The sequence below is a fragment of the Hyaena hyaena genome, unplaced genomic scaffold, assembly GCF_003009895.1.
Source record: "Hyaena hyaena isolate Hyena2069 unplaced genomic scaffold, ASM300989v1 scaffold_103, whole genome shotgun sequence".
Lineage (NCBI taxonomy): Eukaryota > Metazoa > Chordata > Mammalia > Carnivora > Hyaenidae > Hyaena > Hyaena hyaena.
Window position 1 is genome coordinate 2,351,402 of NW_024080735.1, and position 54,993 is coordinate 2,406,394.

General features: G+C 50.3%; 2 protein-coding genes across 4 annotated transcripts in view; both read left to right on the forward strand.

Annotated features, from left to right (window-relative positions):
• Nucleotides 1–6,775: 6,775 nt before the first annotated feature.
• Nucleotides 6,776–16,990, forward strand: SRP9 (signal recognition particle 9). The gene is made up of 3 exons (XM_039235855.1): nucleotides 6,776–6,970; nucleotides 11,684–11,752; nucleotides 15,692–16,990. Exons 1-3 carry the CDS (start codon nucleotides 6,899–6,901, stop codon nucleotides 15,809–15,811), a joined length of 261 nt encoding a protein of 86 aa, XP_039091786.1. The 5' UTR covers nucleotides 6,776–6,898; the 3' UTR covers nucleotides 15,812–16,990.
• Nucleotides 16,991–41,996: 25,006 nt separating this feature from the next.
• The window catches only part of EPHX1 (epoxide hydrolase 1), a 29,591-nt gene continuing 16,594 nt past the window's right edge, over nucleotides 41,997–54,993 (forward strand). Inside the window, exon 1 of one of the 3 annotated variants that reach the window (XM_039235844.1) lies at nucleotides 41,997–42,090. The gene's annotated coding sequence lies outside the window, so the exon portion shown is untranslated. Of the gene's footprint in view, nucleotides 42,091–48,571; nucleotides 48,680–50,037; nucleotides 50,124–54,993 lie in introns of those variants that run through there. The other 2 variants (XM_039235843.1, XM_039235842.1) reach the window with 2 other exon arrangements.

Here is a 54,993-nt window from a genome sequence, read left to right on the forward strand (position 1 = left end):
TCACCAAACCCCAGGCTCCCCAAGCTCTCGCTGGGGAAGGTCCAAGCCGGCTCCCTGAATGCTTGTCTCTGCTCACACCCTCTGCATCCAAAAGCCTGGCCATTCTGTCTATCATCCGATCTTCGTCCTCATAAACCCAGCCCTCTGTGCGGCTTTCCCTGATTCCCGCCCCCCCCCCCCGCCCACCTTGTTAGAACAGCTGAATTTTGGGACTTGATCGAAAGCGCAGCTCATTACCGCAAGCCCTGCGCCCAGACACTGCCTTTCTCATGCTGTGACCCTTCCCGCCCCACCCCCGCCCCCACAGAACCCCAGCGAGCACCAGGCAGCCAGCGCTCAGGGTGTGTTGACTGACTGCTGGACTGACTGACTGAGGGCGCAGGCAGCTGCGACCAGTCAAGAGCCTGCAGTCACCACTCCCCGGGCCACCCAGGGGGTTTCCAAGGCAGAGCCGGCCTCAGAGCGGAGATGTCATCTGATTTATTAATTAATGCGAACACAGTTCACCCAAATGCTCCAGGGCATGTTAGAAAAAAAGAATCCAGAACATTGAAAAAAAGGATAAAAATAACATTTACCAGCCTAGAAATAACTCCCAGTCTTTTCTTCCCTCCTCCCCACCCCCCACCCCCACCAGCTGGTCGTCCCCTTTCCCACCTTCCCACCCAGCTTCTTCGGTGATTAACAGAATCCTGCCAGTGACGGCTAATTGGGTTAATGGGGGGACTGCGTAATCATAGTCTCCCGCTGCCCGGCCCACCGCCCGGGGCTGCTTTCTGACTACCTGGTTCTCATCTGCTCCCCACTCACTAAATGGCCACAACCACCTCCATTGTCGCCCACATCTGGGACCTTGGGGGTTCAAGTGAATCTCCCCAAGGCAGAGAACAGAGGACGCTGCTATTTCGGTTCAGCCTCACGGACAATGGGGCCATTCTCTGGGGCCCCGTGGGCAGCCAGCGCAGAGCGGAGACCTGAGCAGGGGGGAGGCTGGCCAGGCTGCCCGCAGGGCTCAGGGCTGAACTTGGGACCTTGCTTCCCAGCTCCTGGGGCTTGCATTTCACTGCAATGTATTTCAGACGCAGCTGACAAGCCAGGAGCCCGGAGATCTAGGTGTCTGCGCCTCCTGGGGTCTCGGGTCCCCAGAACAGCCCGCCCGCAGCCTGGGTTGGGCAGGTCTGACCTGGCCTGACCCCCTTGCCCTCCGAGGGGGGCAGCATCGAGGGTGGTCTTTCCCACCACGGAGCCTCAACACCACCACGGAGCCTCAACAACCCCCATTGTTTTCCAGATGTTTTCATCCTGCCTAAGTCTGTTTCACCTTAAACAGATCGTTACCTGCCCAGCATAGGGCGCTGTAGGCGTTCTTGGAGCGGGGTGCGCCCGGACCGCCTGCCGCGCGCCTGGGGGTGCCTGTGCTCTCGGAGCCCCTATTTCTCAGAAGGAGCTTTGTCTCTTAGAGGAACTTTCTCTCCCTTTGCCCCCCAGCCTCAGGGGATGCCTACGGGTCCTGGGCAGCTCTGGGGGTTCAACCACAGGCTCCATCCAGAGTGCTGGCTGGGGGGCCCCAGGGCAGCTCCGGGCTACGCCCACAGACCCGCCAGGGAGGACTGTTCGGACACGTTCTATAGCCCCACCTGTATCCTCCGGTCTTCACCTCTGAGCCCCGGGTGGGAGGGATGCTCACTGCCGCCTGACTCCCCCGGGCCTCGGTGCCCCGGAGCCTGGGCGCTCTGTACGTGCTCCGTGTGGCCTTGGGCTTTGCCTGCTGGTCACCTCGCCTCACCCTTGTCGCCCTGTGCGCTCACTGGGGGGTAAGCTCCCCACACACAGCTTTGCTCTCGCTGTGCCCCGGGAGGGGTGCTCAATGAGGAATTAAGGAATTAAACGGGGCTGAAAGTTCCTGAAGATCAAATAAGAGCCTGGGGCGGGGGGGGGCTGTGGGGGTAGGGGCGGTCTCCAGAAAGGAAGGGTTGACTGAGCAAAACGTCACGATGGCATCAGCAGCGTCCCCGGCTGAGCTGGGAGTGCAGCTCCCCTGGACGGCCTCCTCCGGGGACGGGGATAGCTCCCTGGGACTCTGCACACCACTGCCCTCCGCTGGGCGCCGGGCGCATCGGCTCGCCTTTCTTCCCCGTTCTGGACACAGCTACCGGGCTAACCGGTTTCCCCATCAGATCCTCTTACCTGATTTGTGTCATGCTGACTGCATGGCCCGGAAGGTACCGGAGCAACAGCGGCTGCTTTGACCGACAGCGAGTGGTGGGTTCCATGAATCCCGCGTGACCCGCCCCCCCCCCCCAAGCATGACACACAGTCCCGGGCACCCTGGCAGTGCCCTGCACTGTCGTTAGGATTATCGTGGAGCCTACGGCTTCCGGAAGTGAATCTGGGGACAAAAAGCTTCAAGCAGGAGAATTCAAAACCAATGGGCATTTCTCTCCATCTTGAAAACAATGAAAACTTTCTCCTCTGGGGCAAGATCAAGGGAAAGGAAAGGGCACAAGCATTGCCAGATTCTCCAGGTTAGACCACCTCTCCTTCCCTGGGGCACCTTTCCTGTCTTCCATTTCCAGGATTCGTGAATTTGCCTTATTATTTCTGCCCTGACCTCATCCGCTTAGAAGGACTGTGACCAGCCCAGAGACTTGACCCTAAAAGTCTGTGAGATGCCGGTAGTGAATTCCTGGCAGTCAAGCAATGAGTGGCTAATGACTTGCCAAGGGCAATAGTAAAACAAGGGGAAAAGAAGGCATCACACCTGTTGCTTATAAGTCCCATCAGTTTGGGGCACCTGGGTGGCTCGGTCGGTTAAGCGTAGGCCTCTTGATTTTGGCTCAGATCACAGTCTCATCATCATGGGATGGAGCCCCGTATAGGGCTCTGCGCTGGATGGAGAGCCTGCTCGGAATTCTCTCTCTGCCCCTCCCTGTCTCTCTCAAAATAAATGAATAAACATAAAAAAAAAAAAAAAGTAAGTCACTTCGGTTTGCCAAGAAGTTGTTTTCATCTCCCCAAATGGAACTCAGGTTAGCCCAGGGCCTGGCAGGGATTTGGACATGAGAATCTGAGGCTCAGGGAGGAAGGCAGGACTGAGCAGAAACCCAAGAGTGACACATCATCGCCCAGGAAGAACCGCGGAGGGGGACCCCAAGGTCTGGCATCCCAGGGACAGCTGTCGAAGGAGCTGGGGGCAGTAGGAGCCAGAGCAGGTAAAGCCAGGTGGGGAGAAGGAGGGACAAGGGCCTGGGAAGTTTTAAGGACAATGGGGTAGCCAGTGGCCTCAAATGCACCCAAATAATATAGACAAGAAAGGGCGGAATATTGTCTGCGGGATTCATTGGGCCCGGGGACGCCTGTGCCACCCACGCCCTCGGGGCTGACAGCAAACACAGGAGAGCAACTAAGGAGGCCACCAACACAGGACAAAGGACAAGGCTTTAGGTTTTGACCTTGCGCCCAGGCTCTGTCCTACCCGTCCAGCTTCTCATTGCCGCCAGTTACGCCAGTTATGTTTCCTAAAAATCACGAGGAGTCGTCCCACTTCCTGTTGTGATGGCTACCTGCCGGCTGGCTGCGAAGTCCTGCCCCAATCCGTTCTATTCACAGACTTGGTTTCCTCTTTTTTTTTTTTTTCCAATGCCTATTTATTTATTTGGGGGAGGGAGGGGAGAGAGAGGGGAGAGAGAATCCCAAGCAGGCTCCACGCTGTGAGCACAGAGCCTGATATGAGGCTCTAACTCCCAAACCGCGAGATCATGACCTGAGCTGAAATCAAGAGTCAGGTGCTTAACTGACTGAGCCACCCAGATGCCCCAAAATTTTATTTATTTTTTTAATTTTATTTTTATTTCTATTTTTTTTTCAAAAAAATTTAACGACTATTCATTTATTGAGAGAATGAGAGTGTGTAAGTGGGGGAGGGGCAGAGAGAGGGAGACATAGAATCTGAAACAGGCTCCAGGCTCCGAGCTGTCAGCACAGCCTGACACGGGGCTTGAACCCACAAACTATGAGATCATGACCTGAGCCAAAGTCGGGCACTTAACTGACTGAGCCACCCAGGCACCTCTCAGACTCCATTTCTTCATCACCTAGAGAGGAGAGCTACACAGACCCATAATCCTCTGTCCAAACTGCTTGCAGCCACGTGCGTTTGGGAATTCACAGCTTGTCGGCATCCACAAGGGTAATACGGTGTACTCCCCATGTGCCACCTCACACCACTGGCAGAGGCTGGGCTCCACCCTGTGCTCAAACACACCGAGAGGCACAAATAAGGACTCCAAACAACTTTCTGAAAGGTCAGGTCAAGTTTTCTACCAACGGAGTTACTAGCATACTTTTGTTTTCCTGAGCTTTTCAGATTTCCAGAGTCGTGATAAGGGCTGGCCGGCCACCCTCAAGGGGTTGTTTTAACACAAAAATGACATGTGTGCGCGTGACAATGAAGCGAAGTGCACTTTACAGAGGGCACTCCTCTGGTAGCCTTTCGGGAGCCGTTTCTCTACAGCTGGGAAAAAAACCTGGTTCAGAAAATGCGCCAAGTGCAGCCGGTGGGGGGAGGGGAGCACTGGGATAAGCCACGGGAGTCCGTATCTTCCTCTTCCTGATTCTCTCTCTTCAGGGGCCGGGCCGGGCTGAGTGATGGGCACCCTCACCTTGGAATCCCTGCTGCACCATAACCCTCTTCACCAAGCTGTGGTGTCCATGAGGCCGGACGAGGTCCGCCTCGCACCTGATAGACGTTATGATCCGCATTGTGACAGAGGGCAAAGCTGGCATGGTCTCAAGACAGGACATCTGCAAGGCACTGGGGACCTTGCCCTGGTCACACGTCTGTACCTTTGGTACTCCCCTTCTCTGAGATCCTGCTTTGTTCTTTCTCTTGTAGTTTTCATCTCTGCGTCTCTGACGATGCCTTCTCTGGAAGTTATAAACAGGCACAAACTCTTCCCATCTTAAAAAAGAACACTCTCGGGAGCGCCTGGGTGGCTCAGACAGCTGAGCGTCCAATTCTTGATTCTGGCTGGGGTCATGATCCCAGGCTTGTGGGATCGAGCCCCACGTTTAAAAAAATAAATAAATAGGGGCGCCTGGGTGGCTCAGTTGGTTAAGCATCTGACTTCGGCTCAGGTCATGATCTCACAGTTTGTGGGTTCGAGCCCCGCATCAGGCTCTGTGCTGACAGCTCAGAGCCTGGAGCCTGCTTCAGATTCTGTGTCTCCCTCTCTCGGACCCTCCCCTGCTCACACTGTCTCTCTCTCTCACAAATAAATAAAACATTAAAAATTAAAAATAAATAAATAAATAAAAATAACACTCTTTTTCACCAATGTCTTCAGGCCGCTTTGTGAGCTCCTCCGTTTACGCTCGGATAGCTGCCTCCACTTTCACGGCTCCTCTGCTTCTCTCCGTCAATTGCACCCGGATCCCAATCTGACCGCGCCTCGTCTGGCCGAGGTCACCAATGGGGACCATGGATTGATTTCTTTTGGGTCTTTGTACCTGTGCCCTGTCTGCCCCCTGAGATCACAGACCCGTCCCTCAGAACCTGCTCCTCCGTCATGTCGAAACCCCCCCTGGTCTCCTTTTCTCTCCCTGACCATTTCTCCTCTGCCTCTTTTGTGGGCTCTGCTCCTTCTCTCTAACCATATGAGCATGTGGCCGTTTCCCAGGTTTGCGTCAGTCTCCTTTCCTCACGCCGTGTCCTGTCTGCTGATGACTGTCATTTCACACAGCTCCTGGAGTTTCTGGAGACACCAGCTCAGCTACCAGCAGGCTCCCCCTGGATGTCCCAAGGCTCAACAAGTCCAGAACTGAACGCCCTGTCTTCCCCAATCTCCCCCAAGCTTGCTCTTTTCTCTTTGCCCAGTACGAGGTGAAAGCTGGAGCCCTATAAAATGCAGTGAACAGGAAAAACCCATCTAGGGTGGCAGAAAGCAGATCAGTGATCGTCTAGAGGCAGGGGTGGGCGTGGGGGGGGTTAAATATAAAGTAGCATAAGGGTACTTTAGGGAGATGCAGAAAGGTCTTGGATCCTGATTGTGGTAGCGGGCATATTGGTATATGACCAGTGGGTATACACACATATACGTTGGTCAAAATGCAGCGGACGTGTACGTTTAACACCAGTGCGTTTTACTGTACGTAAAATATACCCAAATAAACTTGATTCAAGCAGGTGTCTCCCGCTGCCTGGAGAGCGAAGTCCACATCTTGCACGCTGGCGCAGGGCTCCTCTTCTCTTCCCTCCTCTACACACACCTGCACACTCCCTGCGCCCAGATCTGAAGGGGGCTTGGCTATTCCGCCGCACTCCCGCGGGACACCCGCCACGTTTCCAGACACTCAGCTCGGGAGCCCGCGACCCCCAGGCCACCGCGCTTCCTCCGGGGCCCAGCGAGCCCACATCAATGTCTGTCGCACAAACTTCGGTTGCATTGCTGCGTCTATGTCTCCCCCGCCCTCGCTAGGCTGCGGGCGTGACAGCCGGACACGGACCCGTGGGTCTCCAGGCTTCGGTCCCCTGCGCTTCCCACCCAGCGGCTCCACCGCGGTCCCGCGCTACCCTGGGCCTGACCACGCAGTTCCGCTCCTCCAGTCCTGAGGGGGGCGCTGTGGCACCCCGCCACCCATCTCCCGGCTTCTCCCGGCGAGCTCCTAGAGGCTCACGCTCGGGGCTCCGCCCCTCCTGGTAGCATCCCTCCTTCCCATTGGGCGACGGCGGACCGGGCCGTCCAATGGGACGAGGCGTTGGTGCGAGGAGGCGCCGCCATCTTGGACCGCTGGGTCTCCGCACCGGTCGCTGGTACCGGAGGTGAGTGGAAGGTGGGCCGGGCGGCGCCGCCTGCGGTCCCGGACCTCGTCTGCTCTCGCGCTCCGCTGCGGGCCCACGATGCCGCAGTACCAGACCTGGGAGGAGTTCAGCCGCGCGGCCGAAAAACTCTATCTCGCCGACCCTATGAAGGTAAGTCGCCCGCGCTGCCTCCGGAAGCCCCGGGGCTTCTGCAGCCCCCCCAGCAGGTGCTGGCGGTGAGCAGAGACAGACCCCGCCGCGTCTCATCGTTCTGTTTCCTCCCTCCCTCGGGGAGCGGCTGGACAGGGTGCTCGCGCGGCCCTACGCAGCCTAGGGCCTGCCCTCCCCGCCGCCAGGCCTGGAACTTCCCTGCGGTCTTCGCTGGGTTTACGTGTCTCTCGGGTCAGGGCTCCTCCCCCCTGCAGCCCGGGTGCCCTCTTCCGGCCTCCTGCAGATAAAACGGGGACGTTTGTCCCCGCCGAGACACTTGAAACATGCCCCCCAGTTGGGAGGCATTTGCACCCCTTAGAATCGTGGTTCTTAACCTTTCGGAAGTCGGTGTCCTCTCGAGTGTAGGAGAGTGCTTGCACCCGTTCCCCGGAACATTGGCCTATGCAGACAGGTTCAGGGCCCTCGTTCACGGCCGCCACAGAAATTGTAAGTAGATGCCAGAGGTTAGCTCATCGTTCGAGGGTATAGAAGTCCCAGTGGCGGGAATTTAAGCATTCGGGTCTTGATTTTTCTTCCACTCAAGATTTTATTTTGTCATACCCAAAACGTGTTTAAATAATGGGGTGCCTGAGTGACTCAGTAGGTTGAGCATCTGATCTTGATCTCGGCTCAGGTCGTGATCTCACGTTTCATGGGTTCAAACCCCACCCCCCACCCCAGCGTCAGACTCTATGCTGACAGCTCAGAGCCTGCTTTGGATTCTGTGTCTCCCTCCCCGCTCGTGCTTTGTGTGTGTCTCTTTTTCAAATGTAAAATAACACATAAAAATAAGTAGCTCTTTGCTAATTAAAAATACTTGCTAGGTTTCTAGGCCTAGAAAAGTAATGAGAAGCTATAAAATAATAAAAGGTCCGTTCTTTACAGTAAAAGATTATGATGATCACAGGTGATGAAATGGGTTAGATGTTTTGGAGTTGAGTATTTTATGTTGCGATTTCTGGCTCCTCCATTTGTTGATGTCCCTGTAGGTAGGGACGCAGTTTCTCCCTCCAGTAATGCGCTGTGCGAACAGTGCAGCGCAGGGCTCGTGTCCAGAGTGCCGCACGCTACACAATGTGTTTGAAAACAGAGAAAAGAACATACAGGTTTCCATCAAAAGTCACGTTTTAAGAATATGGTAGGGAAAATGAAAATACGGTAGTTCCAGGGGATTGCTGTGAACACAGCCAGTCCAGAAGAGGCCAGAAGGGGAACCTTTCTGCTCCTCACCCCCTGGAAAGGTCCAAGTGTCCTAAAAACCTCTGCCTCCTCACCATAGCCGCCTGCTGGTGTTTGAGTGGGGGGTTTTATAGGAATGAGGGGAGGAGTACGGAGAGGGAGCCGGACCAAGTTTCCTGGGCGCCCTGCTGGTGACAGCCCTTCAGGACCCTCTGTGTGTAATTGAGGAGGGCGGTTAAGACCCTCCCTGGAGGCGGTATGTCAGCTAGTTTGCCCAGCATCCAAGGGATGACGCCAAAGTTTGGACCCACTTGTCTAAGCCCTGAGTCTGCGCTGTTTCTGCCGGTCCGTGAAGACGAGGAGATGTTTTCTCGGGAATCTGGAACCTGCCGTACGGAGCCCTCTGTCCTCTCCCATCATGGAGCCCGTCGCACACCCGCCGCCTTTACCGTCACGTGGCCGGAGACGCTGTTCCCGTGGATCACGTGCCAGCCTCTCGCCGGTCGCTGTGCCTCTCCAGCCCCGCCTTTGCTCAGGCCACGCTTCTCTCCGTGCCCTGCTCAAATGGTGGGTTTTCGCTGATGGCCGGAGAAGGTCTAGGCTCCTGGCCCACCGCGTGACCCCCTCCAGTCTTCCCACCGTGTCCACCCCACTCCACTCTGGACCCCTGACGTTCCAAAACTGTCTTCATTCACGCGGCTGCTTCAGCTGCTCGCCTGCCTTCCTCCCTAGAAGAACTGCGTGCGTTTCCAAACCGCCTTTGTGACGCCTTCGTACAGCCCCTTGCCCCTGCTGAAGTTGCGTGCTTCCCAGCCGTCTGGAGCCCGCCTCCGTGGGGTCGGCCCGTGCTGGCCTCGGGCTTCGGCTGGTTGAAGTCCCCGCTTCCGAGAGAGCAGGAACTTGGGCTGCTTTCTGCCTCTCTGTGCGTCTGCCCTGCTTGTCGCCGGTGCCCCCTAAGTTACAAATTAGATCCTCTCACCCCACCTCTCATTTCTCCTCGGGAAGCCAGCAAGCGTTCTTTTAACAGAGATAAAACATTACACAGTGGTCGTGCTTCCTACATTTTAAAGTTACGTTTTGTTTCTGGAGAGCTGATTATTTAAATCATGCAGAACGGAGTGAAATAGCCCAATAAATAGAATCCGAATTATTAAAGATAATCTAGTTGTGATTTACATAAGATCTTGGTGACTTCCTTCTTCTCCTTCCCTGAGACGAATCTCAGAGTCGCATCCCTTTTTGTCCCCCAAGTCCGGGAGAGCAGAGAGCGTGATGGGAGCAGCTGTAGGCTACAGTGCTTTAGATCCCTTTTTATTCAGTTTCCAGAATTGTCTTGAGATTTCTGCTTCTACATTGTAACCATTTTTAAAATACTCCTACAGGGGGAGGGGCCCTGGGTGGCTCATTCGTTGAGTGACCTCAGCTCAGGTCATGATCTCAGTTCATGAGTTCAAGCCCCACGACAGCCTTGACTCTGCTTGGTATCCTCTCCCTCCCTCTCTGCCCTGTCCCCACTCATGAACTCTCTCAAAAATAAAGTTTAAAAAAATTTTTTTAAATATTAATGTAGACATAGTGGTAAACTCTCTTGGGAGGGGCCATCTGTAGCATGCGAGCAGTAAAAGGAATTGTGTAGCATGAGCTCAGTGTAGGAATTATTCTGGAAGAGTTGTGGATGGAGACTCCTTCCCAAGACAGAGTTCTGGTTTTCTGTCGTAAACGTGTCACCTTGTAATCAAGATGTGCTTTTGCTGACTACTGAGTCCAGATCCGCCTCCCGGGAGCCTTGAGACGCAGACTTGGACCTGCGACGCCCCGTCTGCTGTTTTTCCCACTGCTCATCCTGTCATTCCTCCCTGGCTGCATTGTGGGTGTTGTAGGGTGGGGAAAACCTCCTCTGCCCCCTTGGGTTTAGTATTTACAACTGGGGCCCTGCTGACTTAACTGACAAAAGACAGATTCGCAAGAGGAAAAAAACCCCACCACATCCAGTGAGACTGAGACTGTTAAACTTGAGGCCTCTAAACTGTCTTCACAAGGTGCCAAAGTGTAGGGAAGAGGGTAGACAGAGGAAAGGGGGTTGGGGACTTCTGGGAAGGAGGGCAGTTGTGGGAACGTGTGGTAAGTAAGGTTTGTTACCCCCTCTTTTCCCAGCAGGGAAGAAAGGAACACCTTTACCCTTAGACATTTATGTCCAGGGCACCGGGGGGGCGCAGTTAGTTAAGTATCCCCCTTGCAGTTTCAGCCCAGGTCATGATCTCAACGCTCATGGGTTCAAGCACCACCTTGGGGTCCATGCTGACAACACAGAGCCTGCTTGGGATTCTTTCCCTCGCTCTCTCTGCCCCTCCCCCTTGCTCACTCTTGCACGTGCATGTGTGTGCTCTCTCTCAAATAAACTTTTAAAAGAAGAAAGTTATGTCACTTTTACAAAGGTTATCTTATGTCCTACTTTCAGCCAGCAGAGCATGAAGGAGAAGAGGGCGCCGATTGCTCTGAGCTCACAACAGTCCTTAGGCCACAGTGACGTGTTTTGAGGTGGCGTATTGTGATCCCCTTCAGTAGATGGACGGTCCCCAGCTTGACGTTGGGTGGACTTTCGGTGCTCCAAAAGCAATATAAATTTAGTAGAAAGCATGCTACAGATTTGAATTTTGATCTTTTCTTGGGCCGGCGATAAGCAGACAGCACTGTCCTGAAGCCGGCCACCTCCGGTTGCAGGCCATAGCCCTCCATCAGCCATGCCATTAAGATGATGAACAGTCGATGCACTTAGAACCTTTCTGTACTTGCGCAGGCATTCCGTTCTTCCTTCTGAGTGTGGTATTTGACAAGTCACATGAGACCTTCAGCATTTTGTTATCAAATAGGCTTTCTGTTATGTAATTTCCATTAGCCTACTGTAAGTGTTCGGAGTGTGTTTAAGGTAGGCTAGGCTATAATCTTTGGTGAGTTAGGTGTGTTAAATGCATTTTTGACTTAATGATATATATATCTTTTAAGATTTTATTTTTAAATAATCTCTACGCCCAGCGTGGGGCTTGACCTCACAGCCAAGAGTCACATGCTCTACCAACTAAGCCAGCCAAGCGCCCGTGATATTTTCAGTTTATGATGTTTTTATCTGACAGTGGGTTTATTAGGACATAACCGTCATAAGTCAAGAAAGATCTGTGTATTCTTGATGCCAGAGCACCTAGAGAGTCTCTTGAATGTTCCGAGTGTGGGTGTGTTTGGGAAATTTTCAGTATATCTCTTTCAACTGGCTGCAAATAAAATATCCAGCTTCTTAAGAAGTCTTTAAAAAGCGAATTATAGCAGTAAGAATGAACTAAAATACTGTTTTCTGCTTCATTTCGATAATGATGATTATAGCAAAGATGCTTTTAGGTGTTTTGACTATTCTAAAAGAGTGCTTTCATGGTACCTGAAGGCTGTTATTTTTGAGAAATGTCTTCTGACTTCACTGTTTCTAAATATGTGTTTTTATTTCAGGCACGTGTGGTTCTCAAATATAGGCATTCTGATGGGAGTTTGTGTATTAAAGTAACAGATGATTTAGTTGTAAGTATACATTTTTATTTGTTGCATACTTCCAGATCTGTTGGAGTTAATCATTTTGAAATTACTTACATAGAATTTATGCAGATTATGTTAAGATGCTTATTTTGCATTTCATTCCAAAGTCAAGAACCTCATTCTAGAAGCTACGTTTATAGACTTTGGGGAATAATTTTTTCATCGGTGCAGTATGTCAGGTATAATTTAATCATTACTTTCAGACCCGAAGCAGGAGTGTGGAGACCCACACTGGACGCTCCTACTAGCGTGTGAGAAGTGATGGTGTTTGAACACAGCTTCTAGGCATTACAGGTCCCCACCTTTTCTTCCCTGTCTGCTGTGTCTTGTCACTTGCACGCATCCCATTAATCCCTCAGGCCCGTGCCCCCTGCTCCCCCTCCGGCCGCTCTGGCCGCTGCGCTACTCTCCCCTGAGCTACACCCATCCGCTGCGTTACTCTGGGGGAGAGCCCATCAACAGCCCCCCATTTTCAGACCTCATGGTCTCATCAGCTCACATCTTACCGGACCTCCCTGCTGCTCTGATCCAGAAAACCACCTTCTCGTGGGAATTATTTTGGTGTCTGTGGCTCCCATTTATTTTGTTTCTTTTTTCTGTTCCATCCCTCTTTGCTAATAAATACTGGTTTCTCCAGCACTCTGTCCTGGGCCATCTTCTCGTACCGCTTCCGAAGCAGTGCATTCAGCCACGGAGCCCGGACTCCCTGCTCCCAGTCTGTCTCCAGATTTGTACGTTTAGCTCATTTTTCTCCTGACTTGCCGCCCCGCTCTCTGTTGAGCATCCTCACATTGGTGCTCCTTGGAACCAGCCCGTCTAGAAGGGAACTCAGGCTGCCACCCCCCTCCGTTCTGGGCATCCTCCCATAGCCAGCCGCCTGGGCCTGTCTCCTGGCTGCGTGCCTGCCGCCGCTCATCCCTCTGGGTCTGGAGGGATTCTTCCAAATGCACGTTTGCTCGTTAGGACCTGCTGAGAAACCTTAGTGCCTCCCCATCGCTCCTCCTGTGCCCGTGGCCTCGCGTCCCCTGCACCCTCTGCCTTCCCTGTGACCCACAGGCTGGTGCAGGCCTCTGCTTCTGAGCGCTCTGTGTCCACTCTGTGTCTGTCTCTGCGGCATCGAATTCTACCCCCGCCCCAGTGAGGCAAGACAGATGCTTCTCTTTCCAGACCAGCTCGCAGGCTGGCTTTATCTTGCTTGTCTTTCTCCCTCTCTTTGTCCTTTACTGTAATTGTTCCGCCATATTTGTCTTTTTAGTAGATTGTGAGTCTCAAGAAATAGAGGTAAAATTGTTACATGTGTTTCTAGCAACTAGCATGGTCTTGACTCGGAGAGTACCTAGTGAACAGGTTTGTTTTTATTTATTATTATTATTATTATTATTATTGTACGATTTTATTTTGTAAGTTATCTCTACACCCAACGTGGGGCTCAGACTCACACCAAGATCAAGAGCCACACGCTCCCTTGACTAAGCCAGCCGGGCGCCCCAGTAAACATGTTTCTAATAGATTAGTTCTTTAAAAAGTTTTATAATGATTGGAAATCACTTTTTGTCTTCAGTTCTGTGTTCCACTTTTACATCGTACGTTTGTGTCCGAGGTCGCGTTGTCAGGTTGCACAAATCCTGACTTTCCGGGACTACCATGTGCTCTGGGAACCACGTAAGTCCTGCGAAGTCGTTGAAGACGTGGAACGGAAAGTAGGTGGAGGTGCAGCCGGCTGGACCTGGAATCCAGAGATTTGCATCCTAGCTTAGTCCTTTCTCGGCGTTTCAGCCATGGAGAGGTTTGGGCCCAAAGTTTGGCTTTTTGGGCCTCAGTTTCCTGATCTGTGACGCTTACCCGATCGGGGTGCGGCTGGTAAACCCCCCCCCCCCCACCCACCCCTGGCCAGGGTACCTGGCTGCATGGCTGCCTCTTCGTGGACCCGCACGTGTGTGCTTGAGTCTCGGGGAGTTCATGCTGAGAATCCCCCTCAGTTGTGATGGGCACCAAGTGGCTAGGTGCGTCTGCTGAAGAGAAACTGCTGCGTTGTTTTTAAAATAGGAAAAAACACAGGACTGACTTTAACACAAAAGGCTGTGCCTCAAAATGAGGCCTCTCTGGCTCTGCTTGTGATTCCGCACAGCCTGGGCCTCCTGGATGGAAGCGTTGGGAGAGACTTGATGCGTGAGGCTTGTGGTTGCTGTGACCAGATCAAAATAGAAAAACAGCTTTTGTTTTCTTCCTTAAAACTGCTGAGAATTAGCCCATGTTTGGAAGGGAGTAGACACAATTGAACCCATCCTCCTAGATCGTAAATACAGGAATCCACTCCAGCAGTAAAAGTCCATTTTCTAATAATTCTTTAAACAAGTTTGTGCACCTCCATTGCTAATTCATTTTAATAGACAACAATCCCTTCTAAAACTCACCCTTGGGCTACACTTACTGCTGTCACCATGTGGATTTGACTTTTTTATAATCCCATTTGTACATTTTTCCCTTGTCCTGTGACGGATTTAAACATTTTCTATGAATCTGAAATCTCTTGTCAAACTGGAGCGACAAGGCATATCCATTCTCTCTCACGGCCTTGTCATGAGAGTGTCACACAGTCCCCACGATGTGTGGGTAAACGTCAGTAAAGGATTTTTGAGGGCAAAGTGGATTCAGACCGTTTTGGGATCAAATTGAACTGTAGATTACTTAAGTTGATGGATATTATTGCAGGATCCTTCATTCCCTTTGTTTAAGACTCAGGTGAACCCTTAACATGGGCCGCAGAAGAGTGGATCTCGTGTTACAGAATGAGGGACAGAGCTATCAGCTGAAATTTGATATTTTTGAAGACTCTGGAAAAATGGTTTTTGAGAGACCATCAGCAGATCTTAAGGACCTGTGTAAGGAAGGATTTAACTTAAAGCAAAGAAAAATTTGGTTTGGATTAAAAATTGTATATATCTTCAGAAAGTCAAGGTTGGACAGATTTTTGTGGTTTAATTTAGGCAGTGACAGGCTGTGAGCAAGGGATGCTAGATATTTTCTTAAATTCTCGTTATTGCCTCCTTCCCATCTCCCATTTTCAGTGGGGAAGGGTATCCTGAGACTGCTGAGCTCTCCCCAGTACAACTCAGCTATTTCGGACCAGATCCCAGAGGGAATCAGCTGGTTCTGAGCCTGAGTCCTCATCAGACCCACAGCAGGATTCAGTGGATCACTTACTGCTCATTTTTGAGAGACTTCTGACAGTTCATTTCATTTTTTTAAAATTTACAGCAGTGGAGTTAAAAATACTGTAAGATACTGGGGCGCCTGGGGGGCTCAGTCGGTTAAGGGTCTGACTTCGGCTCAGGTCATGATCTCACCGTTTGTGGGTTCGAGCCCCGTGTCGGGCTCTGTGTTGACAGCTAGCTCGGAGCCTGGAGCCTGCTTCGGATTCTGTCTCCCTCTCTCTCTGACCCTCCTCTGCTCACGCTTTCTCTCTCCTCTCTCTCAGAAATAAATAAAAACATTTAAAAAATTAAACTACTGTAAGATACTAAACGAATGTAATTGCTGGGGTCTTAAAAACTTGAATGTACTGGGGCGTGTGGGGGGCTCAGTTAGTTAAGCGTCCGACTTCGGCTCAGGTCATGATCTCATGGTCCGTGGGTTTGAGCCCCGCGTCCGGCTCTGTGCTGACAGCCAGCTCAGGGCCTGGAGCCTGTCTTTGGATTCTGTGTCTCCCTCTCTCTCTGCCCCTCCTCTGTCTCTGTCTCTCAAAAATAAACACATTAAAAAAAGAAAGAAAAACGAGTGTATTTGCCTTAGTATGGCCTCTGGAGGGAATAGGGCAAAAGTGGTAGGAGAGAAAGACTCAGGTTCGTACCCAGTCCTACATTTGCTACGTTGTTGATAATCTAGTTTTATGCAGTTAATGTTCACTTTTGACATTTCTGACAGTGTTTGGTGTATAGAACAGACCAAGCCCAAGACGTAAAGAAGATTGAGAAATTCCACAGTCAACTAATGCGACTTATGGTAGCCAAGGAGTCCCGCAGCGTTGCCATGGAAACGGACTAAATGGTTTGGAAGGAAGATTGTCCCTTCTTTGGAAGTAAATCTCTTTTGACTTTGACAAAATGTTGGGAGAGAAAATATGTAACTAAGTGGGCTCTTCAGAAGTGGGGGATCATTTTTTGTACTTTTTTGGTAATGTTTGCTTTAGAGAGCTAGGACTGTAAATGCCTTCAGGTAGAGAGCCTTTATTTATTTTTGGAAATTGGACAAGAAATGCATCTGTGTTGGAAACTTTTTGCCGATTGATGTTGGGGGAAGTATGTAATTATTCCATGGTTAAGTTTGTGTCAGTAACGTGAAAATGAGCTATAAATAAAAGCCAGTTCTTCCTTAAATTTAGTGGATCTGTCTGTAAAAGAAAATGAACTGCACACATTTTACTGGATTGATAGGTTTCTTTTGGAGCATAAAACTTGTGCCGTTGAAGACCCACGGCCATCGAGTACGGTGACTGGAATTCCTGTGTACAGCACCCAGCTGTGTGGAGAGGCATCTCTGCCAGATCTACAAATAATCATGGAAACAAGCGTGCTTGGCCTAAATGGTCCAGATTTAACCTGTATTTTTCAACATAAGGGGTCTGCAGTATCATTCGCTTGGTGACCAAATACTTGCTTTGAATCCAGCCCTCAGTGCCCGAAAACAACTGTGGTTACTTCACGCGCATGATTGCTGACGTGCTGCGGCCACCGTGTTCCAGATGTATTTGCCACACATTTCCCGTCTACGTTTTCTCAAAAGAGCTAACGGTGATTTGACCTGTGGAGCCTTGCAGATGTCCCTGCTGCCGCTGTCCATCTCTCCCTTAACCAGGATGTTAAGCATGACTGTCATGATGTTATGGTTTCCATTAAACCTGAAGAGCCATGTTATTTGATACTTACTATGTAATCGTAACCTAAGTTTCACTGCCTAAATGTTCACATGTTGCTTTCTGCATTAAAATATTTTGGTTAGGAATTTGTCATTAGCCATATGACTTTTTTCATGTTTCTGAGAAGTGCATAAAATATTATATGGATATATGTTGTTTCTCTTGGAGTTTTTAACTTTTCAAGATTTACTGGTTTCTTGACTGGAATATACTATATTCATTTAGTCTAAAATAAGCCTGATACTATAGGTCACTTTTTTTTGTCAGTACCTTTTATTACATGACTTTCTGTGAAGATGTAGGTTGATGGCAAGGTGGTTTTCTTAAGAAAAGTAACATCAAATAGTAGGGTATTGGGTTTGGGGGTCTTCCCTCCCCAAGGATGAATGGGATCCCTGGAGGATTTTTTGGATCTTTTGTTTCTCATTTACACCTTCTACTTTTTTTTTTTTTTTTTAATGTTTTATTTATTTCTAGGAGAGAGGGAGAGAGACAGTGTGAGCAGGGGAGGGTCAGAGAGAGAGGGAGACACAGAATCTGAAACAGGCTCCAGGCTCTGAGCTGGCAGTCAGCACAGAGCCCGACGCGCAGCTTGAACCCACAAACCGTGAGATCATGACCTAAGCAAAAGTCAGACGCTTAACCAACTAAGCCACCCAGGCGCCCCTACACCTTCCACTTCTTAACACTACTTCCTAAGAGTCAGCCTGGAAGGGAGGGACTGGCATTCAGGGACCTGGGGTCCCTGTAGCCTAGAGCAGAGGGCGCACGCACAGCAGCCTGCCTGGTTTGCTGTCTTGGCTCAGCCACTTGCTAACCCTGGTCACGGACAGGAAGGAGACTTCGGAAACTGGACGCAATGGGCGCTGCATGGCATCACCTCTTCCAAGTGCCCAGCATAGTACCCGGAACATTGGAAAAGTGCGATAAATGGCAGGAGCTGTTAGGAAGGGGAGGAGTTTTCAGGGAAAGGGTATAGCCAACCCTTAGTTTTATTTTGTAACTTTAATTGCAGGATTATTTGCAGGTAGAGTCTGCCTTTTCTGCTGAGAGCTGTGTCTATTCTTAAACGCTGTTTCTGGCAGTTGGGAAGCAAGACAGGACTGCCCGCCCAGAGCGTGTTCTGTGGGGAGAAACTGAAATCCTTGAATCTCAAACTTGTGTTTATTTGTCTCTGTACAAAATAAAGTTATTAAGAGAATCAACTGGTTAACGTCTTGCATTTCTTTTTAGATTTTTTTTTTAATGTTTCTTTATTTTGAGGGAGAGAGAGAAGGAGACAGAGTGTGAGCAGGGGAGGGGTATAGAAAGAGGGAGACACAGAATCCGGAGCAGGCTTCATGGGGCTTGAACTCAGGAACACCAAGATCCTGACCTGAGCCCAAGTCTGATGCTTAACCTACTGAGCCACCCAGGTGCCCCAACGTCTTGCATTTCTTAAAGACTCCATAAATAACAAAACAGCAAACAACATATATCCTGAAAATTGCAGTGCTGTGTACTTTGATTTTTTTTTTTTTGTCATCATGAAGTATTTCTAGACACTAATCACCCTTCCACAGACTAATTTTCAGCACCTTGTTTGTGATGTATTCGATCAAACACCTCTAATGCCAAGATAAGCCAGGTGAAGCTACTATAGTCATGAGAGTCTGGGTGCAGTTAGCAGATCAGATCACTCCATTTTGTCTTTCTCTTGTAAAGGCCCACTCTCCTTGGAGCACGTGCTTCATTAACCACTGCTCGCGGGCCACCGCGTTCTCTGCCGTCAAAGGTTGGTTTCTCCCTTCGGGGTCACCTAGCCGGCCACCTTTTTGTCTTAATATAAAGTCTTCCCTCAGCCACAGCTTAGAGACACTGATTAGAGGCAGGATTGACAGCATCTTATAGTTGACCTGCGACCTTAGAAATAGCTAACGTTAACAACCATATGACGGGCACGGTCTTCACAGTTTTCTGAAACTAGCCAAAAATGAGCGACGTGTGAAATCCATTGTCCAAGAACAGGAAGGAAGAGGTCCTTTCCTTCCTGTGCCCTGATAACAGACCTGGAAGCCAGATCCCCATATTTATTTACTGCTTCTTTACTGTGCTGCTTAGTAAAAAACCACGTTGTAATGACAATATCCTAGAAGTTAGTGGTATGTCTCTTTAAAACACAAGGAAACTGTGTGCCTAGTACTGCAGTTGAAATTTATGATAATGTGGGAAGAAAGGCCAAATGTCTCATCCCTCTTTCCTGCACTAGTTGAGGGCGCCTGGCTGGCGGAGCAGTGTGCGGATCTTGGTCTCAGGGCCGTGAGTTTGAGTCCCACGCCGGGTGTAGAGATACTAAAACACGGTAACAAACTAAAAGCACTGGTTGGGCTGGTTCCCAATGAGGTGGCCGTTTCACTAAATACAGATGTCGGTGCATGGAACAGCCATGGACTCTGAAAGGAAACAGGTGGATTAGGCAAGGTGAGATTTTGAAGCACCACTGAACCACTGGCAAGTCCCACCTTTTCCCCCATCTGGTATCTGCCAGCCTGAACTCTAGCACATTCGAAACCTAGAAGTGAGCCTTGGGGTGCAGACGGGACCACAGGCCCCCTTGGTCTGGCTCAAGGAGCAGAAGGGTGACTCCTAATATACCCAAGAGAGTGGAGAAAGCCTCTGTTGCTTTTTCCCTTTTTTGTGTTCCTTACAACCCTCCCCCAAGCAATCCCGTGATGGTCACGGCATCAACTACAGGTCTTTTTCCAAAGAGGGGAGAGCCAATCTCCACTCCCATTTTTCTCTCTGCCCTCCATTTACTTGGCCCGGACATAAACACCGTGGCAAAAGTAGTCTTCTGGCCAGAGTACCAGAAATAGAAGGAACCTGAAAGTACCAAAGAGATCACAGAGAGGAAGGAATTCAGAAAGTGACTTCGTAAATTGTTTATGAACTGGGTCCACTCCCAAGCTGTACATATGTATGACTCTGATCCTTTTCAGCAGACCAAAGACTCCACCTGAGCTAATAAAGAGATCACCGCCCAAATCCCAGACCGGCAACTGGGAGGCATTCACGTGCAGTAGGTTCAAAAAGCACTGCAAAGATTTTGAAAGTTGAACTGATATTCCTGACTGTCGTCTGAAGGCTAGGATTCCAGGGTCTGTTCAGCTGTCAAAACATTTGCTGATCTTCTACACGTGAAACATGTTTTATGTCAGTTATGCCAGAATTTTAAAAAATGAACCTTTGCCTGCAACCCAGCCATGTTGACTGCCTGCTGAAAGAAAAACCCATTATTTTCCATAGGATTTAAACAGGACCCAGTTTTGTGACGATGTTCAAATGTAAAGGAAGCACTCCAGAGTTACCTGGCATACCAGGTGATGGGGGGAAATCTCATATCTCAGAAAAAAGACCATCAGGAGATGCCAGCACCGAGAGATCACAGACGTTCAGATTATCTGACAAAGACATTAAAGCAACTATTACAAAAGTGCTCTAGCCAATAATCAGCAACATTCTCGTAGCCAGTGAAAAAACCCAAATCACAGCAAAGAAATAGAAGATACATATATATCTATAAAAGAAAGAACGAAGTGGACGTTTTAGAACTGAAATACACAGTTACCAAAATTAACTCCCTGAATAGTCTTTAGTGTAACAGAGGAAAGAGCGACCTTGGAGCTAAACCAAGAGAATTTAATCTGAAGAACAGAAAAAGGTTGGGAGACCAGGAAGCAGCCCCACAAGCAGAGCTTCAGAGACCCACAGGACAATAATACAGGCCCCAACATTTGTGCCCTCAGAATCCCGGGAAGAGAGAAGAAAGCCTGATGCTGGGGAAAGTGTGTATTTGAAGAAATATTGGCTAGAAACTTACCAAATTTGGTGAAAAACTTAAACCTATAGATTCAGGAAACTCAGAGGCCCACGCCCCAACAAGTGCATTTTTAATGTCAAAAGATAGGTCCTAAAAGCTATAAAACATTGCCGAGAGAAATTAAGATTTAAATGAGTGATCATATTCACAGCTCAGAAGAATCATAATTATCAAAATGTCATTTTTCCCCAAATTGTTGTATATATCTTCATTGTATCCCTATTTAAAATCCTAGTAGGTTTTTTTTGGTAGAAATTGATACTCTGATTCTGCAGTTCACATGGACGGCGAAGGACCTGGTCAAGAATAGCAAAATATCTTTGCAAAAGATGAAGTAAGGTCAAGAGCTAAAACCACCTTCTCTCACGTCTTCTTATAAACCCACAGTTATTTAAGACAGCACCCACATAAATGAGATCAGAGGAGCAGAATAGGGTCCAGAAACAGACCCACACATATGCGGATAACTGATACTTCACAGAAATGCAAAAGCAAGTCATGGAGAAAGGACAGTCCATTCAACAAATGGTGCTGAGGTTGTTAGATATATTTTTAAAGATTTTATCATATAATCCACACCCAACATGGGACTCAACCCTGAGGTCAGGAATTGCACGCTCCACCGACTGAGCCAGCCAAGTGCCCCTAAAATAATGTGAACTTTGGCCTCTGCCTTGTACCATATACAAATACTAATTTAATGTGGAAACCAATTTGACAATAAACTATTTGTAAAAAAAAAAAAAAAAACAAACAAAAAAAGAAACAAAACACACACAAAAACAACATTGGACAAAAATAATGAAAAAAACCTCACAAATACTAATTTAAGATGAACCATGGGGTTGCCTGGTTGGCTCAGTCAGTTGGGCATTCAACCCTTTGTCTCAGCTCAGGTCTTGATCTCAGGATCGTGGGTTCAGGCCCCACATTGGGCTCTGCTCTGGGCATGGAACCAACTTAAAGTATATAAAAAATTAAAAATGAACTTTAGTTTTAAACTTAAAACCATAAAACTTCCAGAAGGAAACAAGTGGATTTTTGTGACCTTGGTTAGGCAAACATTTCTAAATCTGTATGTGATCTATATAAAAAATTGGACCTCAAAATTAAGATCTTCTGTTCTTCCAGAGAGAGTATTAAGACAATGGCAAGCCACGTATCAGAAAAATTTATTTGTGGGGCTCCTGGGTGGCTCAGTTGGTTAAGCATTTGATTCTTGGTTTCAGCCCAAGTCATGATCTCATGGTTTGTGAAATCGAGCTCTGCATCAGGCTCTGTCAGCAGAGTCTGCTTGAGATTCTCTCTCTCTCTTTGCCCCTCCTCTGCTTGTGCGCTCACTCGCTTTTCCAAAGCAAATAAACTAGAAAAAAAAGAAAAGGAAAAATTATTTGCAAAGCATATATATGTTATATATGTACATGTATAATATGTGGATAATATATGAGAACTCTCATAAAAAATTTTTTAACTCAGTACTCCCCCCCAAAAAAGTACAGAAAAAGTGGGAACAAACACTTCACTGAAGAAAGTGTACAGATGGTCAATAAGCACATGAAAAGATGTTCAACATCATTAGTTGCAATTTAAAATCAAATATAAAAATGAGAAGCAACCAGAACTCTCTTAAATGGCTGATAGGAATGTAACCTGATACAGCCATTTGGATAACAGGCAGTTTCTTTAAAATTACGCATACATTTACCATACACACAAAGGCCTATACGTGAATGGGTTTTGTAAAGATATTATTTTAAAGTAATCTCTACACCTAACATGGGGCACAAACTCACAACCCTGAGGTCAAGAGTCACATCTTCTACCCACTGAACCGGCCAGGTGCCCCAACTTCTACGTGAATGATAATAGTGACTTTATTCACTAATAGCTCCAAACTAGGAACATCCGAAAATTCCATCAACAAGTCAAGGTTTTGGATGAACATTGTGGCATGTCCTACATAGCCAAACTACTCGGCAACAAAAAGGAATAAACTCAACACACACAACAACTTGGGTGAATCTCAAAATAATTGTGCTGAGTCAAAGGAACCAGATGTTTAAGAGTTACATACTGAATGATTTAACTTAGGTAAATTTCTAGAAACTGCAAAATAATCTACAGTGACTGCAGATAGTGGTTCCTCTGGGGAAAAGGAGCATGTGAACAGAAGGAATTACAGTGAGACTCGAGGAAACTGTGGGGGTAACGGAGGTCTTCACCAACTCGCTCTTCCTGAGCTGCTCCCAGCCAACCTTCCTTCCACTGCCTCTCCCTTCACAGGAGTTTCTGCCAGTAAATCTTATTCCAGCTTGGTGTGTTTTCTGGAGGACTAGACTTGACATAGTTGCTTCACGTGTGTGTTGTCTGAATTCGAACATGTTTGCTAATTTTCTGTTGAGCTGTTGTCATTTCCTTAAAGGTTCTTGGGAGCTTGGACAAGTTCCTTAACTTCAGTGCCTCAGTTTCCTCCTATGTGAATGGCAGTAGTAATAGTATCTACTTCATAGGGTTGTAATGAAGATTAAGGGAATTAATACATGTACAGCACTTAAAACCGTTTTTGGCACACAGCAGTCTCTAAGTGTTCAGTAAATGTAAAGAAATAGCAGTCCTCTGTGCAGAATGTCCTTTGTTATGTATGTTGGCAAACGTTTTCACCCAGCCTGTCCCTCATACTGCTCTTTTGTGTGGATATGATTTGGTTCCTCGCAAACCAGTTTCTTTCCTGTGGCTGCTACATCAAATTACCATAAATTTCGTGGCTTAAAACAACACAAATTTATTCCATCAAAGGATCAGAAGTCCAAAGTGAATTGTAAAGAGCTGAGAAGCATCATAGGGCTTGTTCCTCCTGGAGCTTCTGGGGAGAATCGATTTCTCTGCCTTTCCCAGCCCCTGGCTCACAGATCCACAGTACATCACGTCTTGCCTCTTGAACTCCATTTCTTTTTCTTTTTTAATTTTTAAAAAAATGTTTATTTTTGAGAGAGACAGAGCATGAGCAGGGGAGGGGAAGAAAGAGGGAGACATAGAATCTGAAGCAGGCTTCAGGCTCTAAGCTGTCAGCACAGAGCCCAACGCAGGGCTCGAACCCATGAGCCATGGTCATGACTTGAGCTGAAGTCGGACACTTAAACAAATGACTAAGCCACCCAGGTGCCCCATTTGCACCCCATTTCTGTCTTTACATCACTTCTGCCTCCTTTGACCTTCTTGCCTCCCTCTTACAAACACTGTTGTGTTTATATTTCGTGTCCACCCATGTACCCCAGGATAATGTCTCCATCCCAATCACATCTGCAAAGTCAATTTTGTCTCAGAAGGCCATGAATTCACAGGTTCTGGGAACTAGGGTATGGATATCTTTGGGGGGAGCCATTATTACTCAGCCTACTAGAGATGTGCCTTCTGTCAGATTCAAGTTCCAGATTTGGACACGGGCCACTCCCTCTCCTAGTCCACAGTTTTACGGTTCGGGCCAGATGTCAGTGTGGTTGGCATCACACACACAAAACTCAGAAGCATAGGGAACTCAGAGCCTGTGAGCTCACCACTGGCTGACTTGGGGGATGGGAGCTGTTACTCCCACTGGGTGGACAGCTCTGGGACTCCATTGATAAAGCTCCTCAGAAGGTTCCATAGAAGCAAGCACCAGTTGCCTAGAGCAGCAGCCAAGGTGAAAACACATCCTCGTATAGTCTTTTCCTCCTTTTATTTTCACCTCCCAGCCCTCCTTTCCCTGGGCTGATGTCCCAAATGAGCTACTTATATGGAAGCCTGTGTCTTAACACTCTGCCTACAGAAATATCTCAGAAACTGAAGCCAAAAAGAGAGGAGGAAAAAAACGCAGGGGGAGAAAAAGAAAGGAGAGGATCAGCAGTTCAAGACTTGGATAACAGGCATTACAAAAAAAGGAAAGTGAAGTGGAAGAAATGATCAATAAGATGACTTAGGAAATGTTTGCAGAAGTAAAAGACATGAATTTGCAGACTGGAAAGGCCCTCCTAGTGCCTTGTGTAACACATAAAAGTAATCCAAGTATCAAAACCAGTGACAGGTAAAGAAAAGGTCCCTAGAAGCTTCCAGAGGGAAAACGAGGTTCTTTAAAAGGATCGATCATCAGAGTGGCTTTGGACTTAGGGCACCTGGCTGGCTCAGTCAGTGGAGCCTGTGACTCTTGATCTCGGAGTCGTGAGTTTGAGCCCCACGTTGAATGTAGAGATTATTTAAACAAATAATCTTAAAAAAAAAAAAAAAAAGGTGACTTTGGGTTTGCCAGTGGCTAGTACCAAAAATCAGGAGATCCTGGAGTAAGACCATCAGACTTCTGAGGGAGAATTATTTCATTCTGGAGTTTTGCATTAATCCCTGGGAGGCATTGAATAAAGACATTTTCCAGCCACACTTAGATTATGTTTTATCGAGGTAACAGCCCCCACCAATCTCAGTACCAGGAATAAAGTTTAATTTTTTGCTCAAATTAGAGGTAGCTGTGGTTCCTCAATCCTGCTCTTGCTCCAATGCCTTGACTCCAGGGTCGAGGAAGAAAGAACAAAATCTCACGACAGCTCTCAAAGCCTGTGCTCAGATGTCACATCATATCTATTGGTCAAAGCAATGGACACACCCAAGCCTACCATCAGTGACCTGGTGAATTATATTCATCTGCAGGGAGGCGCTAGAGGTCACGAAGCAAAGGACAGGAATGCCTGGGAACAGAATCTACACAATGTCTCAAAACTTTATATCCCACCTCAGGGATGCGTCCCTTCAAAACAAAGGAGTGAGCCAAGGAAGAGGGAGGTGTGGGATACAGGAAGCAGACTTGTAACAGGAGGGCTGAGAACGGGTCCCCACGTGGAGGTGAAGGGGAGCCCAGCCGCAGCGGTGCACCAGGCATGGGGCAGCCACACCAGACCAGGCAGGTAGGAAGTTTCCACAGGCACTTAAGAACCATGAAATCAAGGAAATCCAATCTTCAATTAGATTTACTAGGATGAATTTACTAGGAAGAGCTGTGCATGACTGATTGCGGGGTTGGTGTTGAAGTGGGGCTCGGATTATGCAAAATTCAAATAATGTTAAGGAAAACATGTTAAACAGGAAAAGAACATTGATCATAGTTCTATAGATCAGCCCCGAACTGACTTTGTAACAATGAAAACAGCGAACAATGATATAACTAAAATCACTTGGGGGATTTGGGCAAGGATGGGAGTCCACGGAGGGATGTTCATTGAAGTAAGAGCTCATTTCCATATCCGCTGAGGTCTTCCACATACAGTGCCTGAGATGTGAGTGGGGGAGAAAAAAGGAAAGCAATATACATATACAAATATAAAAAGAATCCACTAGAAGGGTTAAACCTGGTTTTTTACTCTTCTGGGAGAATGGGGGTTGGGGGTGAAACTGCTGTTGTCTTAAACGCTTCGCGGAACCAACTGACACTTCAGATTTTTTTTAACGTTTTATTTATTTTTGAGACAGAGAGAGACAGAGCATGAGCTGGGGAGGGCCAGAGAGAGAGGGAGACACAGAATCTGAAACAGGGTCCAGGCTCTGAGCTGTCAGCACAGAGCCCGATGCGGGGCTTGAACCCACAGACTGCGAGATCATGACCTGAGCCGAAGTTGGACGCTTAACTGACTGAGCCACCCAGGACTTCAAATTAAAACTGATTAACGCTTAACATCACTCATCATCAGAGAAATACAAATCAAAACCACAATGAGATACCACCTCACACCCGTCAGAATGGCTAAAATTAATAACCCAGGCAACAACAGATGTTCGCGAGGATGCAGAGAAATAGGATCTCTTTTGCACTGCTGGTGGGAATGCAAACTGGTGCAGCCACTGTGGAAAACAGGGTGGAGGTTCCTCAAAAAACTAAAAAAAGGCTCCTGGGTGGTTCAGTCGGTTGAGCATCTGACTCAGCTCAGGTCATGATCTCACAGCTTGTGAGTTTGAGTCCTGCGTTGGGCTAAGTGCTGACAGCTCAGAGCCTGGAGCCTGCTTTGGATTCTGTGTCTCCCTCTCTCTGCTCCTCCCCTGCTCACTCTCTGTTGGTCTCTCAAAAATAGCTAAATATTAATAATTAATTAAAAATAGAACTACCCTATGGTCCAGCAAATGCACTACTAGATATTTATCCAAGGGATTCGGGTGTGCTGTTTTGAAGGGGCTATTGATGTTTATAGCAGTGCTATCAACAATAGCCAAAGTATGGAAAGAGCCCAAATGTCCATCAGCAGATGAATGGATAAAGAAGATGTGGTGTATACACACATACAATGGAGTATTACAATAAAAAAAGAATGAAATCTTGCCATTTGCAACAACATGGATGGAACTAGAGGGTATTATGCTAAGTGAAATTAGAGAAAGGCAAATATCATATGACTTCACTCATAGGTGGAAGTTAAGATACAAAATAGATGAACATAAAGGGAAGGGAAGCAAAAATAATATGAAAACAGGGAGGGGGACAAAAACATAAGAGACTCTTAAATACAGAGAAGAAATTGAGGGTTGCTGGAGGGGTTTAGGGTGGGAGGCATGGGCTAAATGAGAAGGGGGCATTAGGGAGGACATTTGTTGGGATGATCACTGGGTATTGTAGGATGAATCACTGGAATCTACTACTGAAATCATTATACCACTATATGCTAACTAACTTGGATGTAAATTAAACAATTAAAAAAAAAACCTGATTAAAGCACAGGGTAGGGGGTAAGTAAAGAACACTCACCCCCGCCCCCCATCTGCTAAGCAGGAACAAAATTATTTTCATAGTCAAATGAGACGTAGAAACAATGCAGTGTTCAGGGCAGACCCATAGAGGGCCAAAGAGGGCCTTTCCTGACTCTGAACTTTGTGTTTACTTGCAAGCTTCTTGACTTTTCTCCTGTTGACCTTTGATCTTCACACAGTTATGTGATTATGTCGTTGATCATTGCCCTTGAAGCCCTGAGAACAGGGTACCATCTGAGATCCCCGGACACCTGGAGGAAGTGACCTGGGAAGTCAGTGCGAAGTCACGTAGAACTTTGGTGACCAGTGAGTAATAACCTACCTTTCTGGGGACATGGGGAAATGTTTTCAGATCCAACAAAATACATCTTTCAGCGGTGCATGTTTTATAAATGTGAAATCTATAGAAAATCTAAGACTATTTCCTATTAGTAGTAACTCAGTACATAGGATATATTCTATATTATTTTGTCATTCCTGATCTCCCCAACAGATACCTTTGCAAACTACCTTAGGTCTTGTTCATGGGCATGTTTCTAGAAACGGGGCATTCTGCTTGTGTTTTATTTACTGGGTGGTCCGTTGGTAGCCCCATATGCTGACAGATGACGGGTAGATATACTGGACTATGAAAAATGATAATAAGACACAGATATGAAATTACTCTTTTATTATTATTTTTTTTAATTTTTAAGTAATCTCTATACCCAATGTGGGGCTTGAATGCATGACCCCGAGATCAAGAGTCACACACTCCACTGACTGAACCAGCCAGGCACTGGATATGAAACTATTTTATATAAAATTATATAATTAATATTCTTACAAAATTCTCTCTCTAGGACATTTTTTAAAATACCTATTTGGTTTCCCACCCTCACTTCTTTAATATGCCAGTGGATCTGTTCAACTTGAAGTAATGAATCGTGGGCTCCCTGCCCTTTTGAGAATAAAACTGCAATAAAATCTGGGCAGACTCTGATGCAATCAGTAAGCTCTCGACTAGTGTCTCTTAAGGAATTTATTGGGGTCTATGGGGAGTGTCCGGATAGCAGATCGTGCAGGGCAAAAGTGCCTGGGGCAAACAAGAGCGAAGGAAATGCTTGGGGTGAAGAGAGAAAGGGGCAGAGGTTTACAGGAACTGATCTGAGCCCAAAGTTTGCAACTCAGGCACAACACATGCTCCAGAAACTGAAGGAAAAAGCAACAAATCAATCGAGAGTGTCCAATGACCTCAGAAAACAGCGTTTTTAAGTTAGTTCTTACTTTTATCCACGTGCATGGTTTTTAAAAAATAATCAAGGCTTAGAATAAAGTAGAACAATCCCCCATCCCTCATGTTTCTTATACTACCTTCCAAGTCGTTTAGCACTTCCTTCTGTAAATGGAAATCACATAATGTGAATTTCCAGGTTTGTCGATTTGAGACATGGTCTATTGATTTTATGGTAGGTAAAGACTTAAGTCGTGTACCCCTACCTCCACTGCTCAGAATGAATCCTCTCCAATATAGTAATAGTGGCTTTTTTAGATCAGCAGTTTCCACGGTTGTGAGCACATAAATACTACTCACCACAGAGCCAAGCAATGCACCCTGATTATGTTTTCTTTGTTTTTCCTGTAGTTATTCATTGCTTTCCCTTTGCTTATTTTTCTATGTTCCTTTCTTTAGTTTCTTTTTTTCCCCAAATATGCCATCAGACCTGACAAATGTCTATTTATATTATTTTCCAAAAGCTTCTTTCTATCAGTTAATGTACTAATTCCATCTCTTCCCTGGAGAACTGCCTCCAAGCGCCTTGGGCAGACAGGTGATCTCCTAGTCTGCTGCACGGTTATAAGCCTGCTGCACTCCTCTCTATTAGATCCCCTGTTCCCAGTGACTGTGTCCCCTTTCGTAATTTACCCCCTTGTTATTCTGGAGCATATCCACTGGTTACATCTCAAGTAAGGGTACATAAGAAGTAAAAATGTTTTTTGTTATTTTTAAATTTTTTAATGTTTTATTTATTTCTGAGAGACAGGGAGAGACAGCTTGAGCAGGGGAGGGTCAGAGAAAGAGGGAAACACAGAATCTGAAGCAGGCTCCAGGCTCCAAGCTATCAGCACAGAGCCCGACGCGGGGCTCAAACCCATGAGCCGTGAGATCATGACCTGAGCCGAAGTTGGATGCCCAAACGACTGAGCCACCAAGGCGCCCCAAAGTAAAAATGTTTTTACTCCTTGCATGTGTGAACATGTCTCTAATTTATCCTCCTACTTCATTATAGAATTCTTTGTTGAAGATAATTTTCTGCCAACTTTTGAAGGCCTTGTTTCACCATCTTATGGCATCAGTATTACTGCTAAGAAGACTGATGACATTCCAGGGTCCCTGGGTGGCTCAGTGGGTTAAGCATCTGACTCTTGATCTCACCTCAGATCTTTATTTTAGGGTTATAAGTTCATACCCCACCCTGCAGCTACACACCCAGTGTGGAATCTACTTAAAAAAAGGGGAGCATCTGGGTGGCTCAGTTGGTTGAACATCTGCCTCTTGATTTCAGTTCAGTTCATGATCCCAGCACTGTGAGATCGAGCCCTGCTTTAGGCTCTGCACTGACAGCATGGAGCCTGCTTAAGATTTTCTCTCTCTCTCTCTCTCTCTCTCTCTCACTCTCACTCTCACTCTCACTCTCTAGCTAGCTAGCTAACTCTCTCTCCCTCTGCCCCTCCCCTGCTTGTGCTCTCTTCTCTCTCTCTCTCAAATTTTTTTTAAAAATGTAGAAGAGAAGACCAATGACATTCTGACCAATGAGTGTTTATGTTGACCTCTTTATGTTTTTGTTTTTCTCTCTAGGAGTTTTTAGGAGCTTATCTTTTCTTTAGTATATTGAAAGTTCACAGCCACTTGCATTGGTGTGGTTCTGGCTTTTTACTGTGTCTTTTCAAATTGGAGACTCCTGTCCTTTGGTTTGGGAAATATTCTTGGATTATTTCTTTAGTAATTTCCTTCTGTCTATATTATCTTTTCTCTCTTATGGAACTCAGATTAGTCTGGTGATTTCTGGATTGATCTTCTGAAATTCTTTCCCTCCCTCCCTCCCTTCCTCCCTTCCTCCCTTCCTTCCTTCCTTCCTTCCTTCCTTCCTTCCTCCCTCCCTCCCATCCTTCCTTCCACCCTTCCTTCCTTCCTTTTCCCACTGTCTGTCTCTTTGGTTTGTGTTCTGTTTTTCTGGGAGAATTCCTTAACTCCATGTTCTGATTTCTCCCTTGAAAACTTTGTTTCAAAAAGTGTTATCTAATCACCTGGATGCTTCTTTTGTTTATTGCCTCCTGTTCATGCTTCACAGATAACAATTCATTTCTTATCTCTGTGGATATTATATCTTCTTCTTCTGCCTGTGAACACTTTCTTCTGTGCTTTGCCTTTTATGTCAGAGGCTTACCACAAGTATCTGATCTTTCAATATTTAGGAGTGAGGCCCCGAAGCAGCAGTTGGAAGGTCTGTGTGTGTAGTGGGCAGTAACCCTAGATTGGCCTCCTTGGAGGGGGGCAGATGGGGAGCCAGCAGTTTTGTCATGAGGCCACCAAACGTCATTACCTGTGGCTTTTCCCCCGGCCACTGCTCATGTATTTCAGAGACAGACCGTCCACTTCCTGCTTGGGGGCTCCTGCCTAGATGCAGTGTTCTGTGAAGCCACAGCAGGAGGGGGCTGGGATGGACTCCCAGTTCACTGTGAAGACTTCCACTCAGTTCTGTCCCCCTGTCAGGTGCCTCCTCCCTGTCCTACTTGTGCCGAATGCCCCTGCTCAGGTTCCAGAAAACAAACCGCTGATCTTCCAAGGTAGGCAGATCAGCGTGAGAACAAGTGACATGGGAGATAACTTCTTATACAAATGTTAATCCTCCTCGGGTTTTCCCCCAATTTCACTTATTGTGGTGAAACACACGTACCATCCAGTTTACCATCTAAAGCACGTCTGAGTGTGCAGCTAAGTGACATCTGGCCCATGCCTCCTGTTGTCTGACCATCACCAACGCCCATCTGCAGAGCACTTTTCATCTTGCAGAGCTGAAACTCTACACTCACTAGGAAATAATGCCCCATTACTGATTCTTTGCCCTGTATGCTTGCGGTGCAGGGACACTCAGGGGGTTTGGTGGGTGGCCACTCCCCGCGCCCTCAGAGGCTCCTGATGCCTGTAGCTCCTAAGACTTTGCAGGGCTGTATGGTAGGGCTTGGAAACTTTTCCTGTAAAGGGCCAAATAATAACTGTTTTAGGTCTTACGGGTAACTGCTCATCTCTGCTATTGCACTGGGAAGGTGGCCATAGAAACTACGCCAACAAGTAAGTGCAAATTTGCTTCAGTAAAACTTTATTTACAAAAATAAGTTGGGGGGGTGTGTCTGCGTGGTTCAGTTTGGTTAAGCGTCTGACTCTTGATTTCAGCTCAGGTCATGACCTCTCGGTTCGTGAGTTCAAGCCCCACTCCAAGCTCCATTCTGATGGTGCAGAGCCTACTTCGGGTTCTCTCTCACCCTCTTTCATTGCTGCTCTCTCTTTCTGCCACTCTCTCTAAATAAATAAACTTAAAAAAAAAATAAGTTCAGGATGTGAAGCTGTAGCAGGATTCTTGTCGGAGGCCGCGCCGGCTCCGACAGGTCCAGGGGTCCCTGAAGGATGGACAGTGTCGGCGAAAGAGAGTGAGAGAGCCCCGAGGTCCTTTCTGATCACCAGGCAGGCATCTCTGTCCTGTAGGTTTTGGTGTCTTCATTTATAGGGCAAATGTTAGCATGGCATCAGGAAATGGAATGTTTACAATGGATAGCTCTTTGTGATAAGGTGTTTTTGGAAAATGTACAGAAACAGGTTTTACAGAAGTCTTCTTGCAGAACAGCCCCAATTATAGTGAAGTTGAGTAACTAAGAAAATAGCAAGGTGTTCACATTATAATAACACTAAGATTAAGTCATAGGTTTGTAGATACTCTTATACATCCTCATCACAGCTGCCAAGGTAAGAGAAGGTGTTTGTGGAAAGTAGGCCTTAGGGAAGGGGCTGCTATACACCATCAGTTAGCAAAGGTGTATGTACTAACTTATCTTCTGCCCTTATCTGTTCCTTCTCTCTAAGTTAGGCTCTTTGTCTCCGGGCAAGACTTGGTTTTCCAGTTATATGCTTTATTGCACCAGAGAGCCAACCATACCTTTAAAGAGTTTAGCTTATTTCCAATACATAGAATAGCCTCTTTGTGTGAATTTACCTTTGTGTCTACTTTTATGATTTCTTGAATAGCTAGGGCATGAGAGACATTTTTGGTTAGTTGATTTACATGTTGAGCTGTATGAACATCCTGGACTAACGCAACGGTAGAAACAGAATTGTACGTGTAAAGGTCAGTCTTTTATGACTAGGGGTCATTAGCCTGTTCATAGCTCAAGGGAAAGTATGGAGGGAAACAGGGCCTTCTGGAGACACGATGTCTGTTCCCATAGTCAAAAGAAGAAGTTCCCACAATAAGTTCCTTCACGAGGTGCAATCATCCTACCAGGGCCTGAATAAGGGGACAAGTCACTCCCGATATTGATCAACAAGGTACCCTCGGGGTCAGTGCTCAAGCAGAAATAATTGAGTGGGGGTGGATATCGGTCGTCATCTGATTGGCAAGAGACCGTGCAAACTTGCTTTAACCTCACCAGGAGTTTTCTCGACTAGTGGGCTCAGAATGGCTCCCAACAGATTCTCACACAGAGAGACGTGACACCAAGACTTTTCTTTCCAGGAAGCAACTTTATTCTAGCTGGCACCGCTCAGTTGGGTTCGTAACCGAAGAACTGAGCCCTGAGCGCCATGTGGCAGGGTTTTTTATATATTTTCTACTTCTTTGTCTCCCATATATGGTAACACACAGACATGAAGTCTGATTAAGTGGGCTCACGTTACAAGGTCTTGAATGATGTTGTCACATACGCGTATAGTCAGGTTGCCTTGAGGGTTTTTTTTCTTTCCTTAGGGAGGGGACCCAACCACATTTCCCCCTTTGATGCTCGGACCCCTCTATTTTGGGTCAAAGAGCATCATCTTGGTTTAGAGGTTTATATTTTTATAACGTCACTACATGAGTGACTGTCTTTTTTTAAAATCCTGGCCTCAGTGAGACAGGAGGCAGACCGTACGACCAGGGGAGCAAAGCAAGATAGGATTAAACGCTGTCCCAGGATTAGAAGGGTAATTTCTATGAGAGTCTCGAATTCCCAGAAAGTTGAAAACCATCTTCTGAATGGTAAAACCCCTGGGGTTTTAACTGTTCCAGGTCTGGACAGGGACATGAGCAGCCCTTTTTATTTGATTTGTAGTCTTCTCTAGGATTTATTATTATTATTATTATTATTATTATTATCATCATTATTATCTATCTGTAGACAGCAGTTGCTCAGGTGAAACTTTTTGTGAACTTCCCTCAGAAGCAAGCGTGTAACCTAAGGCCAAGCGATTTTGATAGATGGGACTGCGCATTTCAGTTTGCTGCTTGGCTAGGAAGTTAAGAGCTCTGGCAGTTTTATTGGTTATAACTTTTACAGCTGCTTGAGATCTGATTACGCGGTGTAGCGTGTAAATGGGGGTGCGGCAGCCCCAGGACCCTTCCTCTGCCCAGGCGGCAGGGCCGTAACATTGGGTCATACACTCGGGAGGCCATTTATCATCTTTTTCGTTGCCACTATGTAAGACACGCCGCTTCCTTTGAGTCTCCCTGCTCCCATACACTTGGATTCCCAACATGTTTCCCTCCAGCCAGTGAGGGCAGGAAGAAAGCTGGACAAATAGTTTCCAGCACACATGACCCTGACCAGCCTGAGAGAAATGCTGTACAGGCTGTCCCACATCGCTAGTACAGGCCCCTGGGACTCGCCATTTGATGGCTGCGTTGACGTTGTCTCAGGCCCCTCAGAGCTGAGAGAGGGGCGACAAGGGGTGGGGATCTGGCCCAAGGTGACCTGGGGTCCCCCACCATTGGGTATTTCGGGCAGTTGAGTTATAAAACCTTTGGCCCAGGCATGTTACATTTTTGACAGAGATGACAATGAACTTTTCCCCCATGAGGCCAGACAGTTTGTCCCAATAATTGAGCTTTTGAGAACCGAAACCCTGGTAAGTGGGACCGGGGTGTCTTGTTTTACTATCAGGTTTGTAGGGGCCTAATTTTCTAGTCTCTTAGCGCCATTGTTTCCCCACGTTGGTACCAGCGAAGGATCCTGTCCACAAAGGGAAGGGGAGTGTTCACAGAAAGCTCTCCCCACATTTCCCGCCGGCCGGGGCGGCCTCGGCCCATCCTGTGGCAAAGAGGAGAGCAAGAATCACAGTAACAGTGAGAAACAAGGCGTGACAGTGCATCACAGTGAGGAAGTATCTAGAAAATCACCGGACCGTTGATTCCTCAAGCTCCTGCCGTGCGTAGATGAGTCAGCTTCTGGAGCGACTCCAGCAGGGCTGCCGCCTCCAGAGCCTCTGGGGCTGCAGATCGCTCCTTCCCTGAGCAGCTCGCACGGCGGGGATGGACCAGGAACGCACTCCTGGTTTCGAGAAGCCGGCTTCGCTCTGCTGTAGTGAATCCGGGGACCCACTTCAGTTCCCTTTCCTGCATAGGAGTGGACAAAATGACAGTGAACAGACCCCTCCTGAGGGGCTTTAGGGGTTGGACATTCCATCCTTCACCCATACAGCATCTCCTGGTTTGCAGGGGGAGCGTCTGTGGTCAGACTCACAGGTCATCACTCCCTGACCCAGTGGTGAGAGGCGGTTAGGGTAGAGCCGAGGGCCTGCCTCTGTTGTCTTAGGGTTAGAGTGCCCATCTCACTCAGATCCCCCCCTTACGCCCTTGATGGTGGGGGGCGAGCACCCATAAAGGATTTCATAAGGGGAGGCCCCCATCTCTTCCTTTAGCCTCCCACCTACAGCTGCAGTCTGCCTCCCTGGCGGTCCCTGATCTCTCCCTGCCTCATGTCACCCCTTTCCCTGCTTATTTCTCCCCTGGAACAGGGCCTGTAACTGCTGTGGGGAAGCAGGGATGATGACCGTTCTGGCTTCTTCAAGCTGATAAGCGACAGTGTAGGGGTCCAGCAGTTAGAGTCTACCTGAGGGTTGGTCACGTGGCCCACAGTGTGGTTTTCCAGGAAGGCCGGCAGCCATGAAGCCCCATAAACATTAGCAGACACACGGAAAAAAACACAAAGTTAAGATTATCCTGACCCACAAGATGGCATCTTAAGATAATGTCGCCAGTTTCCAAACCTGTCAAATAATCCAGGAGAGACCCTGACTGTGTAATGACATATGTCAGGGAATCTCTCATAACCCAGCTGATGGAGGAGCAGTAAAAAATCAATGGTGGCTCTACTTCCAAGAGTTTGGCTCTAACTTAATTTTAAAAATTAAAAAAATTTTTTTCTTAAAATCTTTTTAATGTTTTATTTATTTTTGAGAGAGAGAGAAAGAGAGTGTGAGCAGGGGAGGGTCAGATAGATGGAGATACAGAATCCGAAGACAGGCTCCAGGTTCTGAGCTGTCAGCACAGAGCCCGACGCGGGGCTCTAACCCATGAACCGTGAGATCATGACCTGAGCCGAAGTCGGATGCTTAACCGACTGAGCCACCCAGGCGCCCCTAAAAATTTAAATTTTTTACGCACCTAATGCTTGTGAGGTGTTATTTAGAGTTTTGCTGAGTATAAGGAGACAGTCTGCTTTATTTAGAGGTGCAAACCTTTTTCAAGAGCCAGGAGTTCTACTAGAGAGAGTCAAGGCAGCCATTTGCTGTTATTAATTTGCAAACTTTTAGGTCAGCCAAACCCAGGTCTTACTTTATACAGCAGAACTTGCATTACTTTGTGTGCCTTTTCTGTCTTGTAGGGGAAGGCCTTTACCCAATTAGTAAAAGCATCCGTCCACACCCCCAGATGCTGGAATTCCTTTGACCTTGGCATCTGAATAAGACCTAATTGTCAGTCTTCCCTGGATAGTCCCCAGTTCCCCGATTGTCTAAGGGAGCAAGTGTGTGGTTGCAAAGACTGTTTCTTTCTTTCTGTTTAAAATTTTTTAATGTTTTATTAATTTTTGAGACAGAGAGAGACAGAGCATGAATAGGGACGGGACAGAGGGGGGCTGGGCACAGAATCTGAAGCAGGCTCCAGGCTCTGAGCTGTCAGCACAGAGCCCAACACTGGGCTTGAACCCACGAACTGCTAGATCACGACCTGAGCCGAAGTCGGACACTTAACCGACTGAGCCCCCCAGGCGCCCCTGCTAGGACTGTTTCTAAGACCTACTCACAGGCTGATGGCACTTGCAGAACTGTCCTTGACAAATTTTTCCTAGTAAACATCTTTTGGGCCATTTGATAAGTTTTGTCCCTCCTTAAATGAAAGGCCTGATGTTGTGTTTTAATGATCTTTTAGCTCTGTGAGCTCTTTTAGCTCTGCCCTGTTTGTAACACGGGCTGGAGACAGTGTCTAGGAGTCAGACCCCCATTATTTTCTTGGGAGAGTAGGTGGGATTGGGTCTCCTTTCATAATTGATATAGTGTGTGAGCTCTTTTCCTGAACCCTGGTATCTACAGCCTGCAATATCCAGTAATTCCCCCAAACTCATACAATTGTCTATCTGCCCTGGAGTTAGTAGCACTATAGTCTCTAATTTAGTTACAATGCCCCTTCCTAGCAGCGGAGTGAGGCTCTCTGGCATTATCAGGAAAGAATGAGAAAAATTATTTTTTCCCATATGTATCCCAGGGGCTGAGAGAAGAATGTAGTTAGAAGTTTTCCAGAGATGCCTCCGATGGTCAGGCTGCCTGCAATGGAAGGAGAACTGAAAAGGAGCTCTGGGGTTAAGAAGGAAACCAACCAGCTCTTCTTCTATATTCAGAGTTAGCCGAGGTTCTGGGTTTCTGATAGACAGTCGGTATAGGGGAGCCACCATGCAGAGCCCCAGGCCCCGGTCAGTCCCTTCCAGGGACATGGGTTATCTGCGCCCTCACAGAGGCAGGTCCCCGAGGGCATTCAGATCTCCAGTGATGTCTCCACATCAGGGGCGTGGCTTATGGGGTTTTCATTTTAACAAAAAATGTATTTTCATTCCTTATATATTTTTTCTATATCTACTTTTCTACATGCAGAGTTGCTTTCCTTATTTGCATCAGTCTTAACTACATTTAGCAGAATTTTAACTCTTAGAAACTTTAGTCTTCAGGGGCGCCTGGGTGGCTTAGTCGGTTAAGTGTCCGACTTTCGCTTAGGTCATGATCTCGCGGTTCGTGGGTTCGAGCCCCGCGTCAGGCTCTGTGCTGACTGCCAGCCCAGAGCCTGGAGCCTGTTTCAGAGTCTGTGACTCCCTCTCTCTCTGATCCTCCCCTGCTCACGCTGTCTCTCTCTCTCTCTTCTAGAAATAAATAAAACATTTAAAAAAAAAAAAAGAAACTTTAGTCAGTGAAAACTAAGTAGTAGCCACTTGTGAGCTGTTAAATCAGGATTTCTCAGATGGCAAACCTATGAATCAGTTAAGCACAAAGCCTGTTTTCCAACAGATCCAAATAGCCTTAGTTTTTCTGCAACAAGTCAAAAGCACAAACCTACACATAGTAATTAGTGCTTTAGCCTCTTACCCCGTTAAATATCCAATTGATCCAATCCCAATTTATCATGCAAGCAAAAATGTTAACATTTTAGGTTACCAAAGACTTTGAAAGCTATCTTAACCGTTACTCATGAAAACTATGAGACACACAAAGTAACCATTACTGCATGTCATCCTTTTGCTAACAAATTGGAACAGAGATAACATGAACTCATTTGACCTTCAGCAAATCTAGGTAGAATAAAAGATTTTTTTTTTAATTTAATGTTGACAAACATTGCCTATCTCAAACCAACAAACTTAAATTAGCTTAAACCCTGCATCCATTTTACTTGGGTCCACGTAAGACAATGTGTTCCCCATGGTTGATTTTTACCCAAAACGTTGGTGGGGAAATCTGACTTCGGGGGTTTTCTCTCCTCACCATCTGGGGAGGGAAGAGAAGCTGATGGTGCCTGAGGCCTTGAGGAGCCAGTTATGCAGGCCACCCTGCAGGTGCTACAGGAGGGGAGGAAGGGAAGGCAGAGGAGGAGAGGTGCCAGCAGAAGGCAGAGAAAGAGAATTCCCAGTTTTAAATCTCGTCAGCTCAGACAGAGGAGCAAGCTCCAGGTATCTTTTGTCTTGTTTTATTCTCCACCAGTGGAGCTGGGCAGTCCATGCAGTCCGGAGAAGACAGGGAATTTCCCCGAAACAAAGGGAGTTTCGGCAGCTGCTTGGGAATATTCCTTAAAAGTCCACGTTCTGGGGTAGACTAACCGGAGACAGGTGGCTCTAATTACCATAGCCATTGACCCAGGAAGTGAAAGAAAGACAAATCCTCACACACAGTCACATGGCGACTCCAACCTGCTGCCCACCGCCCAACACGTTAGAGTTTCAGCTTCATTCCTCGTCCCTTGCAGAATTACTAGGGCAGCTCTGGGAGGTGACCAGGCTCCCCTCCTGCCTCTTAGGGGCAGGTCTGCCAAAACGAAGCCCGGTTCTTACCAGTCTGATGGGTGCTCCCTGCGCTGGTTCCTGGGCCATGGGTTCCATTGGAGCACATGGGGTCCTTGGCCTGCTGCGCCGGGAGGGCCAGCCGCCTGCGGGTCGAGCGGTCTGCTGGCACCAGGCAAGGCTGCCTCTCCTGGCGCCCCCAGGTTCGTATCCTCGGTGGCAAAGGAGGTGGAAAAACACTGCCTCCGAATCCCAGATGAGCCCCCAAGGAATGTAGCAGGATCCTCGCACAAAGAGACGGGACACCGAGGCTCTTCTTTCCAGGAAGCAACTTTATTCATGCCAGCACCACTCAGCTGGGTTCTTACCTGAAGAACTGAGCCCTGAACGCCACATGGCATAGTTTTTTGTATATTTTCTACTTCTTGTCTCCCATATATGGTAACACACAGACGTGCAGTCTGATTAAGTGGGCTCATGTTACAAGGTCATGAGGGATGTCGTTACATATGTGTATAGTCAGGATGCCTTGAGGGTTTTTTTTTTTTTTTTTCTGTAGGGAAGGGACCCTACCACAAAGCAGGGTTCCTGTTTTAAAAAAGTTGTGGGTCATATTTGACCTGTGGGCTTTAGTTTGCTGATCCCCACAGGTCTAGAGTAAGAATCTGCTTGCTTCTGCTTGTAGAAAGGTTTTCAGCTTTATTTGTTTTTCTGAGTCAATCACCCTGCTTTCCAGCTTACAAAAACTTGTTGACATTTCTCCTCTGCTGCTATCTTCTCTCCTACTCACTTTATCCCTGTGGGATTTATAGCTATTTCCCCCTCTGTAGTTATTTTCATGTTGTTTTTGGTAGCTGAGATAAATGCATGTTTGTTAGGTCCACAAATTTTTAAGCTTTTTATCTTAAAATAATTCCAAACTTAAAAGTTGTTGCAGGAATAGTACAAAGAACTCCCATATACTCTTTACCCACAGTTACTCATTGTTAATACTTTATAGCATTTCCTTTATAATTTTTCCTCTCTCCATAGGTAGGTAGGTAGGTAGATAGATGATAGATAGATAGATAGATAGATAGATAGATAGATAGATAGATAGATATGGCGGACAGATGGCTAGATAATAGGTAGATGGATGGTTAGATGGACAGACAGATGGATGGATAGATACAACCATTTCAGACCTGGTGTTCTATTCACTACTCCTCAAATACTTCAGTGTTTATTTTTTAAGAGCACAGATACTCAGAAAAAAATCAATTTTCCAAATCAAGATATTTAACACTTATAATGCTGTTGTTTAATCTACAGACCTTCCTCAGATGTCCCCAATAAGTCCTTTCTAGAACTGGTCCCACCCCAGGGCCGGGGCCAGATATAACACTGCAGTTCATTTTCAGGACTTTGTAGCCTCCTTTAATGAGGAACAGCTTCTCAGGCTTGTTTTGTGTTTCGTGACACTGACATTGTTTTGACAGTGACATTTTTGGAGGTATAGGCTGTTAGTTTGTGGAACATTACTTCATTTGGGTTTCTGGTGATGTTTCCTCATGCGTTCATTTTTGACATAAAGAATGTTGTTTCCTTTGTGGTGAATCGGGAACCGATCTACAATGTATTCTAATGTATTCTAGAGATCACACTATACCCACTCTTTTGCTTCATAAACCTTTTGGTGGTTTTTGACCAAAAGCAGTGGATACATGACTGTCTAACTTTGCCCTGTTGAGTGGGACTCTGTGGCTCACTTATTTATGGACTGCATACACACAGGTTGCACTTGGAAATGTCTTAGCTCTCATATTCCAGTGCCGGATGGATGATGTAGCCGAGGAGGTTAGGACACAGGTGTGAGCTGTGAGGTTACAATCTCACCACGGTTATTTTATTTTATTTGTTAATTTTTTTTAGTTTATTTATTTAGAGAGAGAGCACAAGTAGGCGAGGAACAGAGAGAGGGAGAAAGAGAAGCCCAAGCCGACTCCACACCATCTGCACAGAGCCTGATGTGGGGCTGGAACTCAAGAACCTTGAGATCATGACCTGAGCTGAGATCAAGAGTCAGATGCTTAACTGGCTGAGGCCCCCCCAGGCGTCCCTCACTGTAGTTATTTTATATAAAACTAACAGCTTTACCGAAATATAAGTCACACACTATGAAATCCACCCTCTTAAATCGTACAGTTCAGTATTGTCAGCACAGTCACAGAGATGTGGGGGTGAGGCCATCACCAGGACCTAACTTTAGAATTAGAAGATGATTGCCATCGTCACACCAGCTGTACACGATTTGTTACAGCAAGTTTGAGTCCCTTGGAGAACCGGCCAGAGCGTCTATTTGAAAGCTTTGGAGGAAGGTTTGGTGGGGAAAGGTGGTTAACAGACGGCAAGTTTGGGAAGAGTACAGAGACGCCAGGGACCGCAGGGTGAGAGAAGCCTTCTGCAGGAGAGACTGCGGCCTGAGCAAAGGCCCGGAGGCGGCCATGGCCCGGTGTGCCCGCGGGCCAGACGCAGCCTCTCTCGCTGAAAGGGAGAGTCCGGGGCCGAGGTGCGCAGCCAGGCTGAAGCCCGCGGGTCAGTCAGTCCGCAGCATCCTGCCCCCGCGACAGGCCCTCTGCGGGCCGAGCCTTGAGGGTGCCCGGCGTGGGGACAGTCGCCTGCGGAGCGCGGGAGCGAGGCGCAGCTCGGGCGCGAGCAGGTTACCGCCCCCTGGCTGTCTGAGGACGGAGGTCTGGGGATCGGTGCCCGTGGAGCACTCAGCGCAGTACCCGCCCCTCCCGAGTCAGCGCCGCAGACCCGGATCCTCACCGGGAAGACCCGCGAACGGGCCCCGCTTTGGTGCACGTTGCGTGGCCGCACGCGTGAACAAGGTGCAGGGGCGGCGAGATGCTCAGGGAAGGCGTGCGAGCCGGGGTGTCCCGCCCCCTGAGCCCGCCGGCCGAGGGCCTGGAGCCGGTCGCCCCGGGTCCCCGAACGCTCCGGCTCGGACTCCGCGGGCCGCCTTCGGACGCGCCTCCTCCAGAGCAGGGGCGTGGCGGTGCGCGGGTGACGCGCCCGTCCGGAGTCCCCGCGGTTAGGGGCGGGGAGGCACCGATTGGGTCGTCCCCGGCCTCGAGCCCCGCCCCGGACCGCCCTTCGAGGCCGAGGCTGGGCGGAGTCAGCGCGGGGCGGAGGAGCCACAGTGCCCGTGACCGTGCGCCCGCCGCCGCCCGAGCCTGTGAGCCTGGGGGCCTGGAGCCAACGACCGTAAGGGGCACGGGCTCGGGGCGCAGGCGTCGGGGGGCGGGTGTGGGGGCGCCAGGGCGCGACTGTGGGGGTGCAGTTGCGAGGGCGAGGGCTGGGGGCGCGAGTGGGGTCAGAGGTGGGGGCGCGGGTGCAGGTTGGGGGCAGGTATGGGGACGCGGTTCCGGGGGACAGACGCGGCGTGCAATGTGACTTGCAGGCGGGTGACTTGCTCCCGCCACAGGGGCCCGTATCTGCACCCGAAGGGGGACCTGGCGCCCACGCCTGCCCCTCCACCTCCGTCCCCCACTCCTCACCCCCGAGCTGCAGGTGCGGGCGCCTCCGGGAAGAGGCCCGGGATAGGCCCTGCGACCGCGCGCGGCCCGGGGGGAGGGTCCCCGGGGGGTCCCCGAGCCGCTCTCCCCGGGAGTATTGCTTCCGGGGTGCGTCGCGCCCCACAGTGAAAAGTACGTGTCTGTCCCTGGACCCCTAAAACCTGTCTCAGACCTCAAGTTCGGAACGTGCTTTTTGCCAACGCTGTCCACCGCCGTCACTCGTGGCTCTTCGCCCCCCAGAGCAGCTCCCTGAGGGGAGACCTGGGCCTGGGGGCCAGGATCACCGTGTGGCCGCTCAGTAGCACCTGCCCCTTCCGAGGCCTCAGCGATGTGGACGTGGGGGCAGCGGCTCTAGCAATGCTCCAGCCCCCCCAGTTTTGACTTCTTGTTCTCCACTTGCTCCCCCTGCCCCCCATCAGCCTCAGGCTCCGCAAAGCCTGGATGTGCCCTGCGCCTGCCTGGGCAGACACCCCTCCCCCTTTCTAGATGCCCCTCTCCCTGCCTGGCAGCCCTGCGGGGACTCGCCACCCTGCACCCCAGGGGAAGGGGAGGGGAGAGGGACCCTGTGTCTTCGCATCCCTGCTGGCAGTCCAGCGCCTTTGCTTGGGTTTATGAGATCTGTCTGGTGGGAAACTGTTGAGGACCTTGGCGAACGTGTCTGTCTCTGTGAACGCGGCATCACTGGAGTAAACATCCTCAGGCCTCCGGGCTCCAGAAGGGCTCCAGAACACAGTCTCTGCCCTGTCGGCGGCTGTTGCTTTAGGGAACCAGGTGAGGGCCCGGCCCCACCGGGTCTGACTTAGTAAGAAGTCCTGGGATTGTTCTGCACGTTGTTCTTTCCCAAAATGTCTGCACTTGGAGGGCCACCTGAGGACACTCTTGTTTCCCAGAGGAAGCGTGGGCAGTGCCTCTGGACGCCTTCTGCCCTGGGCAGGGGCTCAGCAGCGAGCATGAGCTCAGGAGGCACCCAGTTTGCTGGGGAGAGGAGGACAATAAAATAAACTTGTAAAATGCAGGGGATGTGTGGTGTGGGGTAGAGCCCTAGAGAGGGAAGGCGGGTGTCCGATGAAAGAGATGCCCTCGGGGCGCCTGGGTGGCTTAGTCGGTTAAGCATCCGACTTTCGCTTAGGTCATGATCTCGCGGTTCGTGGGTTCGGGCCCCACGTCGGGCTCTGTGCTGACTGCCAGCTCAGAGCCTGGAGCCTGTTTCAATCTGTGACTCCCTCTCTCTGACCCTCCCCTGCTCGTGCTGTCTCTCTCTCTCCTAAAAATAAATAAAACATTTAGAAAGGAAGGAAGGGAGGGAGGGAGGGAGGGATGCCCTCATCTGAGAGATGATGTTTAAATGACCCCGAGGAGTCAGGAGTGGCTGGTTGCCACCGGGGGTGACAGTGCACCAGGCTGAGGGGAGAGCAGGAGCAAAGGCCCTGTGGCGAGAACAGTCCCGGCACGGATGAGCTTTAGGTCTGTTTGCCGAGCGTGGGCCTGGCTGCCAGCGGCGTCCTTTGGTGTGAATGGCCTCTTGCGTAAACAGAACCAGCTTGAGAGCAAGAGGACTCCAAACTTCTGAACCTGTGCTGCCTCCCCCGGCCCCCAGTTCCGGGAAGGGAAAGAGGCTTACAGCCAGTAACTGCTCAGCGGGACAGCCGAGGTGAACCCCAACACCATCTGCTCCAACCCGCAGGGTCCCACGTGCCATCAGCACTCTGGCCCTACCGGCTTCTGGGGAGCAGGGTGTCAGCTGGAAGTGACCAAATGCCCTTGGGAGGGGGGTTTCAAGAAGGGGCATCGGCCATTGCAGGGAGCGGAGTGCCTCCCCCAGGAGCCTCCTGCTCACGTCTGATATCCCGCTGGAGCTCACGGGGAGCCCCTGCCCTTGATCTGAGAGCCCAGCTTGCCCCGTTCGGTCACTGCTCACCTGACACCTCTGACTCTTCCCTTCCAGGCTCCCAGCCCAGGCCCAGACCTGTGGTGGCAGGGGCTGCCCAGACCCCGGTTCTCTGTCCTTGAGCTGATGACATGGAGCACTGCTGGCCTTACAGAATAAGTGAAGGCCGAGGGCGCCCGGCTGGCTCAGTCTTGATCTCAGGGCTGTGAGTTTGAGCTCCATGTTGGATATAGAGGTTACTTACAAATAAAATCTTAGTAATAAATGAATAAGGGAGAGCTAAGTGTGAGGATCGTTGCTTCCGAGGAAAGAACCCCAAATATACCCCGCCCTGGGGCTGGGGGGGCAGATAGAGCAGGCGCGTGTTGGTTCGGGGGGGCCCCAGACTCTCATGCTCAAAACGCACCTCCGAAAGGGCCCTGGAGCCCATCACTAGTGATTTTGAGGGGACACAGCGATGCGGACAGAGAGCTGGCATGGAGAGAGCAGGATCGCACACTGGCTGTGCCGAGATGTCTCCTCCCCAGGGCTCTCGGGGACACTGGAGGCCGCGCCGTTCCATCTGTGGGTCTGTCTCGTTGTGCGCCGGTGGGGGATGGCTGTGTGGTTAAGAGGCCCCACAGGAAAGGAAGCACGTAGGCGGGTGCGGTCGGTTCTGATGGGGCCACGGTGGGCCTGAAGCCCAGGCCAGGCCCGCTGAGGGCAGCTTCAAGGACAGTGAGGGCCCTGGCCCCAGGGTGTGGGGCAAAGCCTTGGACAGAGGGCAGGGGTTCGGATCGATGCAGAAGTATCACTGCCCAGCCCGGTGGGCCTCCTGGGGGCAGCGGGGGCTGCCGGTGGGTGTCCTCAGCCTTGTCCCGGCCCCTTAGGAGCAGAGGCTCCGGGGTGCTCTGGGGACAAGGGGGGTGCAGTAGGGAGAAGGCCCCCTGCAGATCCCCCAGAGGACCCGGCCACACGCTGCCCTTGAAGAGGGAGGGTTGGTTCCTGCTCCAGGAAACCCTCCCTTGAGCCCGGGAGAGAACCTCGCAATCCCATCTCTGCTTACATAACTTGACACACCGGTGTGTCAGCCAAGTTCAAACTGGTGTTTTTGCTTTCACCAAAGTGTATTTACCTCCCCGGGGGAGGCTATAGTTCATCCGTCCTTGACCCCTGAAGTCCTGGCCTGCCCCGCCCCCAGCGGGGCTCACAGACCTGAAGTGGTGTCCTCACACCCCGTGGCCCCCGCTGTCTGTGTCCAGCGGCTGGGGGCCCAGCCCCGCTCAGCCAACCCTCCTCCTCTGAGGCCTTGCCGGAGGTGCTTGGATTTTGGGAAAAAAGGGCTCTTCTGTCTGAAGAGCTCAGAGATGTTCCAGAAGATTCCACAGTCAACCCCCAAAAGGAGACTTCGGGGAGGAACAGGAGGCCAGGTCAGGAACTGGAGTTTCTGCCGCCTTTAGGGAGGAGGATGGATAAATTGACTGCGTTCCAGCATCTTCTTGGTACTTATGAACCGGGTGGACTCAAGCACACAGCTTCGCCTCCCCGAGCCCTGTTTTTGCTAACCCTTCAAAGCAGAAAGAGCTCCCCCTTCCTTGTTCGTGGGGTAATGCGTGTTTGAGGAGCCTCCTCGCAGAAGGCTGTGCCGCCCAGACGCAGGCCGTCCCGCCAGGGGCCCATCGCGTCTCCAGCCGGCTGTGTCCTGCCCCGGGAGCCCGGGAGGCTGTCAGGACGCTGATGACCGGGAGCAGGAGGTCAAGGGCATCTGTGATGCATCAGAGAGGCCGTGGGGGGGCCTGCGCCTTCCCTGAGGCTCCCCGGGGGATGGGCGCCCTCGGCCTCACTGAGTGGTGACCCTCCTGCGAGTTCCCCTTCTTGTTGGGACCGGAGAGACCCGGGCCTTCCGGAAAGTAAGAGAAGTGCTGTGCTTCCCAGGCCAGGATTAGTGCGGCTGGTGACCGGCACCGCTCCGGAAAGTCTGAGTCTCTTGCCAGGTTTCTGGGGCATCGGATGTACTTTTCGGCTTTCCAAGATTTTTGCCCGTGGCAGGACCTGCTTCCTGAGTCATGTTGTCCCCGCAGGAGCGGGTGGGCCCAACCACCAGGCCAGGGAGGGCGGCCCTGTTCCCCTCGCCCGGCTCCGGTCCCCTCCCTTCTGCTGAGGCAGGGCTGTTCGGTCGGCCTCAACGGAGCTCCACACGTATTTTGTGGCTTCTGCAATTTGTATTCCTTTTTGCTACCCAGACTTTGCCACAAGCAGAGTAACCCCAGGCAGAGATACCAGCAGCCCAGAACATTCAGGCAGCACAGGGCCCTCTCACTGCGGTCCAGACAGGTGCAGACAAGAAAGCGGGTTCGGGCCCTCAGCCAGGCCCAGCCAGCGGCGCTCTCCCAGCCCTGAGGAAGCTTCCAAGTGGGAGCACATGGTAGAGGGCGGGCAGAGTGAGGCCAGCGCTGGGAAGGAGATCAGGGTGCTCAGTGGGGCACCATCTGGCCCACCCCCTTTATCCTCAGGAATCCGAGTCATGTCTCTCTGCTCAGAGATGCCAAGGGCTGAGACCCCATGGAGCACAGCGCTTTGTCCTCAGGCGGCGAGCAGGATTCCACTCGGGCTTCTTCTCCTGTAACTTGAAACGGATGGAAAACTGAGCCAGGGGACGGAACAAGGTCTCAAATGACTCTCCCTGGCCACGAGCACACAATCCTCTGATCGTGGCATCCAGCCTCGGGCCTGCACAGAAGGCTGTGCAGATGAGCCTGCGGTGGGCTCCCCTCAGCCGGCAGAGACCCTCCCGAGGTTCCGGGGCCTCCCTCCTCCCGCTGAGCCCCCCCACGACCCCCCCTGGCACTGGCCTCTGGGGCCTATGTTGCCCTGGCACCCCTGCCCTTCACTCCTGCAGAGATCACTGAGCTTCTGTCTTGGTCCCAGCAGCACGTTGTCTTCAGGGACAGTCCCCTCGGCCTCGGTCCCTCCCGCCCACCTGTAGTGTCCTCGAGGTAAAGTACTAAGTGAAGGCCCAGGACGCATGGGGGGCTCAGTCGGTTAGGCATCTGACTCGGGCTCAGGTCATGATCTCGCAGTTCGTGGGTTCGAGCCCTGCATCGGGGTCTGTGCTGACAGCTCAGAGCCTAGAGCTGCTTTGGATTCTGTGCCACTCTCTCTCTGCCCCTCCCCTGGTCGCACTGTCTCAGAAATAAACGTTAAAAAAATTTTTTTAAGTGAATGCCATGTGGGGCTGTCGCCCCTTGACCGAGGTAACTCCCTGAATCCCTAGCCCGGTAAGGCCCGGACAGGTGGGGACTCCAGCCTGAAGTCACGTGGCCTGCGAGTGGCAGGACCGTGACTGGAGGCCAGAGGTCGGTGCCTGAGCCAGCGAGTGCCCCGGGGCGTTTTTATCACACCCGCAGCTCCAGTCCTTCTGTCTGTCTGTCCGTCCACACAGGCAGGAATGGAGAGTCGGTTGGGGGGCGGGGGTCCCCTCCAAGGCAGCTGGGGATGCCCCTTCCCTGCGGGCCAGAGCAGGGCTCCCCACAGAGCCTGCAACCCCCCCCCCCCGCCCCCGCACTGTTTTTACTTCTCTTTTATTCTGCTTTGTGTTTGCCTGCAAACTGCATTTTTCCTTTCCCTCGGGTCTTGGCCCTGGGCTCTTCTTTCTCCCAGGGCTTGGCTTGGGGCCTAGTGGGAGGTAAACAAGGCCCTTGTCCGGGCAGGGGTTCAGGGCCCATCCCGGCCTCACCCGTTCCGAGTACCCCCCACCCCCACTGTCGTCTGGCCTCTGGGGTTCCCAGGAAAAGGCTGTAGGGGCCGAGGCGCTGCAGCCGGGCCACCTCCTGCCCTTCCCCCCTCGGCCCTCCCAGGGCTTTCCTGCTCTGCCCGGGCCAGCTGCCACGCCCCCCCCTCTGGGCCAGCTGCTACCCCCGCCCCCCCCCTCCGGAGCCAACAGCCAGCCGGTCCGGTCCGGGAGGCTCTGGCGGCTGTCGGGAAGCCCCAGGGCCCTGCGCTGGCGGCAGGAAGGCGGACGCCCCCATCCTCCGCAGCCTTGGCAGGCAGCCTGCACGAAGGAAAAACGCTGCCTTTCCCTTTCCGCTGCATGTTCCTTTGCGGCAATGGCGGTGGGGAGTGTGGTGCGGGCCCGGCGGGCACGCACACCCCTGCGCCCCGCTTTCTGTCTGGCCTGGCGTCAGGGCCCGTGTACCACCGCCTCCCCGGTTCTCGCTCTGCCCCGGAGCCGGCCGTCCAGACCCACCTCCCTCAGGAGGAGCTGAGGCCCTCGCTCTCATGTGAGTCTGAGTCACAGACAGGAAAGCGTCAGGAAGCGGGGCAGAGGGCGGAGGCCCCGTGTGCACAGCGCTGGGCCCTCCCGGCCTCTGTTCTCCGGGAACAGCCAGGGGTGTCCGGCTGCCTGGTACAGGTGAGCGCAGATCTGGGCTCAGCTGCTCTGCGTGCCTTTAGGAGCACTTTCTGACTATGATGGGTCTCACACCTGCTTGGGGGAAGGGGGGCTCTCTGAAGGCAGCTGCCAGGACCCCCCCTCCCCCCAGCACTAGCGTTCAGCAAGGTCCAGAGTCTGAGCCTCATCTTTTAGATCCCAAATCCTGAGATCTGCAGGCCACCGGGCCCACCGGCTCTCCAGTCTTTCTTCTGGGGGAATTTGTCAGAACACCACCTTCCACCTCCTCTGCCTTCTCCCTGCATCCCACGGTCCATGTCTCAGAATAGTCTAAGAAGTAGAGTATGTATATAAGTCCTCAAGGAGAGTTCAGCCATCTTTCTGTGCACAAGTTCTAAAAATCCTCAACACGGTCATTGAAGAATTTTTATTTATTTTTTGGTGTTTATGCATTTTGAGAGAGAGAGAGAGCGAGCGAGCGTGCACGTACATGTGGGCAGGAGAGAGGCAGAGAGAGAATCCCAAGCAGGCTCCAGGCTGTCCACGCAGAGGACCCAGGGATCGAACTCACAAACAGCAAGACCTGAGCTGAAATGAAGAGTTGAGATGCTCCAGGTGCCCCTCGAAAACTTTTGAAATTCACTCATTAAGCAGATATTTTGAGTGTCCAATACGTGCCAGGCGCTGGGGACCAGAGGGGAGTCAGGGCAGACACCGCCTCTACCCTCGGGCAGCCTACTTCCGGGGGGTGGGGGCGGGGGGGGGGTCTACCCTCAAGGAGCTTACTTCCAGGGGTGGGAGCTTACTTCCCTTGGGGCGGGGGCAGGGGAGACGATATTGTCTCAGGACCTGGGACAAATGTCTGCGCGACACACGAATTAGGGATGGAGCCGCACCATGCTGACCTGGGTGGGGGTGAGGGTGCTGCCGGGAGAAGGGACACTGGATTGGAAATTTGAAGGGTGAGCTGGGGTTCGGGAGCTGAGAGGGGGAGGTGGGGCCCAGAGGAGGGCGAGGAGGGGAGGGGAGGGAAGGGGAGGGGAGGGATGGGTGGGTCAGAGCTAACCGGCCCTGAAGGGCCAGCCAGTGTCAGCCGGAGGCACTCCCGGGGTTTCCCCAAGCGATGTGCGTGGTCAGGCTCCTACTCGCAGAAAGTCCTCTGGCCACAGAGCGTGCAGGGGTGGGGTGTGGGGGGCAGAGCCCGTGTGAGGGGACCGTTCTGGGCCTCTGCTCTGGTCTGGGGGAGACGGCCGTGCAGGTGGATTTGAGATGGCCTTTGGAACTTGCCAATTGACTGGATCCCCGGGGGTGAGACGAAGGAGGGGGTTTCAGAGACATCGCCTGGGCCCTTGGCTTGGCATTGGGGGGGCTGTGGTGAGGGAACCCCCGAAAAAGAAGCCCAGCAGGACAAGGTCACAGCGCCATCGCAGACGCACCCGAGGGGTGTTGAGATGCTCAGGAACAGGTGAGGCGGCGGTGGCGGCCGGGGTCTCGGTGAGGAACACAGACGTGCAGGGGGGACGGCGGGAGCCTCGTTCGCGGACAGGAAGGCCCCACTTGGACACCGGTTCTCTGTCCCCACAGCCAGGTTCCTTTACCCACTGGCTTTTGGATCGTCCTTTACCCCGGCGGGTTCTTGGCCACTAGAAAGTCACCCAGCAGAGTCCCAGCCACAGCTGCCCGAGCATGTTTTGTGTGGGGAGGGCGTCTGATGCACCGCTCAGTGGGGCCGCAAGGAAGACGGCACCCTCACCGTCGTAACTGTTATAAAAATGTATAATTGTTTTGTTTTGAGTAGATAGTACACGCTTTTGGTTAAAGATTTTTGGCGGCACCTGGGGGGCTCAGTCGGTTAAGCATCTGACTTCGGCTCAGGTCCTGATCTTGCGGTAGGTGGGTTTGAGCCCCACGTCGGGCTCTGTGCCGACAGCTCGGAGCCTGGAGCCTGCTTCAGATTCTGTGTTTCCCTCTCTCTGCCCCTCGCCACTTGTGCTCTCGCTTGCTCTCTCTCTCTCTCTCTCTCATTCTCTCAAAAGTAAACAAACATTTTAAAAAATGATTTTTTTTCCCAAGGCACAAAAGCTCATTTTGACAGTGTGTTCCCTCGTTGAGGGCCATCAGTGTGGCTGGTGGTGGGACGGACTCCCCGACGGTCTTTGGCGGGTGGGACCCTCGGCCGCGCAAGTGGGCCCGTTTATCATGCACACGTTTCTGCGCTCTGCTGTCCTCACTGTTCATCAGGGAGAGCGTTCCAGAGCTGCACAGAGCTTGCCTCCTTTTTTCCCTTTAAACCTGTGTGGCGTAGGGAAGGAGCATCTCTTCCCTCCAGGCCTTTGGCTGGACAAAGAATTCAATTTACACAGGACAGATTAACAGGAGGAAAAAGCCCCAAAGATTTATTACGCGTGCACGGAGTCCCAGTAAGGAAATTGAGACCCAGAGAAATGCCCAAGCAAAGAGTTTGTATACTTTTTTTTTAATGTTTTTATTTATTTCTGAGAGCGAGAGACAGCATGAGCAGGGGAGGGGCAGAGAGAGAGGGAGACACAGAATCCAAAACAGGCTCCAGGCTCTGAGCTGTCAGCACAGAGCCCGACTCGGGGCTCAAACCCACAACCATGAGATCATGACCTGAGCCGAAGTTGGATGCTCAACCGACTAAGCCACCCAGGCGCCCCGAGTTTGTATATGTTTTAGACAAAGCGACAACGCATCTGCAAGGGCTTGACCGGTTCCAGGTCCTCACAGGCCTTAACCAGCAGGAACTCCAAGGAGATGGAAGTAGGTTAGAGACACACGGCAGGTTTGTTTGCACGGCATTCTCGGTGTTCAAGGCCCCATCTCTGGTGATAAGGGTGTCTTTTCATTTCTTACAGCAGGAAGAGCATTTTTCATGGGGGATGTTTGTTTCCTGCTCTCGAGGATGGAGGGCAGTCTCCAGCCCATGTGCCAGCTGTTTCTTAAGTGACTTTTACTTAAAATAATCACTACACCGAAGGGGCACCTTTGAGGCGGCGTGCCCCAGATTCGTTCTGTGAATCAATCACACCTTATCTTGTCCCCGGCTGGTGGACGCTCTGGTTGTGGCCAGTCTTACCCTTCTACCGAGAGCAAAGGGAGAGACCAGCTGCGGTGAGGGTGGGTCTTCCGGTACAGACGACATTGTATGTTAACAGAGGTCAGTGCTCTGGAGAGAGAGAGGGGCTCCTGGCTGGCTCAGTCCAAGGAGTGTGCAACTATTGATCTCAGGGTTGTGAGATCGAGCCCCATGTTGGTTACTTAAAAATAAAATCTTTAAAAAAAGAAAAGGCAGTTTTGAAGACTGAGCATTTTTTGTTGAGAGTTCATCCATGGGGAGCTGGATATATACTTCTCCCCCTGACTTTTTCAATTAGTGAGGACAGTGTTAGGCTTTGTATAATAGAGAACTCAAAGCATCAGTGGCTTAAACAGTGTAGAAACGTGTTTCCCTGTCACACAAAGGGTGTTTAGGAGTAAGTAGTCCCACTGTCAGCAGGAACCAATTTTCCATCATCGTCCTAGTGCTGACCTCTCTCAAGATCACCTCATGGCCCAAAATGGCTACCAGAGTCCAGGCATCACATCTGTGTCCCAGGAAGCATGAAGGAGGAAGGGGGAAGGCCAAAAGGTGCATGCTTCCCAGCTGAATCCGGGCTCTTTCCAGTCTTCCACACACGTGCAAGACCCCTGCACACTTGTGCAAGTTGTGCACTACACAATCTTAGAGGATGCCACACACGGCATCCACATGGTGGATTTGTAAATTTATTTACAAGCACTTTCTAGAAAATAGCATCCTAGGACAAAAGCAGCAGATTGGGTTAATTTTCTGACAGCGTTCTGAAGAACGGGGGTCTTTTCCTAATTCACACAAAGTTACCGTCTGGGCCAGGGGTGGCTCTGCCTCAAACACACAGCTCTGTCTGCACCTAATCCTCCCTCAAACCCTCAGCTCGCTCCTGAGCCACAGGGAGCGGCAGGAATGTAGCGCTGAGCTGGGCTTTGCCAACAATTCCGTTGCCAGGACGGAAGGGGAGAATTGAGCTGGCAGGCTCTGCCGCCCTGTGTCTTGGTCAGAAGGCATGTTTGCTGAGCGGCCCGCTCACTGCGGGCAGCCGGGCGAGGGTGCCACGTTCTGAGAAGCCTGCCCAGGCCACCTTTTTCTCACGCAGCCACGCCGTGCTCCTCTCCCCAAGTACACTTCCTCCCTCGCTCCAGAGTCTCAGCTTATAATTCACTGAAGGGTCCTCTGAACGGCAAACCCGATTTCTGAGTTAAAACTCCTGGCTTCATCGTGGAAAAGGAACAGGTGACCAAAGTGGGACCCGTTTTGGGCGGTCCAGGTAGAAATGGAAAGAGTGCAGCCCAAAGATCCTAAGCATCCGCGTCTACGCCGAACTCGCGTGTGGATCCTAGAAGCTCCTTGCTTACACGGCGCACTTTCTTCCTGCCTGGTAACATCCCAGTTATCCTTAAACCTCTGCTCGGGTCCTCCTCCTCCAGGCAGCCGTTGTGCCGCACTTAACCACTGCCATGTTTGCACGCTTCTCCTCCATCCGTGGACGTAGCTTATTTGTTCATCTGTCTGTCTGTCCCACCAGAGCCTGAGCTCCGCAGGTACGGGGCTGTGACTCCCCTCCCTTGCCTGCAAGGGGCCGGGCTCATGGTCATGGCCATGTCTGCTGCAGTAATCTCTGGTCCAAAAGGAAGTTCGTCTTTCCTCTCCCAAGGCCCCGATCCGAATCTCTTACTTACAAAGAACGAGTGACTTCCTGGTGCCTCACAGGCCACATGCAAGTCACAAGAGTTGATTTCTGCTCTTAGGACCAATCCTCAAATGAATTGTACATTTTAAAGCTTGTATTTTTGCCCCGAGCCGGACAGAAATACTACCTTCGCTCTAGCCGTTGGCCGGTGACGGTAAGCACTTGCCGGACTTGACCTCCTATGCTTAGAGCCCTTACGTTGCAGGAGGCAGGCTCCGAGTCAGCAGATCCTGCTGTGTAGAGTCAGAACCCGGGCAGGTGGCTGCACTTGATGGGCAGCATGCAGGCTCGGAGGGCCGTGACCACCGTCGCCCCTGCAACGACGACCCCACACGCTCCTGAGTTGTGTCCTGCACCTGCTCAGGCCTGGCGCATCAGGTGTCTCTGCCCCAGGCGGCACCCAGACCTGAGCCCCCCCGCCCCCCGCACTTGTCATCACTGTGAGTGCCGGCCCCGTCCCCAGAGGAAACGCGTTCTGATCTCTCGTGGGCAGTGACGGTTCTGTGTAACCCGTCCTCTGGGTAAAGGGAGCCCCACAGCGGGTGCACATTTGGGTCTGGCCAGTTTGGTTTGGCACCATCTGCAGTCACCCGCGTCATGTGCGTATGAATGTCCGGTTCTGGTTCTAGTAGATTCCGCCCACGCTCCCGGGAGGTGGTAGGCGAGTCTGCTGCCAGATGTGGATTTCTCTCCAGGAGTCGCCGCCATGCAGTTCCGACGGAGCCCTCCACGCGTCCTCGCCCCTTAAAGAGAGACGTCTTACTTGAGTCTCCTCGCGGCAGGACGGAGGCTGCTAGCGTCCCCGCTCTTTCTTTATTTTCCTTCCTTCGTTCGTTCCTTCCTTCCTTCTTTCCTTCCTTTGTACCTTTTTCTTCCTTCCTTCCTTCCTTCCTTCCTTCCTTCCTTCCTTCCTTCCTTTCTTTTCCTCTCTTTCATTCATTCTTTCTTGGTAAATGTTTATTTATTTTGAGAGAGAGCGCACATATGAGCAGGGGAGGGGCAGAGAGAGAGAGAGAGAGAGAGAGACCCAAGCAGGCTCCTTGCTATCAGTGCAGAACCTAACTTGAGGGCTGATCTCATGACCGGGAGACCATGACCTGAGCCGAAATCGAGTCGGACCCTCCACCGAGTGAGTCCCCCAGGCGCCCCCCAAGCTCCTCTTTCTGTCTCTTCTGAGGAAGGACAGGAAGTGGGACACACGGGGATTCAGAGAGCTCACGTGAGCCGTGCTAGGCAAGTCCGCAGACAGAACGTGGATTAGTGGCTGCCTGGGGTGGCAATGAGGGGCTGGGGCCTGAAGACTAGGGGTCTCTCTTATGATAGAAATGTCCTCTAGCCCGGACGATGGCCACACCTGTCTGTCTACACTGACCATCCCCAGATTGAACACTTTAAGTGGGTGAATTATATGGCACGCGAATGATGCCTCAGTAAAACTCTTTGAAAAAGGGGCGCCTGGGTGGCTCAGTCGGTTAAGCGTCCAACTTCAGCTCAGGTCATGATCTCACGGTTCGTGGGTTTGAGCCCCGCATTGGGCTCTGTGCTGAC

Coding starts and splice junctions, on each gene's coding strand:
- SRP9 (XM_039235855.1), top strand. CDS start 6,899: ATGCCGCAGTACCAGACCTGGGAGGAGTTCAGCCGCGCGGCCGAAAAA. Junction 6,971..11,683: donor ATCTCGCCGACCCTATGAAG/GTAAGTCGCCCG, acceptor TTTTTATTTCAG/GCACGTGTGGTTCTCAAATA. Junction 11,753..15,691: donor AAGTAACAGATGATTTAGTT/GTAAGTATACAT, acceptor CATTTCTGACAG/TGTTTGGTGTATAGAACAGA.